The following is a 72,089-nucleotide window of genomic DNA, read 5'->3' as shown; positions in this document are numbered from 1 at the left end:
TCTGCTCCCCTTCCTTTCTCTCCCCTCCCCTTCAACCTTCTCTTAAGGTCCCCATGCTCTCAATTTATTCAGGAGGTCTTGTCTTTTTCAAAAGATAAATTAAGATTCTTGATCAACGTGGACTTGAATTTTGTACAAGGTGATGGATTTGTTTGCAATCTTATACATGTTGACATTCAGTTATGCCAGCATCATTTGTTAAAGATGTTTTCCTTTCTCCACTGTATCTTTTTTACTTCTTTGTAAAAAAAAATCATACATGCATGGATTAATGTCAGGGGCTTCAATTTAATTCCATTGATACATGTGTCTGTTTTTTTGCCAGTAGCAAGCTGTCTTTATTACTATAGCTCTATAGTAGAGCTTGAGGTGGGGAAAGGAGATGCCTCCATAAGTTCCTTTATTGTGCAGGATTATTTTAGCTAAACTGGGTTTTTTATTTTTCCATATGAAGTTGAGTTATGTTTTTTCAAGGTTTGTGAAGATTGTTGAGATTTTGATGTGGATTGCATTGAATCTGTAGATCGCTTTTGATAAGATTGTTATTTTTATTATGTTAATCCTATATATCCAAGTTCATGGGAGTCTTTCAATTTTCTGATGTCTTCATCAATTTCTTTTTTTCAGAAACTTAAAATTCTTGTCATACAGGTCTTTCACTTGTTTGGTTAGAGTTATCCCAAGATATTTTATATTTGTGGTTATTGTAAAGGGTTATTGTTCTCTGATTTCTTGCTCAGCTCATTTTTCATTTGTGTATAGGAGAGCTACTGATTTTTTGAGTAAAACTTGTATTCCACCACATTACTGAAGATGTTTATCAGCAGTAGGAGTTCCTAGGTAGAGTTTTGGGGGTCATTTATGTATACTATCATGTCATCTGCAAAAAGTGATAGTTCGCCATCTTCTTTTCTAATTTGTATCCCCCTAATCTCCTGTCATTGTCTTATTCCTCTTGCTAGAACTTTGAGTACAATACAGAATAAATATGGAGAGAGTCGACAACATTGTCTTTTTCTCAAAGTTTCCCTCCATTTAATTTGATGCTGGCTTTTGGCTTGATGCAAATTGCTTTTGTTATGTTTAGATATGGTTCTTGTATACTAGATCTCTTCAAGACCTTTATCATGAAGGAGTGTGGGATTTTGTCAAAGGCTTTTTCAGTATCTAATGAGATAATCATGTGTTCTTTTTTCTTTTGGCTTGTTTATATGGTAGATTACCTTGATAAATTTCCATATGTTGAACCAATCCTGCATCTCTGATGCTCTTGGATTTGGTTTTCCAGTAATATATTGAATATTTTTCAGCTATGTTCATAAAGGAGATTGGTCTATAGTTCTCTATCTTTGCTGCATTTTTGTGTGGTTTGAGTATCAGGGTAACTGTAGCCTCAAAAAAAGAGTTTGGTAATGTTTCTTCTGTTTCTATTGTGTGGAACAATTTGAGGAGTATTGGAAACAGCTCTTTTTTGAAGTCATGGTATAATTCTGTGTTGAAGCCATCTGATCCTGAGCTTATTTTTGGTTGGGAGACTTTTAATGACTACCTCTATTTCCTTAGGAGTTATAGGTCTATTTAACTTGTTTATCTAGTCTTGATTTGGTTTTGGGATGTGGTACCTATCCAAAAAAAATTGTCCATTTCCTTTAAATTTTTCAATTTTGTGGAATATATGTTTTTGAAGAGTGACCTGATGATTCTCTGGATTTCCTCAGTGTTTGTCATTATGTCTCCCCTTTTGTTTCTGATTTTGTTCATAGAGATATTGTCTTTCTGACTTTTGGTGAGTTTGAATAAGGGTTTGACTATCTTGTTGATTTTCTAAAAGAACTTATTCTTTGGTCATTGGCCCTTTGTATTGTTCTCTTTGTTTCTATTTTATTGATTTCAGCACTCAATTTGATTATTTTCTGGCATATACTCCTGCTGAGTGAGTTTGCTTCTTTTCTTCTAGAGCTTTTAGGTGCTCTGTTAATTGAAGATAGAAGTTTCTGTCACACACAGTCTTTTAGCCATTTGGTCCCAAAGAAACACACAGAGGCTTATACTAATTATAAAATATTTGATGTGTTAGCTCAGACTTATTATTAACTAGCTCTTAGAACTCAAATTAAGCCATATTTCTTATCTAGGGTTAGCTCCATGCCTTATAATCTTTTTCTCAATAAAGCATTCTCATCTTGCTTCCTCTGCCTTTGTCTGGTGACTGCATCTCTACCTTTTCTCTTCCCAGAATTCTTCTAATATAGTTTCCCCACCTATACTTCCTCCTTGGCTACTGGCAAATCAGTGTTTTATTAATCCAATACAAGGGAAAAAATTTTACAGTGTACAAGAGCATTATCCCACAGCATTTCTCCTTTTCTTCTTTTCAAAACAGAAACCCTGAATCTAATTTTGTTTAGCTTTTCTCTGATCATTATCCATAACAACTTGTAACCAACATGCTAAACAAAAACAAACATCCATAATCCAATTTTGGGGACTGTGGGTATAGTTTTCTAGACTTCTTTCTGCTGATTGGGGCACTGATTCTCTTATGGGGACCCAAAGAAAATTTAGAATTATGGTCAAGTACTGACTGGAGTGTTTGTGAAGCTTGATCATCTCAGTCAGCAACCTTGATGCTGTGCGGTGCTGGAAGCAGAACTCAGAAGAAGCTGCACCAGAGGTGTTCTGAAACATTGTATCATCTGGGCCATCAATTCCTATTGAAGATTTTTCAGGGAGTCTTCCTTATCAAACTTTATATTTCTTAACAAAGAATAAATCCACAGGTGCTCATTTCCTGTGGAAACAAAAGCAAAACCTCTTCTCTAAAGTAACTATGCTAGGGCATTTCCCAGAGGTAAATGGTTACCTTGCTTGTCCCTTGTTAATCTGCATTTAATGGTCCAATGCCAGCCTTTGCCACACCCTCTGCATACTCTGAAAGACTGAGACCTTCTGTTTGAATCTCTCTAGAAAAAACATTGTTTCTAGGAATACCTTTTCTATAATCCCTTTTCAAATAACCTTGATTATCACAATTAAAACATCTAATGTTCTGATTTTTTAAATTTTTAGAAATTACATCTATCAGAGTAACATCATAAATACAAGAACCAATATCAGTTATATTTCTAATCTGTTCATCTACTGGTACTAATCTTGCCTTTAAATGCCTAATCATACTTCTGTATTTTGAATTGGTAATTTTAAAAGCCAAAGATTCATTTAATATTTGTCTGACTTCTGGATCAGATACTATTCTATTTACAGCTGAATTCAATTCTTGCAAAAAATCAGTGAAGTCTTCTTTGGGTCCTTGTATAATTTTAGTAAATGACTCAGACCTCTTTCTTGATTCTTCAACCTTTTCGAAGCATAATTTAAAGCTGCTAAACAACATAGTGGCAAAGTGTGAAAATCAAATTCAATCTGCCTTTGTAATTCAGCATATTGTCCTTTTTCTATAAACTTATTTGGGGAAACATTAATACCTCTAGCACTATTTCATTGTTCCATAGCCCTAGCTTCCTGTTTCCACTATGTTCACCATTGTAACTGAGGACCAGCTTCCAATATTGCTGTTGCCAAACCATTCCAGTCTTGGAGGATAATTCTGTTCTGAGATGTCCATAAATTTAATACCTGCTTCACAAAGAGTAAATGCATACCACAGGAAATGGTTGCTTCTTTAAATCTTCTCAAATCTTGTATTTCTATAGGATTCCATTTTATGTCTTAGTAACATTATAGTTGTCTATCATCACCTGGTAGTTCTTGTATAGTTACTGGACAAACTAAGGTTAGTTTTTAACAGCCTTGCGTCTTTCTCTTCAGTTTGAACATGCAGTGGCAAGGTAGGTTCTTGTCTAAATTCCTATGTTTGTGTCTGGCATTCTTATTTTCATTTATAAGTCTTTCTAAAGCTTGTTTCTTTTTTATTATTTTATTACTTTAAAAAAATACCAACCCAAATTTCCACTCCCTTCCCTCCTCCCACTCCCTCCACACATCCTCCCATCCATCCCCCCTCAAATGTTAAGAGAGGATAAGACACCCTGCACCATGGAAAATCTAAGGCCCTCCCTACAACATCTAAGTTGAGCAAGGTATACATCTACATGAAGTAGAGACAAATCCCAGTGCCACTGTCAGCGGCCCCTCAGTTTGCCCCAACTGACAACCACATTCAGAGGAACTAGTTTGATCTCATGCTCATTCAATCCCAGTAGAGTTGGAGTTGGTGAGCTCCCATTAGCTCAGGCAAACTGTCTAAGTAGGTGAAGCCCTCATGATCTTGACCTCCTTGTTCATATTCAAACTACTTCCACTCTTCAACTGGACCTTGAGAGCTCAGTCTAGCACTCCGATGTGGTTCTCTGCCTCTGTTTCCATCTGTTGTTGGAAGAAGGTTCTATGGTGATATTTAAGATAATCATCAACCAGACTACAGGGAAAGTTCAGTTTAGGCATCCTCTTCTCTATTGCTTAGGGTATTAGGTGGGGCCATCCTTGTGGATTCCTTGGAATTTTTCTAGAGCCAGGTTTCTTGGTAACCCCATAATGGCTACCTCAATCAAGATAACTCTTTCCTTGCGCTTATATCTGTCTTTCCTCCATCTTGACTATCCCATTCCCTCAAGTTCTCCTCAACCCTCCCCTTCTCCACTTCTACCTACCCTTGCCCCCATGTTCCCAATTTTGTCAGGCAATCTTGTCAGCTTCCAATGTCCAAGTGGGTCTATATATGTTTTTCTTTGGGTTCGCTTTATTACTTAGCTTCTTTAGGATCATAAACTATAAGCTCAATGTCCTTTGTTTATGGATAGTACCCATTTATAAGAGAGTACATACTATAATCATTTTTGGAGTCTGGGTTACCTCACCAGGATAGTGTTTTCTAATTCCATCCATTTGCATGCAAAACTCAAGATGGCATTGTTCTTTTACCACTGAGTAGTAATCTAATATGTAAATGTGGCACACTTTCTTTACCCATTCTTCTGTTGAGGGGCATCTAGGTTGTTTCCAGGTTCTGGCTATTACAAATAATGCTGTTATGAACATAGTTGAACAGATACTTTTGTAGTATGATTGAGCATCTTTTGTGCATATTCCCAAGAGTGGTATTGCTGGATCCTAAGGTAGGTTGACTTCCAATTTTCTGAAAAACAACACTGATTTTCAAAGTGGTTGCACAATTTTGCATTCCCACCAGCAATGGATGAGTGTTTCCCTTACTCCACATTCTCTACAGCATAATCTATCATTGGTCTTTTGATCTTAGCCATTCTGATAGGTGTAAGATGGTATCTCAGATTTGTTTCAATTTGCCTTTTCCTAATAGCTAAGGAAGTTGAACATGTCCTTAAGTATCTTTTGGCCATTTGAAATTCTTCTGTTAAGAATTCTCTGAATAGTTCAGTACATCATTTTGAATTGGGTTACATAGATTTTAATGTCTAATATCTTGAGTTCTTTATATATTTTGGAGATCAGTCTTTTGTCTGATGTAGGGTTTGTGAAGATCTCCCATTCGGTAGGATGCCTTTTTCTCTTATTGACTGTGTCCTTTGCTTTACAGAAGATTCTAAGTTTGAGGAGTTCTTATTTATTTATTGTTGCACTTATTTTCTGTGTACTGGGGTCATATCTAGGAAGTGGTCTCCTGTGCCCATGCATTGAAGACTACATAGCACTTGCTCTTCTATCAGGTTCAGTGTGGTCAGATTTATATTGAGGTCTTTAATACATTTGGACTTGAGTTTTGTGCATGGCAATAGATATGTTTTCTGAAAAAATTACTTATTTATTTATTTATAAAAATTTCCACTTCCTCCCCTCCTCCCAATACTCTCCCACTCCCCCCACTCCCTCTCCTTCTCTCTCTCCAGTCCTAAGAGCAGTCAGGGTTTCCTGCCCTGTGGGAATTTCAAGTTCCTCCCCTCTCCCTCCAGGTCTAGGAAGGTGAGCATCCAAACAGACTAGGATCCCAAAAAGCCAGTACATGCAGATGAAACAAGACCCAGTGCCATTGTCAATGGCTGCTCAGTCAGCCCCCATGTCAGCCACATTCAGAGAATCCGATTTGATCACATGCTCGTTCAGTCCCAGTCCAGCTGGCCTTGGTGAGCTCTCAATAGATCAGTCCCCTTGTATCAGTGGGTAAACGCACCCATCGCGGTTCTGACATCCTTTTTCATGTTCTCCCTCCTTCTGCTCCTCATTTGGACCTTGGGAGCTCCGTCCAGTGCTCCAACGTGGGTCTCTGTCTCAATCTCCATCCATCATCGAATGGAGGTTCCCTCTGATTCCGCCTTCCTTGCTCACGTTCTCCCTCCTTCTGCCTCTCATTTGGACCTAGGGAGTTCAGTCCAGTGTTCCAATGTGTGTCTCTGTCTCTATCTCCATCCATCGCCAGATGAAGGTTCTATGGTGATATGCAAAATATTCATCAGTATGGTTATGGGCCAAGGCCAGTTCAGGCACCCTCTCCTCTGCTGCCCAGGGAACAATCTGGGAACCTCTCCTTGGACCTGGGAACCCCTCTAGAATCAAGGCTCTTGCAAACCCTAAAATGGCCTCCTTAGTTGAGATATATACTTCCCTGCTCCTATATCTATCCTTCCTCTCTCCCCCCTCCCATTTCCCCAAGCTATCCCCAATCCTCCCCCTCTCCCTTCTCTCTAACCATCTCCCCTTACTTCCACCCCCACCCCCCATGCACTCAAGTTTGTCTGTCATTCTTGTGTACTTCCAATATCCCAGAGGATAACTATATGATTTTCTTCAGGTTCACCTTCTTATTTAGCTTCTCTAGGATCACGAATTATAGGCACTGGACTGAGCCCCCAAGGTCCAAATGAGGAGCAGAAGGAGGGAGAACATGAAAAAGGATGTCAGGACCGCGAAGGGTGCATTCACCCACTGATACATGGGGACTGATCTAATGAGAGCTCACCAAGGCCAGCTAGACTGGGACTGAACGAGCATGTAATCAAACCGGATTCTCTGAACGTGGCTGACATGGGGGCTGACTGAGAAGCCATTGACAATGACACTGGGTCTTGTTTCTTCTTCATGGACTGGCTTTTTGGGATCCTGGCCTGTTTGGATGCTCACCTTCCTAGACCTGGAGGGAGCGGGGAGGAAGTTGGATTTCCCACAGGGCAGGAAACCCTGACTGCTCTTGGGAATGGTGAGGGAGGAGGAGAGGGAGCGGGGGGAGCAGGAGGGTATTGGGAGGAGGGGAGGAAGTGGAAATTCTTTAAATAAATAAATAAGGAAAAAAAAGTTCATATGAAAAAAAAATATCTTGGGTTAACTCGAACCAAGGAAGTGAAAGACCTATTTGACAAGAACTTTAAGTCTTTGAAGAAAGAAATTGAGGAGGATACCAGAAAAATGAAAAGATCTCCCCAGATCTTGGATTGGGAGAATCAACATAGTAAAAATGGCAATTCTACCAAAAGCAATCTATAGATTCAATGCAATCCCCATTAAAATCCCATCAAACTTCTTCACAGACCTTGAGAGAACAATAATCAAGTTTATATGGCAAAACAAAAAACCCAGGATAGCCAAAACTATCTTATACAATAAAGGAACTTCTGGAAGCATTACTATCCCTGACTTCAAATTCTATTACAGAGCTACAGTATTGAAAACAGCTTGGTATTGGCATAAGAACAGAGAAGTCGACCTATGGAATCGAATAGAAGACCCGGATATTAATCCACAAACCTATGAACACCTGATTTTCGACAAGGGATGTTGGTACCCGGGCCTTTTCCCCTTTCTTTGAGGCGCTATGCAGGGCTGTTTTCTCCTACCAGCCTAGCTTTCTGCCTTTCTCTGCTCACTGCACTGGCTTGGGGAATTAGCTTAGAGAGAGCTTTGTCCTATTTTTATATGGTAATTCCACCTGCAAGCAGAGGTTCCCACCGCGGCTTTGGCACCTAAAGCATCTGACACCGCAGCTGCTGGCACCCCTCCCCTCAATTCTCAAGCCGCTGGCGCCAGGCAGCCAACAGCATGATATCACTCCCAGGTGGGAGGGGGCTCTTGTCCTTCTGCCCCCAAGTATATATACCCGACTTGTGCTTAATAAAGTTGACATTTACCCTTTGGGAAAATGATCCTGGTCTGTGTGTGTGTGTGTGTCTGTTTAATTCCTAGGATATTGATTCAGGCTCTCGGTTCAGTTCGGGAAGCACGCACCCGTATCGGAGAGTAGGGATTCGCAGATTGGGCGGAACAAAGGGAGCTAAAGGTATACAATGGAAGAAGGAAAGCATCTTTAACAAATGGTACTGGCATTACTGGATGTCAACCTGTAGAAGAATGAAAGTAAATCCATATCTATCACCATGCACAAAACTCAAGTGCAAATGGATTAAAGACATCAACATTAACCTGACCACTTTGAACCTGATAGAAGAGAAAGTAGGAAGTAGTCTACAAGACATAGGCACAGGAGACCACTTCCTAGGTAGAACCCCAGTAGCACAGACAATAAGAAAATCAGTGAATAAATGGGACCTCCTGAAACTGAGAAGCTTCTGTAAAGCAAAGGACACTGTCAGTAAGACAAAAATGCTACCTTCTGACTGGGAGAAGATCTTCACCAACCCTTCATCAGACAAAGGTCTGATCTCCAAAATATACAAAGAACTCAAGAAACTAGACACTAAAACACTAATTAACCCAATTTAAAAATGGGGCACTGATCTGAACAGAGAATTCACAACAGATGAACTTCGAATGGCCAAAAGACACTTAAGGTCAAGCTCAACCTCCTTAGCGATCAGGGAAATGCAAATCAAAACAACTTTGAGATACCATCTTACACCTGTCAGAATAGCTAAACTCAAAAACACCAATGATAGCCTATGCTGGAGAGAATGTGGTGTGAGGGGAACACTCATCCATTGTTGGTGGGAATGCAAGCTTGTGCAGTCACTGTGGAAATCAGTGTGGCGGTTTCTCAGGAAACTGGGAGTCAACCTCCCTCAGGAACCAGCAATTCCACTCTTGGGAATATACCCTAGAGATTCCCTAACATACTACAAAAGCATTTGTTCAACTATGTTCATAGCTGCACTATTTGTAATAGCCAGAACCTGGAAACAACCTAGGTGCCCCTCAATAGAAGAATGGTTAAAAAAGGTGTGGAGCATATACACATTAGAGTTTTACTCAGCGGTAAAAAACAATGACATCTTGAATTTTGCATGCAAATGGATAGAAATAGAAAACGCTTTACTGAGTGAGGTAACCCAGACCCAAAAAGAGGAATATGGTATGTACTCACTCATAAGTGGATTCTAGCCTTAATTAAAGGTCTTAGAGCCTATAATTCGTGATCCTAGAGAAGCTAAATAAGAAGGTGAACCCAAAGAAAATCATATAGTTATCCTCCTGGATATTAGAAGTAGACAAGATTGCCAGGCAAACTTGGGTAAAGGGGGGGGGTAGAGGGGTGAAAGTAAGGGAAGAGGGCTAGAGAGAAGGGAGAGGGGGAGGATTGGGGATCGCTTGGGGGAATGGGATAGGGGGAGGGAGAAAGGATGGTTATGGGAGCAGGGAGGTATATATCTCAACTAAGGGAGCCTTTTTAGGGTTTGCATGAGACTTGATTCTCGAGGGGTTCCCAGGCCCCAGGAGAGGTTCCCAGATTGTTCCCTGGGCAGCAGAGGAGAGGGTGCCTGAACTGGCCTTCTTCCATAACCATACTGATGAATATTTTGCATATCACCATAGAACCTTCATCTGGCGGTGGATGGAGACAGAGACAGAGACACACATTGGAACACTGGACTGAACTCCCTAGGTCCAAATGAGAAGCAGATGGAGGGAGAACGTGAGCAAGGAAGGCAGGATCAGAGGGAACCCTCATCCGACGATGGATACGGAGACCCACATTGGAGCACTGGACTGAGCCCCTAAGGTCCAAATGAGGAGCAGAAGGAGGGAGAACATGAAAAAGGATGTCAGGACCGCGAAGGGTGCATTCACCCACTGATACATGGGGACTGATCTAATGAGAGCTCACCAAGGCCAGCTGGACTGGGACTGAACGAGTATGTGATCAAGCCAGATTCTCTGAACGTGGCTGACATGGGGGCTGACTGAGAAGCCATTGACAATGGCACTGGGTCTTGTTTCATCTGCATGTACTGGCTTTTTGGGATCCTAGTCTGTTTGGATGCTCACCTTCCTAGACCTGGAGGGAGAGGGGAGGAACTTGAAATTCCCACAGGGCAGGAAACCCTGACTGCTCTTAGGACTGAAGAGGGAGGAGGAGAGGGAGTGGGGGGAATAGGAGTGTATTGGAAGGAGGGAAGAAAGTGGAAATTTTTATAAATAAATAAATAAGTAAATTTAAAAATAAATAAATAAATTTGCATGTAAAGAAAAAATAAGAGCATTGCAGAAAAGTTAAAATTTGCTATGAAACAGAGATTAAGGGATCACAGGGAGATCAGTCCCAAAGGACACATCTATAATACACTTCCAGGACGTAAGTCTCAAAGGGACAAGAACAGAAGGTAAAAAGACAGTGAGAGCCAGGAGACCAGGAAATCTGCTGTGAGATGGTAACTCCTAGGATTGACAGAAAAGCTACATGAATGATACCTTAGTCATTTGACATGACATGACCTTTACATGACATGACATTTACACAAGACATGACCAACAACAACACATATGCTAACACAGATGAGAGAAATCTCACAAGGTTCTATCTCTAGACAAAAAAACTAAAGGCAGCTAATAAGTATTGAGAGAGGGACTAGGACTCTCCTAGGAATGAGCCCCCTCTAATTAGTTATCCAATACAAAGTGATCAATACTGAAATCATATGCACACAAACCACACCAAACTAACTCAGAGCAGGCTGAACTGTGTGTGTGTGTGTGTGTGTGTGTGTGTGTGTGTGTGTGTGTGTAGTAATAACAATCAAAGAAAAAGAAGACAAGAATTTGAAAAGTGATTCAGGGGGTGCATGGAATGCCTTGGAGATAAAGGATATGGGAGGGATCGGAGGGAGGGGAGTGATGTAATTAGTTTAAAATGTTTAATACAAATCAATAAATACATAATAAAGAGGAAATCAGGCTGAGAAAGCTATAAGGAGAAAGTAAATAAGCAGCACCCCTCCAAGACTCTTGGTGTGGGTTCTTTCCTCCAGCTTTCTACTCTGACTTATTGGGCTGATGGACTGTGAACTATAATCCTAAAACAGATGGGCCTAAATTTTCATGGTAATTTCCCAGGGTCATTCTTCAAAGCATCACCTTAAAAGGGAAATTTTATATTTCATTTATACCTAACCATGTGGCCAGAATATTGGCCAACACCCTTGCATTGGTAAAAATTCAAATAGGAAATAGAATGTACTTTATCTCACTGATGTGACTGTTTTTATCTTCTTCAATAAGAGAAGAACCCTTCTATCCATTCGTGGTGGTATTGTCATCCAAAAGCAAAGCAGTTCTTTACAAGTGAGCTGAGAAACATCCACAAAATATTATACAAACAGTAACAATGGAATTAAACAGATGTTTGGGTACTTCTAAGTAGTTACTTGCACATCTGTAGTAATATCTTGTGTAAATCATTTCCATTTTATTATAGAGATTTTTCTAAGTTCTACCCTCCCCATTAGAGTATATCTCTGACACTGCCATGAAAAATTATAGACATTTCCAATTTTAAGATTATTTTATACCCTTTAGTCATAGGGGATAATATATTCATAAAGTTATAGCAAATCTCTTTGATTATATACTTCATATGCAATAAAAATTCATTTCTCACAATTTTGAAGATTGGAAAATTTAAAATTAAAAAATGATAGAGTTGATGTCTTTTGAGGGCCAATTTTCCGGCTCATAAATCGTACCTTCTTATTATGTTCTTATGTAGAGGAGAGGCAAGAAAGCTCCCTAGGACCTTTTGTTTGTATAAGAAGCTTTATTTCTGAGGGTGCCATCAGGAATAAATCTAATTGCATTCCAATTCCTCCCTTTTAATAAAATCACATTGGTTATATTATTTTAACATGCAAGTCAAGGGTACAAAAATGCTCACATCATAGATCATTTCACTATGTAATGGCAAGGTTAGAAATTTTTCAGGTCTAAAATCTCAGCAGTGATTTCTGAGTGGTGCCTACAATCTTTCATGGTAATTTTCAGCCTGTACAGAGAGATACTATCTACTAGTAACATACATTCTAGCATGTGTCTAATTAATGAAGCATTAATAGCCACAAGTATTGAAAGCCTGTACATGGACTTAAGTTCTATAAATTAACTATCTTATAACTTTTGTCAAACAATTCATGAGTTGGTGTTTTAAAGGTTGTATTGACCTACAAAAATGTAAACATTATACTGAAATGAAGAAATGTGTCACAAAGAAGAAGGGAGAAGGATAAAGCTAAGATAACAAAGGAGGCATCACATAAGTTTCAGACAAAGTACTCACGTATAATTTTTATCAAAATAGAGGAACAAACTGAATAGAAATTCTACATGATTAATAAACAGAATTTCTTTAGCCTACTGCTTTACTTCTATCAGCTCAGAAACCTAAAACCAGTGGCCTTATCACTTAACAAAATGTATCCTCCCAAGTGTTTGTAAGGCCTTCTTAATGTCTTTGTTCCTCAAGCTGTAGATGAAAGGGTTCAGCATGGGTGTGACCACTGTATACATTACTGAGGCCACCATGCCCTTCCAAGAAAAGGAAGTTTCATCAGAACTAAGGTACACACCAAGACCTGTCCCATAGAATAATGAAACCACTGACAGATGAGAACCACAAGTAGAAAATGCCTTATATTTTCCATCTGTTGATGGAATTCGCAGAATAGAGGAAACAATTTGAGAGTAGGAATAAAGGATCCCTGATAAAGGAACAAAGCCAAGAATACAAGTCACAATATAAAGAAGGATATAGTTGAGCAGTGTGTCTGAACAGGCTACAGTGAGGGCCTGAGCAAGTTCACAGTAAAAGTGTTTAATTATCTGATTGGTGCAGAAGGATAATCGCAGCATCAACAGACTCTGGATCAGAGAGTATAAGAAGCTGATGAACCAGGACACAAGAACCAGCAGGCCACACAGTTGGGGGTTCATGATTACTGGGTAGTGAAGAGGGTGGCAGATGGCCACAAATCTGTCATAAGCCATCAGAGTGAGAAGAAATGTGTCCATGCCTCCAAAGACCATGAAAAAATACATTTGGGTGATGCATCCTGCATAGGTGATGGACTTGCTCTGTGTTTGAATGTTCACCAACATCTTAGGGATGGTTGTAGAGATGAAACAAATGTCAGAAAAGGACAGGTTGGAGAGGAAGAAGTACATGGGAGTGTGCAGGTGGGAGTCAGAGCTGACGGCCAGAATGATGAGTAGGTTCCCAAGCACAGCAACCACAAACATGAGTAGAAACAGTCCAAATAGCAAGGGTTGATACTCTGCATCTTGAGAAAATCCCACAAGTAAAAATTCTAAAATAATTGTTTGGTTTCCTATTTTCATGTTGTTGACATATGGGAGAAAAGAATGGGAAACATATACCATACAGTCTCTAAATTCTGCCTTTTTATTTATTGAGATGAAAGACAGAATAAAGGTTTTACTATTATAGAACTTAGGAGTCCAACATTTTCTCATTTATTATAACGATTGTCTCACAGTGTTAACCAATCTTTCAGAAACTTGACATTTTTTCATCTGTACTTAGAACCACTAACTCTACAAAGTTAAACCACATGAAGACCAGAGAACCTCTAGATTTTTCAAGCCAAAATAGTCGTTTCTAAATGCTGAAAATCCTTTTTTCTAGAGTGGATCCATTCTGACCTCCAATCTCATTTTCAACACTTTTCAGTGATTACATTAAATTCTGATCATTCAGAAAGGCTTCCCTTTGTGAGCATGATCATACTCTCTCCTGTATCCATTTCTTTTGAAATTTCTCTCTTCTTTTTAAAAATTTTATCTTCTTAATGCCTGCCTGTTTTCATATATGTGATTCAGTTCTTGGCTGTTCAGATGACTCCCAATTCTGTCAGGTCTCAATCCAGCTTATTCTTTGACAGAGGAAGATTTCATACTGTTTTGGCAGCTGAATTAATGAACCAGTGAACATATGAAAAAAAAACTTTCCACTTCTGTAGCATTTCACTGTAATCTGTGTATCTGTTCCTCCAAAATTGTCAACAAACACTAGCACTAAAGAAGACTACTATAGAGAGACAAGGTAAGAGCAGAGAAAAGGTACAGGAAAAAACCGTTTCTACTTTTTACCCAGGTAATTCAATTAATTCCGAGCAGTACATTCATTCCCCAGCACTAACACCTACATGCCTCAACAAGATATCCTATTTTCCTTTGCATCAATACTTTTATGTAATCTCAACAGGTATCTTCCCCTGAAGTAGCATCAACAATAGATGTTTCCTGAGTCACTAACACATAGCCCTGCAGTCCTTCCCTAAATCTCCTGCAATTAAAACAAAGGTATTTGGAAGAATAAATATGAAAATTGAATGTTAGAAGATATTTACAAAGAATCAATAGTGAGGATTATTATTAGCAGGATTTGGTGGTGCTTAGAAGCTACATGGGCTGGGGTTATAACTCAGTGGTAGAATGCTTGCGCAGTATTTGCAGGACCCTAGATTTCATCCAAGTACCACAGGAAAAAAAAACTGTTGTTCATTTCAATGTTTGCCTATCTTGTGAAATCCTACCTGCAGTAAAAGCAACAACCAAATTACTACTTAAAAGAATTGTAGCATTATAAATAATATCTTCTTAAGTTGCTCACATATGAAATCATCTACCTGTTCATTTCCTAGTATCTAGTATTGCTGGGAAATTTTGTTTAGTTGTATCAGTAAGTACCAAAAACTTAAATTTAGACTATATAGGATATTGAGCAATCTGGGATGATGGAGTCAGGCAAGAAGTCCAGGCGGAGGGATAGTTGACAAAAGAATTATCTAGCTGGAGGTATGAGAATAGAAATTTTTAACAGAGAAAAGGAAAGGCCCAAAAGCAAAAATCAAACAAGAAAGAAAGTGTTCTTAACAAAATCCTGTTAAGTGCATGGTGATAAATGGAATGGTGAAGAATAATGTCACAAAAATAGTCCAGGACTGCAACTCTCAGAATACAAAGAGATGCACACATAGAAGTAGAATTCATGGATGCTATATAAAGCTGTGGAATGACTGCCACTGAAGAAATGACATGTTGTGAATTATGATTTTCCTTGTAATTTAGAGCCAAAGATGGATTCAAGACAGCAACACTGCAATATAGAGTTAAGACAAACACAGCAACATGGAATCATTAGAAATGAAGATACAAACTCAAATTTTCCTTAACAGAAAAATAAATAAGAAATAAAGACTTGGACAAGCAGAAAGTGTCAATGTCTTGTTAACTGAATATGTTTGAGAATGAGACACACTCAAGTGAATAAAGGAAATTAATGAGGAGCAATGATTCTCTAATATTTCCAAATCTAACTAGTAAGAGATAAGAAGAGTGAATATTGGACTTGCCTCCATTTCTCTTCTTTCACCCACATAATTTCAATGCTTATGTACTAAAACACTTTGTGTTCTCTCTCTTCAAACATCTATACATCCATTTTTCTGAAAAGAGCAATAAAATGCAAGTGGGCATAGGGTTCTGCACCTGCATAAAGGAGTCTCAACAAATAAAGAAAAGGTTGGTGTTAGAACAAAATGCCCCATCCTCAGCTCCCCAGTCCACTTCTAAGCATCACCTGATGCTTAACACTCATCTGCTTTGGCATATAAGCAAAGATGCTAATGCAAATTTTATCTTCTACAAATATTTGAGAGATAGTACTTGAAAGTATTTTGTGAATTCTGCTTATTTGAGAAATGTTTGATAAAAAATAATAAGCCCTATTCCCTTACCTGGCAAGGGGTATAACCACGATTTTAAAAAATGTGGTTTTCTCAGGAAAAGGATAACCATTGGATAATCATTGTACTCCAGATTGCTGATCCCTGAGATTTCTCCAAATGTGGACTACTCAGCTGCACACTTTGTGATAGTGGGGTACTGCATGCATTCAGCTGTCCCTAAAAAAATTATATAAAGTATTTTGGTCTCTGAATCCATTCTTAGCTTCACACTGTATACTTTTGAAAGAGATATGTTGTGTACAGATATATTCAGGCTTTAGAAACTAATTCCTTTGGTAAAAGTAAGTAGGCTCTTCTTTCTTGAAGAGAAAGTCTAGTAAACATCATGTACAAAAGTAAACTAGAGGGTAGAGGGAGGCTAGTCTATCAGAAGAAGACTGAGATAGTCCCAAGCATACGAGAGTAAAATATAGGTCAAAAAGCTAATCTAGGCTATTGAGGTGATAAGATAAAAGAAATAAAGGAGAGCAGCTTTCCTGTAAATTATGTACAGTTCTGTTGGTGACCAGGCTCTACCGCAGACAATTCATAGTGGTAACTAAGTCACCAAAGTGCTTTGTGCAGGGAAGAATTCTGGTATCTAACTGTCATGGGATACCTACCAAGAAAATCCCTACATATTCTTCTCACCTATCTACAAACAATTATGGATGTTCAAAGTAAATGGTCACTGTGAAAATGCAACTTAATGAGTCTTCTTTCTCAAAAATTACTCATAAGAGTACCCTATGGTGAAATAACAGGGTTTTCCCTTGCCTATGCTTAAGAATTAATACTCTCCCTACCAAACACTTCATTGTCCATTTCCTTAAGATCTCCTGTACTATATAAGCAAAGCATACTCACCATGGATCAACTCCTTTGAATCTTACTTATTCAAAAAACATTGCTTATGAAAGGTAGAAGATTTTCCTAAAAGAGAAAAGAACCGGATGTGTAGGGAAGAACCTGAATAATTTTCTCTAGAAAGACATGAGTGTGATCAATCTTAGTAACTATAAGAGTTACAGGTGTGCCCTGGGAGTTGTATCCCTCTGAAGCTTATTATACAAATTGATCAATAGTATGTTCATTCCCTGATTGGTTTCACTCCTCGAGGGCAGAGACTAACACTGGAAAGAGGCTCCAACATCCCAATTTATTATCCCTGGGAGGATATTAGTGGGTATACCTATGATTACTCCCTCCTGTGTTCATTCTCTGTGAAGAGTCACCATAATTTCCTAAGATCACCTACTGATGATAATTGTCAGCATTTTCTGACCTATTGTTTCCTATTTTCACTAGCATTGGATTCTTGGGAATTAACTTAATATTGAGTCCGTTAGGCATATGTGAAGGAGCAGTGTAGATGGATCATATAGTAGAATTTTTGAGCATTCTTCATGCTAGAGCATTTCTAGAGTGACTGTACCAAATTTGCATTCTCACTAACAGTGAATAAAGATTCCCCTTTTCCCACACCGCTCCAGCATTTGCTGTCAGTTTCTTTGTTGATCTTAGCCATTCTGAGTGGAATGAGATGGAATCTAAAAGACTTTTTGATTTGCATTTCCCTAATTACTAAGGATGACCAAAATGTTTTGAGATATTTCTTAGTCATTCTGATTTCTTATGTTGAGAACACTCTGTTTAGACCACTAGACCATTTTTAGTTGGGTTTTTTGTTTCCTTGACTTTGTTTTATTAATTCTTTGTATAATCTGGATATTAATCTTCTGTCAGGTGTATAGCTGGCAAAGATTTGCTCCCATTCTAAGCAATTTACTATATTGAGTGTTTTCCTTCACTTCACAGAGGCTTTTTAGCTCTACTAAACCCTCCTTGCCAACTGCTGCCCTTAATTCCTGAGCAAATAGAATACTATTCAGAAAGTCCATTCCTGTACCTATATTGTATAAGGTATTGCCTATATTTTCTTCTAGCAGATTTAGCATTTCTGGTTGCAAATTGAAGTCTTTGATTTACTTGCAGCTGACTTTTGTGCAGGGTGATAGATATGAGTCTAATTTCATTCTTCTGAAAATGAACATCCAGTTTTTCCAGCACCATTTGTTGAAGACGCTATCCTTTTTCCAATGTACATTTTTAGACTGTCAGATATCAGATCGCTGGAATTTTGTATGCTCATGTTTGAGTATTTTACTTTATTTCAATGGTCTACATGTCTGTTTTTATACCCATATCATATTGTTTTTATTACTATGGCTCTACAATATATCTTGGAGTCTGGAATGGCAATCCCTCCAGTATTATTCTTATTGCTCGGGATCTTTTATGATCTTTCCTATCAGGGTCTTTCTGGTTCCATCTGAATTTCAAAAATGCTTTTCTATTTATGTAGAAAATGTAAGGATTTTGATTTGGATTACATTGACCTGTAAATGTATTTTGTAGGATGGTCATCTTCACAATGTTAATTCTGTTGATCCATAAACGAGAAATATCTTTCAATTTTCTAGCATCTTTCCCAATCTCTTCTAAGACTTGAAGTTTTCTCTTTTTTTCTCTTTCCAAACAGTTTATTGTCTTCATTTTTAATTCAGCACATAAATAAAAAGTTAAAAGCATACCTTGCCAACGTCAAAGAATGCAAAATCATATAAGTCTAAGAGTTGCCCCCCATTCTTTCCAACTTTTCAAATGATGCACTATTGTCTTTCTTGTCTTTTCAAAGGTGAGAACTTTTGTGTGAACAGCGCAATTAAAACTTTTCAATTGTTCATTTGTTTTTGTTTTTCCTCAGTTTGCAAATATGGTAAACATTCTTTCATGTTGTTAACTATCAATTTTCAGACATAGTTTTAGATTGTCTTCATATTTTTCTATCAAGGCTAATTTTTTAATGAAGGTTCTTCTGCACATATCCATGAACTATTTTTACGAGATTATTTCTGTAGGCCATCCTAAGAAGTACAAATTCTGACCCAAAGGATTTCAGTGTTCTAACTAACCATTATCTTTTAGACAGGTAAATCTGAATTATTATCAACATTTAACTGAAAAAATGCTGTAATAATAGCATTTGGCTACAACTTTTGAATTTTTAGCATTTTTTTCTCGTTAGTGATTTGAGAACTTTATACAATATATTTTCATCATATTCCCCTCATACTCCTACTTCTTCTAGATCCATCTCCCAATTATATCCTTTCTTCAGCTTCTATTAAATAGTTTCAAAATTAAAACATAATTGCACCACTTACTCCTTCCCTGTCCTCCCTCCAACCTCTCCCACTTTCCCTACTGACTTCCAGCCCTTACTACATCTCCTCCTTCCAACTTCATATACACTCCTCCCTCCCTCCCTTTCAAATTGGTGACTTTTTGATTTTTTTTATTTTTATTGAGCTCTACATTTTTCTCTGCTCCCCTCCCTGGCTTTCCCCTTCTCCCTTCAATCCTCCCCCAAGGTTCTCATGCTCCCAATTTACTCAGGAGATCTTGTCTTTTTCTACTTTCTACTTCCCATGTAGATTAGATCTATATAAGTCTCTCTTAGTGTCCTCATTGTTGTCTAAGTTCTCTGAGATTGTGGTTTGTAGGCTGGTTTTCTTTGCTTTACATTTAAAAACCACCTATGAGTGAGTACATGTGATAATTGTCTCTCTGTGTCTGGGTTACCTCACTCAAAATAATGTTTTCTAGCTCCATCCATTTGCCAGCAAAGTTAAAGATGTAATTATTTTTTTCTGCTGTGTAGTACTTCATTATGTAAATGTACCACATTTTTCTTATCAAATCTTCGATCGAGGGGCATTTAAGTTGTTTCCAGGTTCTGGCTATGACAAACAATGCTGCTATGAACATAGCGGAGTACATGACCTTGTGGCATGATTGAGCATCCTTTGGATGTATACCCAAAAGTGGTATTACTGGGCCTTGAGGAAGGTTGTTTCCTAATTTTCTGAAAAATTGCCACAATGACATCCAGATGGGTTGTACCAGCTTGCATTTCCACCAGTAATGCAGAAGTGTTCCCTTTTCCCAACAACCTCTCCAGCATAAGTTGTCATTAGTGGTTTTGATCTTAACCATTCTTCCAAGAGTAAGATGGAAACTCAGAGTTGTTTTGATTTGCATTTCTCTGATGACTAAGGATGTTGAACATTTCCTTAAGTATCTTTCAGCCATTTTAGATTCCTCTGTTGAGAGTTCTCTGTTTAGGTCTGTACTCCATTTTTTTATTGGAGTATGTGTTCTTTTGGTGACCAATTTCTTGAGTTCTTTGTATATTTTGGAGATCAGACCTCTGTCTGACGTGGGGTTAGTGAAGATCTTTTCCCATTCTGTAGGCTGTCACTTTGTCTTATTGACCATGTCCTTTGCTTTACAGAAACTTTTCAGTTTCAGGTAGTCCCATTTATTAATTGTTTCTCTCAGTGGCTGTGCTGCTGGGGCTATTTTTAGGAAGTAGTCTCCTGTGCCAATGCGTTTTCCACTTTATCTTCTATAAGGTTCAGTATGGCTGGCTTTATGATGAGGTCTTTGATTCATTTGGACTTGAGTTTTGTGCATGGTGATAGATATGGGTCTATTGTCATTCTTCTGCATGTTGATATCCAACTATGCCAGCACTACTTATTAAATTAGCCTTCTTTTTCCATTTGATTTTTTCTTTTGCTTCTTTGTCAAAAATCAGGTGTTCGAAGATGTGTAGATTGATATCAGGGTCTTCTATTTGGATCCATTGGTCCTCCTGTCTATTCTTATGCCAGTACCAGGCTGTTTCCAATACTGTAACTCTATAGTAAAGTTTGAAGTCAGGGATTGTGATGCCTCCAGAAGTTCTTTTATTGTACAGGATTGTTTTGACTATCCTGGGTATTTTGCTTTTCCCAATGAAGTGGAGTATTGTTCTTTTGAGGTCTCTGAAGAATTTTGATGGGATTTTGATGGGCATTGCATTGAATCTGTAGATTGCTTTTGGTAAGATTGCCATTCTTACTATGTTAATTCTGCGTACCCAAGAGCATGGTAGATCTTTCCATTTTCTGATGTCTTCTTCAATTTCTTTCTTCAAAGATTTAAAGTTCTTGTCATACAAGTCTTCCACTTGTTTGGTTAGAATTACTCAGAGATATTTTATGCTATTTGTGGCTATTGTGAAGGGTGTTGATTCTCTGATTTCTTTGCCAGCTCTGTTATCATTTGTGTACAGGAGGGGTACTGAACATTACTGAAAGTGTTTATGAGTTGTAGAAATTTCTTGGTTGAATATATGGGATTGCTTATGTAAACTATCATATCATCAGCAAAGAGTGAGAATTTGGCTTCTTTTCCAATTTGTATCCCCTTGATATACTTTTTGTGTCTTATTGCTCTAGCCAGGACCTCAAGAACTATATTGAACAGGTATGGAGAGAGTGGACAACCTTGTCTTGTTCCTGATTTCAGTGGAATCACTGGAAGTTTCTCTCCACTTAGTTTTATGTTGACTGTTGGTTTACTGTATATTGTCTTTATTATGTTTAGCTATGTTCCTTGTATTCATGCTCTCTCTAAAACCTTTATCATGAAGGGATGTTGTATTTTGTCAAAAGATTTTTCGGCATCTAATGAGATGATCATGTGGTTTTTATTTTTTAATTTGTTTATATGGTGGATAACATTGGCAGATTTTTGTATGTTGAACCATCCCTGCATCTCTGGGATGATCACCATGTCTTGATCATGGTGGATGATAGTTCTGCTGTGTTCTTGGATTCAATTTGCCAGTATTTTATTTAGTAGTTTTGCATCAATGTTCATGAGTGAGACTGGTCTGTAATCCTCTTTCTTAGTGATGTCTTTCTGTGGCTTGGGTATCAGGGAAATTATAGCCTTATAAAAAGAGTTTGGCAATGCTCCTTCTGTTTCTATTGTGTGAAATGATTTGAGGGGTATTAGTATTTTTCTTTGAAAGTCTTGTAAAATTCTGAGCTGACCTTCCATCTGATCCTGGGCTTTTTTTTGGTTGGGAGACTTTTGACAACTGTTTCTATTTCTTCAGCAGTTATAGGTCTGTTTAATTTGTTTTTCTGGTCTTGATTTAATTTTGGTAAGTGACATTTATCCAGAAAATTGCCCATTTCCTTTAAGTTTTCCAATTTTGTGGAGTACAGGTTTTCAAAATAAGACCTGATGATTCTCTGTATTTCCTCTGTGTCTGTCATTATGTTCCCCTTTTCATTTCTGATTTTGGTAATTTTGGATATTCTCTCTCTGCCTTTTGGTTAGTTTGGATAAATATTTGTCTATTTTGTTGATTTTCTCGAATAATCAACTCTTTTTCTCATGGATTCTTTGTATTTTTTCCTTTGTTTCTATTTTGTTGGTTTCAGCTCTCAGTTTATTTCCTGCCATCTAGTTCTCTAAGGTGAGTTTGTTTCTTTTTGTTCTAAAGTTTTCAAATGTTCTGTTAATTTACTAGTGTGGGATTTTTCCAGCTTCTTTATGTAGGCATTTAGTGCTATAAACTTTCCTCTTAACACGGCTTTCATTGTGTTACATAAATTTGGATATGTTGTGTGGTCATTTTCATTGAATTTTAGGAAGTCTTTCATTTCTCCCTTTATTTCTTCCTTGACCCATTGATGATTCAGGTGAGCATTGTTTAATTTCCATGTGTTTGTGGGTTTTCTGGAATTAGTATTGCTGTTGACTTCTAGTTTTAAAGCATGGTGATATGATAAGGTACATTGAGTTATTTCAAATTTTGTATTTTTTGAGGTTTGTTTTGTTACAGAGAATGTGGTCAATTTTTGAGAAGGTTCCATGAGGTACTGAGAAAAAGGTATATTCTTTTCTGTTTGGATGGAATATTCTATAGATGCTTGTTAAGTCCATTTCAGTCATAACATCTGTTAGTTTTTTTATTTCTCTGTTCATTTTTTGTCTGATTGACTTGTCCAGTGGTGAGAGGGGAGTGTTGAAGTCTCCCACTATTAGTGTGTTGGGATTAATGTATGATTTAAGCTTTAGAAGTGTTACTTTCACATATGAGAGTGCCCTTATATTTGGGGCATAGATGTTCAGTATTGAAATCTCCTTTTGATGGATTTTTCCTATGACTAATATGAAATGACCTTCTTTGTCTCTTTTGACTGATTTTAGCTTGAAGTCTACTTTATTAATATTAGGATAGCTACACCCACTTGTTTTGTAGGTCCATTTGATTGGTACATTTGTTCTCAACCCTTTACTCTGAGACGATGTCTGTCTTTGATGTTGATATATGTATCTTGTATGCAGAAGAAGGATGGATTCTGTTTTTGTATCCAATCTGTTAGCCTGTGCCTTTAATAGGTGAGTTGAGTCCATTTACATTAAGGGATATTAATGACCAGTGATTGCTATCTCCTGTTAATTTAGTTTTCATTGTTGGTGATGTTAATTTGTGCATTTTTTCCTTCTTTGGGATTTGCTGTTATGAGATCATCAATTGTCTCTTTTTGTTGGTGTAGCCAACTTCCTTGGGTTGGAGTTTTCCTTCTAGTAATTTGTTTAGGACTGGGTTTTAGTGAAATCTAGGTATTGGTGAAATCTGAATTTGTCATGGAGTATCTTATTTTGTCCTTCTATGGTGATTGAATGTTTTGCTGGATATAGTAGTCTGGGCTGGCATCTGTGGTCTCTTAATGTCTGCATAACACTTGACCATGACCTTCTGGCTTTCATTGTCTACAATGAGAAGCCAGGTATAATTCTGATAGATCTACCTTAATATGTGACTTGGTCTTTTTTCTTTTCAGCTCTTAATATTCTTTCTTTGTTCTGTATGTCTAGCTTTCTGATTATTATGTGGCGAGAGGACTTTTTATTTGGATCTAGTATATTTAATATTCTATAAACTTCTTGTATCTTCATAGGCATATTTTTTCTTTAGGTTTGGAAAATATTCTTCTATGATTTTGTTAAATATATTTTCTGTGCTTTTGAGTTGAACTTCTTCTCCTTCTTCTATATCTATTATTCTTAGGTTGAACATTTTCATGATGTCCCATATTTCCTGGATATTTTGGGTTAAGCTTTTGTTAGATTTAATGTTTTCTTTGATTGATGAGCCTATTTCCTCTATTGTATCTTCAGTGCTTGAAATTCTCTCTCCCATTTCTTATATTATGCTGTTCATGCTTGTGTTTGTAGTTCCTGATCATTTTCTCATGATTTCTGGTTCCATAATTCCCTCAGCTTGTGTTTTTGTTATTGTCTCTATTTCAGTTATCAAGTTTTTAATAGTTTCTTTCATATATTAGATTGGGTTTTTTTTGTTTTCTTTAAGGGATTTGGTGATGTCTTTCAATTTTTTGTTTGTCTTTTCTTCCATTTCTTTGAGGGAATTTCTCATTTCTTCTTTACAAGTTTCAAACATTCTCTTGAAGTTATTTTGGGTCATTTTCTTCTGCTTCATCTGTATTTGGTTATTCAAGTCTTGCTGTTGTAGGGTATTTAAGTTTCACTGGTGTTGTGTTGCTCTTTAGGGTGTTGCATGTGTTCTCACTTTTTTTCTCATATTTTCCTCGAAAAGGTGTGGTTGGGACTATTTGAGATTCTGTTGATTAATCTTCTAAGTTCCAGTGAATCCAAGGCTCAGATGGTTGTTCCTCATAATACAGTCAGTGCCACAGTTCTAGTGACATCATTGGTCACTCTGTGTTCCTGGAGATTGCTCAGTGCTCCTGGGCTTTGTTCTGCTTCTCTTGGAGTTTGCTGTCTCAGGCTTACTTTGGCCTAGGTTACTAGCTTTGACATGTTTCTGTAAATCCTGGTCTGGATCCTCTCCAGCAGAGGTACCTGGCTTGTAGTTGGTCCTGCAAAGGTCTCTGGCTCTGGTCTACTTCCTCAGAGTTCCCAGGCTCAAGTATTGCTAAACCCAAAGGGGACCTGGCTCAGACTTACTCTCTCAGAGGTTCCAGAATCATGCCCAGACCCACAGAGGTTTCTAGTTTCTGATTATTCCCTTTAATGTCCCAGGCCAACACCCAGACCCACAGAGGTCCTGGCTCAGGCTTACACCCTTTGGAGTCCCAGACTCACGCCTGGACCTGCAGAGATCTCTTGTTCCTGCTACTCCCTCAGAGGTCCCAGATTCACACCCAAACTGGCAGAGGTCCTGGCTCAGGCATTGTTCCTCAGAAGTTCTAGACACACACCCAGACCCACAGGGGTCCTGGCTTAGGTCTACTCCCTTGAAGGTCCCAGAGTCATGTCTGGACCCTCAGCTGTCTCTTGTCTCTGGCTCACTCACTCAGCAGTTATTCCCTTGTACCTGTTTCTGTGGAGTTCACTGTCTCAGGTCTGTTCTGGACCAGATCGCTGACTCAGTCATCTTGACTACACTTAAGTGTAACTAGTTAAGCTAGAAGTTCATAATTGATAATTTTAGAAAATGTAACAGCACTATACACTTTCTGAGCATGTCCAATAGAGATTGCATTGAATCTATATATTTCCTTTGGTAGAATTGCAATTTTTACTATGTTGATCCTACCAATGCAAGAGCATCCTTTCATTTTCTGGAATCCTCTTCAATTTCTTTCTTCAAAGACTTAAAGTTCTTGTCAAATAGACCTTTCACTTCCTTGGTTAGTGTTACCCCAAGATACTTTATGCTATTTGTGGCTATCATGAAAGGTGACGTTTCTTTGATTTCCCTCTTCACTTCTTTATCCTTTGTATATAGGAGGGATACTGATTTTTTGTGTTGGTCTTGTATCCTGCCACATCATTGAAGGTATTTATCAGCTGTAGGAGTTCTTTGGTAGAGTTTTTGGGGTCACTAATGTACACTATCATATCATCTGCAAATAACAAAAGTTTGACTTCTTCCTTTCCGATTCCAATCCCCTTGATCTCCTTATGTTGTCTTATTGCTATTGCTAGAACTTTAAGCACTATGTTGAAGAGATATGGAGAGAGTGGACAGCTTTGTCTTGTTCCTGATTTTAGTGGAATGGCTTTGAGTTTCTCTCCATTTAATTTGTCTGCTTGATGTATATTGCTTTTATTATATTTAGATATGATCTTTGTATCCCTAATCTCTTCAAAACCTTTATCATAAAGGGGATTTGAATTTTGTCAAATGCTTATTTGAAGGTGTAAGAAACAAACAATACCACACCAGTTTGGAATTATGATTAATAGAATGGTTATTTATTTAAAGGGGGAAAACTTACAGATCACTGTCCCAGACAACAGCCCTCTGCACGATCAGGAAAGGAGTCTAGGAGTCAGAAGCAGAGCCAGAAGCAAGAGAGAAAGAGCAGAGGACAACTGCTGCTTTTATTAAAGAGAGAGAGAGACCACATCCCGATGGGCTGGTGTCTCAGTGGCTATTGCAGAAGGAGCGGAAGGAGCTCCCGCAGCACCTCCCACTTTTGTTTAAGTAAGAGAGTTCTAAACCTACTACGAAATTATATACAATAAGTACAAATATCCTATTCTAACTAGCTTAAGTCTTGTATAATAAATAACTTGGCCAAGTCATGAGAGGAAAGTAACTACATTTATACAGTCTTCAACCCCATTGAAGATCTGAGAAGGGAAATAATGTTACCTGAGTAATTAGGAAGTGAAATCAGACAACTTCCAAAACATGCAACAAATCACAGAGACAACTGGGTACCTGGGCAACCACCCAAAGTCACGTTACCAGCGTTGAAGCAACCAACTTTGGCTAAGGCCTAACATAACTGACATACCATTTTCAAAGGCAAGAAACTTTTCAAAACTATCTTACCCTGTCTTGGCAGGATATGACAGTCCTGTTTTATCCATTTACAGATACTCTGTATCTCTGTCAGTGGTTGAGGTATAGGTATTTCTTTGCCCAAAGGCCAGTTCTGCCAAGAAGAAAGGCTCCAGGTGGAGTGTCTCTGGTGCTTAACATTCTCTCGGGAATAGATCGGTGTTGCCCGGAGCGATTATGTCTCACTACCACAGAACTCTCAGTTAGATTAAAGGTCATGTTCTACAGCTCTTTGAAGAGGTTGAAGATTATCTATCTATATAGAATATAATCTCTATGTATCCAAAGAACCCTATTAGTCTAATTATAAATGACAAACATAGATGACTATTGATCTATATAATTCTCAATATCTATCGAACTTAAAGATTAAGACAATAAACAACTGTGCAATAAATGAGGACAATGACCTCCAAATGTAAACAATGTAGAAGTATATATTGCAATATGGTAAATATATATATATCAATACATAAACAATATATAAGTATCTTAATCAGAGGTAGAAATGTACACTGAAATATGGTAAATATACATATATCAATACAATATATATCAATACATAAAAAATGTTTTAAACAGAGGTAGAAGCATGCATGCATACAATAGTCAATATAATTTAACTTTGTATCAATATATAAGAATTGATACCAATATATTTGTCTAAAAACAATAACTCACAAGTACCAATCTATTATCCCATCATCCAATTATCCCTCTTTTTAAATATTTATTTATTTATTATGTATACAATATTCTGTCTGTATGCCTGTAGGCAAGAAGAGGGCACCAGACCCCATTACAGATGGTTGTGAGCCACCATGTGGTTTCTGGGAATTGAACTCAAGACCTTTGGAAGAGCAGGCAATGCTTCTAACCTCTGAGCCATCTCTCCAGCCCCTTTTTTTTAATAACACCCCTGAGCCTATAAAATACCTCTCCCATCCCTCAACCATATACCAATTATAACAAACCCCTAAATGATGTCCCTAAACCTGAGGGTAAACTCTGTTGGGAGAGGGGACATTGTCCTCTAAAATTGCTTCCAGCTGTCTTGGGGGCGACGTTCTTCTTAGGGGGTCCTGTGAAAGTAAATGATGGTAAAATTTCAAGATCAATATTTGGTCTGGGAAAATAGCAAATAGTCTCTGAGTTTTTTGAGAGGTCTGGTCAGAATGTTGTAAAAAAAAATGTGCACCATTTAGAACTGTCTTGTGCAGCTGGTACCAAAAAAACAGGTCTCGCAGTAGCGCTATCAACATCATGACGTCATATTAACCAGGTGGAGTTGATATTGTGGGGCCCCATCTTTATCCTGGAAACTTCAAAGATTACTGCAGGAAAATTTAATGTTTATTATGGGAAACTTAAGCATTATCTATAAAGACATATACAGACACTTATATTCAATGAAAGGTAGAATAAAGACAGAAACAGATATGAGGAAAGGCAAAGAAAGTTTATAAATTATTATCATTAATTATTATTCTGTCTCATAATGGCTTTGACATGAGACAGAAACTCTGGGATATCTCTTACCAACAGGCTTGGAATTGGAGAGGGACTGAGTCAGAGTTCAACTCCAAAACCAGCTCTATATATTTATAAATAAATATACATTAATACATATTTAAAAATATGTGTATAATAATTTTACTGACTAGACCTATTCAGTGTTTTTGCTGATCCATATTGAGTTGTAAATAGTTTCCATCTGTCACTATTCAAACATCCAGGATCCCTTGAATTCTTTGAAGATGGGTGTTTACCTGCAGAGATAAGAAGAAAACCCTGCCCACATCTTAAATGCATCCTATATGCAGTTTAAATATGCAAGAGAACTCTTTCTGCATATTGCAAATCAGTAACTATATTAAGAAGTTCTTTAAGATCCCTTAGCACCATAAGAATGGCATATAATTCTGCCTTCTGGACAAAATCATAAGGGCTTTGTTCCACCTTACTCAGTTCTTCTAATTTGTAACCTGCCTTCCCTGATTAATTGGCATCAGTATAAAATGGATGGGCTCCAGTTATTAGAGCATCATGGAAGATTCAAGGAAGAATCCAAGAAGTTTTCTTTATAAAGTTAAGCCTATTGCTTTTGGGATAGTTACTATTAATTTCTCCAAAAAAAATTGCAAAATCTCTTTGCCATGGTTCATTGTTTTCCCATAACTTTTTTATCTCATCAGTAGGGAAAGGCACTATAATTTCTGCTGGGTCTATGCCTGCTAGTTGATGAAGTCTCAATTTACCTTTTATAATTATAATTAATTTAGAGACATTCTCCACATAAGTTTTTAATTTTTTACTAGGTTTATGTGGTAAAAAGATCTATTCTAAGATAATATCATCTCTCTGCATTAAGTTTTCGGTAGGAGAAATTCTGGAAGGCAAAATGACAAGAATACAACTAAGCTTTGGATTCACCCTATTCACATGTGCCTCATGTAATTTTTCCTCAACCATTGTCAATTACTTTTCTGCTTCAGCGATTAATTCTCTGGGACTGTTCAAGTCTTTATCACCATCCAAGGTTTTTGTTTAAGTGAATTATTAGATCAGGTGTTATCCCACCAGTTGGTCGTAGGCTGGAGATGTCTCCTAACAATCTTTGAAAGTCATTAAGAGTTCGTAAGCGATCTCTCCTAATTTGTGCCTTTTGTGTCTTAATTTTTTGTAAACCTATTTTTAACCTAGATAATTGACAGAATCTCCTCTCTGTATCTTTTCAGGAGCAATCTGTAGTCCCCATTGAGGTAAAACTACCTTCACTTCTTTAAACAGTCCTTTTAAGGTATCTATGTTTGAATAAGATAGTAAAATATCATCCATGTAACGGTAAATTATAGACTTAGGAAATCGCTTGTGTATTACTTCCAATGGTTGACTTACAAAATATTGACACAAGGTGGGGCTATTTAGCATACCCTGTGGGAGGATAGTCCACTAGTACCTCCTAGTAGGTTGGGAATTATTATAAGTAGGCACTGTGAAGGCAAACTTTTCTCTATAATTTTCTTGTAAAGGTATAGTAGAGAAACAATCCTTTAAATCAATGAGAGGCCTTCCCTTTGGTAACAGAGAGGGCAGAGGAATTCCAGACTGCAGAGGGACCATAGGTTGAATAACCTTGTTGATAGCCCTAAGATCTGTCACCATTTTCCATTTACCAGATTTTTTCTTAACAACAAATACAGGAGAATTCCAAGGACAGGTAGATTTTTTTATATGTTGAGCATCTAATTGCTCTTGTATCAGCTGGTCTAAAGCCTGAAACTTTTCCTCAGCTAAATGCCATTACGTGATCCATAGTGGCTTCTCAGTCAACCATTTTAGAGGCAGGGCTGTTAATACATCTGAAGAGTCGTCAATTGCTTTGTGTTCTTGTACAGCCCGAATGGCCAGTTTTCATCATCTATGTGGTTTTGGAAACAGGGTGACTGTAGCTTCATAAAAAGAGTTTGGCAATGACGCTTCTGATTCTATTTTTGAAAAACATTAAGGAATATAGGTATCAGCTCTTCTTGGAAGTTCTGACAAAAAACTTTGCATTAAAACCATCAGGTTCTGGGCTTTTTTGGATGGGAGGATTTATGACAGTTTCTATTTCCACATGACTTATAAGTCTATTTAAATTGTTCACCTAGTCTTGATTTAATTTTGGTAAATGATACTTATTTAAAAACATTTCTTTTACATTTTCCAATGTTGTGGCATATAAGCTTTTGTAGTAAGACCTAATGATTCTCTGAATTTCCTCTGTGTCTGTTTTTATGTCCCCCTTTTCATTTCTGATCTTGTTAATTTGCATATTCTCTCTCTGCCTTTAGATTAGTTTGGATAAAGGTTTGTCAATCTTGTTGACTTTCTCAAAGAACCAGCTCTTTGTTTTATTGATTCTATGGATTGTTTTCTGTGTTTCTATTTTGTTTATTTCAGCCCTCAGTTTGATTATTTCCAGTCTTCTACTCCTCCAGGGTGAATCTGCTTCTTTTTTTTCTAGAGCTTTCAGCTGTGTTGTTAAGTCTCTAATGTGAGCTTTCTCCGTTTTTTTTAATATGGGCACTTAGTGCTATGAACTTTCCTCTTAGCACTGCTTTCATAGTGTCCCATAGGTTTGGGTATGTTGTGTCTTTATTTTCATTGAATTCAAGGAAGACTTTAATTTCTTTCTTTATTTCTTCTCTGACCCAGGGCTGGTTCAGTAGTTGACTGTTCAGCTTCCATGAGTGTAGGCTTTCTGGGGGTAGAATTATTGTTAAATTCTAACTTTATTCCATGGTGATCTGACAAGACACAGGTGGTTATTAATATTTTTTTGTATCTGTGGAAGTTTGCTTTGTTACCAACTATGTGGTCAATTTTCGAGAAGGTTCCATGAGATGCTGAGAAGAAGGTATATTCTTTCCTATTTGGGTGGGATGTTCTAAATATGTCTGTTCAGTCCATGTGATTCATTACCATCATTAATTCTCTTATTTCTCTGTTAGGTTTCTGTCTGATTGACCTGTCCATTGGTGAGAGAGGTGTGTTGAAGTCTCCTACTATTAGTGTGTGTGGTTTGATGTCTGTTTTGAGTTCTATTAATGTTTCTTTTACATAAGTGGGTGCTTTTATATTAGGGCCATAGATATTCAGGATTGAGACTTCCTCCTGATGAATTGTTCCTGTTATGAGTATAAAATGTCCATCTCCATCTCTTCTGATTGATTTTAGTTTGAAGTCAATTTTGTTACAAATTAGTATGGCCACACCCACTTGTTTCTTAGGTCTATTTGCTTGAAAAACCTTTTCCCAACCATTTACTCTGAATAGATGTCTGTCTTTGTGGGTGAGGTGTGTTTCTTGTAAACAGCAGAATGATGGATCCTGTTTTCATAGCCAATCTCTTAGCCTGTGCCTTTTTATAGGTGAATTGAGTCCATTGATATTAAGTGATATTAATGACCAGTGGTTGATAACTCCGGTATTTTTGCTTTGTTTTGTTTTGTTTTTGTGGTAGAGTTTGTGTGTTTCCCTTCTTTGAGTTGTGCTGGTGAAGGGTCGCTAGATGTCTGAGTTATTGTGGACATTGTTGGATTCCTTGGGTTGTGATTTTCCTTTTATTACTTTCTGTAAGGCTGGATTTGTGGCTACGTATTGTGTAAACTTGTTTTTATCCTGGAATATTTTGTTTTCTCCATTGATAGTGAACAAAAGCTTGGCTGGGTATAGTAGTCTGGGCTTGCATCCATGGTCTCTTAGTTTCTGCAGTACATCTATCCAGGACCTTCTGGCTTTCATGGTTTCCATAGAGAAGTGAGGTGTAAGTCTGATAGGTTTACCTTTATAAGTTACTTGACCTTTTTCCTTTGCAGCTCTTAATATTCTTTCTTTATTCTGTGTGTTTTGTGTTTCAATTATTATGTGGCGAGGGGATTTTTTTTTGATCCAGTCTATTTGGTGTTCTGTAAGCTTCTTTTACCTTCATAGGAATATCCTTCTTTAGGTTGGGAAAGTTTTCTTCTATAATTTTGTTGAATATATTTCTGTGTCTTTGAGCTGGAATTCTCCTTCTACACCTATTATTCTTAGGTCTGATCTTTTATAGTGTCCCAGATTTCCTGAATGTTTTGTGTTAAGAATTTGTTGAATTTGCTGTTTTCTTTGATCAATGAGTCTCTTTCCTCTATTGTATCCTCGGTGCCTGAGATTCTTTCTTCTATCTCTTGTATTCTGTTGGTTATACTTGTCTCTGTAGTTTATGTTCGTTTTCCCAGATTTTCCATATACAGCCATCTCTCAGTTTGTATTTTCTTCATTAGCACCATTTCAGTTTTCAAGTCTTGAACTGTTTTCATTACCTGTTTGATTGCTTTTTCTTGGTTTTCTTGTGTATCTTTGAGGGATTTATCAATTTCTTCTAATTTTTTGTCTTCTCTTCCATTTCTTTAAGGAAGTTTTTCACTTCCTGTTTAAGGGTGTCCATCATTTTCATAAGGTTAGGTTTAAAGTCAATTTTTTCTACTTATACTGGGTTAGGGTGTTCAAGTCTTCCTGTTGCATGTTCGCTGGATTCTGGTGTTATGTTGCTTTTCAGGTTGTTGGAGGAATTGTTGCATTGGTGCCTGCCCATCTTTTCCTTCAAACGCAGCCAGGAGAGTCTTGGCATCTTGGTCCAATCTTCGCTATGGCTGGCTGTGCACTTAGGGGTTTTTCTTGGTCTGCCCTCTCTAGGTCCCCTCAGCACTGGAGCTGGTTCTCAGATCCCCTCCACCCTGAAGCAGGCTGTGCTGGTGGATCTAAGAACCCGCAGATGAAAAGGAGTGCTTGGGGGCAAGATGGGATGGGGTAAATAAAGGCAGTATCTGGGGAGATGCCCCACTGAATGGCCAGAAACATTTAGGGAATTGGAGGGGGCCTGTGTTCCATTCCCGGGACTGTCCGGCCAGGCAGCAACACACTCACCACTCCAGATGGATCTCCTCAGTACAGGAGAAGGGCCTCTTGCTGGGCCAAGGACCTCACAGGCAAAAGGGTGGGCTTGGGGGATCAGGGTGGTGTGGAACAAAGAAGCCCCTGCATCAGGAGCACTCACCACTGGGACCCCAGACCCTCAGCCCCGAAGCAGGCTAAGTTGGGGGATCCAAGGACTCCTCAATGGAAAGGAGTACTTGGGGGCAACATGGTATGGGGTAAATAAAGAAAGCCAGTAGCCAGGGAGACACCATGCTGGACGGCCAGAAACATTTAGGGAATTAGAGGGGGCTTGTACCCTGTTCCTGGGACCATCCGTTCAGGTGGGGACACACTTACCACTCCAGATGATCTTCTCAGTTGAGGTGTGTTTCTTGTATGCAGCAAGGATGTATGTAAGAAGAGTGGATTCTGTTTTCTTTTTTTTATTTTTCCATTCAAAAATTTATACTTCCTCCCCTCCTCCCATCCCCCACCCACTCCCCCACTCACTTTCCTCCCTCGCCCTCCCTGCTTGAGAGATGGCAGGAACCCTGCCCTGTGGTAAGTCCAAGGCCCTCCTCCCTACATCCAGGCCTAGGGAGCTGTGCATCCATATAGACTAGGGTCCCAAAAAGCCAGAACATGCTGTAAAAACAAGTTCCAGTGCCTTTATCAATGGCTTCTCAGTCAGCTCCCATTTTCAGCCACAATCAGAGAGTCCAGTTTGATCACATGCTCGTTCAGTCCCGGTCCAGCTGGATTTGGTGAGCTCCCATTAGAACAGGCACACTGTCTCAGTAGGTGGAACAACACCTCGAGGTCCTGACTTTCTTGCTCATCTTCTCCCTCCTTCTGTCCTTCAACTGGACCTTGGGAACTCAGTTCACAAGCCTAGAGAAGCCAAATAACAAGGTGAATACAAAGAAAAACATATATAGATCCTCATAGAAATTGGAAGCAAACAAGATTGTCAGGCAAAACTTGGGAGCATGGGGGTGGGAGCGGGGGAAGGGAAGAGGGGGAGAGGGAAGGGAGAAGGGAAAGACTGGGTAGAGTTTGTGGGAATGGGAGGGTGGAGATGGAGGAAGGGCAAATATAAGCGCAGGGAAGATGTCTATATTAAGGGATCCATTTTAGAGTTGGCGAGAGACTTGGCTCTAGAAGGGATCCCAGGTGTCCATGGGGATGTCCCCAGCTAGGTCCTTGGGCATCAGAGGAGAGGGTGCCTGAACTGTCCTTGCCCCACTATCACACTGATGATTATCTCAAATATCACCATAGAATCTTCATTCAGTGACAGATGGAGATAGAGACAGAGACCCTCATCAGAGCAACGGACTGGATTCTGTTTTCATATCCATTCTATTAGGCTGTCTGTTTATTCGTGAATTGAGTCCATTGATATTTATGAGAGATGTTATTGATCAATGATTGTTAATTCCTATTATTTTTTTGGTTTTGGTGGTTGTGATGTGTTTCTCTACTTTGGGTTGGGTTTTGCTGTTGTGAGAATATCTATTATCTGTTTTTCATGGATGTAACTTGGGTTGGGGTTTTCCATCTAGTTCTTTCTGTAGTGCTGGATTTATGAATAGGTATTAAATCTGGTTTTGTCATGAAATATCTTGTTTTCAATGTCTGCGTTGATTGAAAGTTTTGTTGGGTATAGTAGTCTGGGTTGGTATCCATGGTCACTTGGTGTCTGTAAAACACCTGTCTAGGATCTTCTGGCTTTTAGAGTCTCCATTGAGAAGTCAGGTACAATTCTGGTAAGTCTGACTTTATATGTTACTTGACCTTTTTCCTTTGCAGCTCTTAAAATTATTTATTTTGTATATTTTATTATGTGACAATGGGATTTTTCTTTGGTCCAACCTATTTGGTGTTCTGTAAGCTTCTTGTAACTTTTATAGGCATGTCCTTATGTAGGTTGAAAAAGTTTTCTTCTACAATTTTGTTGAATATAGTTTTGTGCCTTTGAGCTGGGATTCTTTCCCTTCTATCCCTATTATTCTTAAGTTTTGTCTTTTCATGGTGTCCCACATTTCCTGGATGTTTTGTGTTAGAAATTTATTGGATTTAATATTTTCTTTGACTGATGAATCTACTTTCTCTATCCTATCTTCAGTACCTAAGATTCTCTCTTCCATTTCTTCCTGTGTTCTGTGATGCTTCTATCTGTAGTTCCTGTACACTTTTCCACTTCCAGAATTCCCTTAATTTGTGTTTTATTGTTTCTACTTCAGTTTTCAAGTCTTGAATTGTTTTCCTTCACCTGTTTGTGTTTTTTTCTAGGCTTTCTTTGCTTTAAGAAATTTATTGATTGCTTTCATTTTTGCTTTTTTTTTCTCAACTTCTTTAAGGGATTTTTTCATTTACTCTTTAAGAGCTTCTATCATCTTCATAAAATAATTTTTAAGTTTGTTTTCTTGTGTTTCAGCTGTATCAGAATGTTCAGGTTTTGCTGTTATAGGATCATTGGGTTCTGGTAATATCATATTGCTTGCTCTTTTGGTTGTTTAATGTATCCTCTTTTTTATTAGATTTTTACCAATCCAAATTCCCACTCCCTCTCCTCCTCCCATTCCCTCCACACACCCTCCCACCCAACCCCCATCTAATCCTAAGAGCGGGTAAGGCACATTGCTTTGTGGAAAGTTCAAGGCCCTCCCTACTACATCTAGGCTGAGTAAGGTATACACCCAAAGAAAATAGGATCCCCAAAAGCCAGTACATGCTGTAGAGATAAATCCTGGTGCCACTGCCAGTGGTCTCTCAGTCTGCCTCAGCCATACAACTGTGTTGAATGTATTCTTACACCAGTGTTTACACATCTTTTTCCAATTGATGTGGGTTTTGCCTGTGCCGGTTCTTCCAACTGTTGTGGTTTGCACCTATGTCTTTTCCAACTGGTGTGGTTTACACCTGTGCCTGTGTAGTCTGCTGGGTTGCGGGGAAGGGCTGGCAACAGAGAGCATGCTCAGGTTCTTGGAGTTGGGCAGCAGAGTAAATCTTGGTGAGACAACCTCTGGTGGGTAGCAGTGATGGGGGTGCAGCCTGAAGGCAGGTATCTCACCTGCTTTCAGGTTTGTGTGGACTTATGTCTTTTATTTTTGCATTTATTTATTTTGTGTATTTGTATGTTCATGTGTCACAAATGTAGAGGACAGAGGATAACCTGAAGGAGTCAGTTCTTTCTTTCTATTATGTGTTCTATGGGAATCAGACTCAAATTGTCAGGCTTGATGCTAAGTGCCTTTAACTAGTAAGTCATCTTTTAGTCCATGTCTGTCTTTTGGCAGATGAATTTAATCGTTCCATTTAAAGCACATATATACAAGGATCATGCACTGTGGTTTTGATTCACACCTATAATGCAACATTTATATATTATATGTAATAATCAAGTGTTACACATAACAGAATAAGTAAATCACCATAGAAAAAGTTACAAAATAAACAGCACTTAAAAAGTCAATACTCTTTCATGATAGTCTCAACAAATTTAATATATAGATGACATACACAAATTTATCAGTGACTATATATGTTTGAAAAGTCAGTGGCAATCAACACACTCAGTGAAAACTCCAGAGCTTTTCCTTTAAAATATATATATATATATATATATATATATATATATATATATATATATATACCAACTAAATAATCCAACAAACTAATTATGGGCATACACTCAAGGAATGCTTACAGAGATATTTGCAATCTATGTTCAATGTAGCAGTTCAATTTGTTTCCAACAATTGAGTATGGAAATGACCTAAATGTTCCTTTGTGTAAAGAAACTTTCATAAGGGCTGGGAAGACGAGAAACTGACTCTGTCTTAAGGTGGAAGTCAAGCATGGAATCCAAGGTTTTCTTGACCTCTACATGCACACTGTAGAGCCTACACTCATAAACAGAGATACATGCAAACACACATCACATATATACATGCATACAAAAATTTTGAGTGTGCATAAAACATAGACAGCCTACCCTCTGTTGAAAAAATTCTTCATGCAAGACAACAGAGATAAAACTAAAGATATTTTGTTATAAAAATAAACCAGACACAAAAACTAAAAATACATTATCATATTCAAATATGGAGTGTAGCTGGGCGAAGTGGTGTATGCATTTAAACCTAACACTTGGGAGGCAGATGATCTCTGTGAGTTCAAGGCCGGGCTGGTTTACTTAGCGAGTTCCAGGACAGTCAGAACTACATAGTGAGACCCTGTCTTTAAAAGAGGGGGATATAGTCAAACAGAAGAAAAGTGTAGTTGTGGTTATCAAGAGCTAAGAGTTAACGCTTATAAGTTATTGTTAAAGGTTATACACTTTCAGTTACAAGATAGGTAACTTAAGAGTGCAGTTGATGAATATAATTAACAATGTTCTCCATCTGAATTTTCTAAGGTAGTAAAAAGTGCTTCATAATACCAAAATTACTATATCACATTTTTATTATTTGATAAGTGCTTCATATACATATATTTCACAGAATTTTGTACATCTTGAATCAATTTTAAGACTGGAAAGTCATTAAGTGAAAATATTAAAATATCTCAAGTATTGAAAATGCAAAAAATAGTCAAAACAAATTTATAAAACTATTAAGAAAGCCAAGTTTCTGCTAGTCTACAAGGTCTTAAGACATAGAAACAATTTCCATATTCTATACACACATTTACCCAAATGTGAATCACTTCATGCTTACTGAATGTTGATAACTTACGTGAATAATTACTTTCTAACATTTCTTACTTTCTCAAAGTCCTCCACTGTAGTACTGTAGGTAATCAAAGCACTGAGGAGAAATATAATTTTCCACATTATATCAAGAGTTTCTCTTCCATACTTATAAAAAAATCCATGAAACAGTGAAGGCTTTCCATGTTTATGACATTGTATAGCTTCAGTGGGTTCATGTGAACTGGACTTTGAGCATTCTGATAACTTCCCACTCTTTTCAGTTCATGAGGCATCTATGCAACTTGAATTGTTTCATATCTCTGAAGTCAAATATTATATAATCAATTTACAAATGGCTTATACTGATAAACTTTCTTTCCACTGTGAATTTGAATGCACTCCTGAAGTAACAGAACTTCCTAAAGCAGTCTCTCCATTCCTTCCAATCAAAGAATTTATCTCAAGGGTTTTTATGTGCTCTGTAAGATGAGAACTACTGAAAGCTATTCCGTAACTTTTACATTTATAGGCCTTCTCTCCACTGTGGATTCTTACATGTTTACTTAGATGTGAGTAAACAGCAAAAGCTTTCCCACACTCCTTACATCCATAGGGTTTCTCTCCAGTATGCGTTCGCATGTGAATGTGAAGGTAGGAGGAACATGTAAATGCTTTCCCACACACATTACACTCAAAGGGCTTCTCTCCAGTATGAATTCTCAGGTGTGCAATAAGATAGGAGGAAGAAGCAAAGGCCTTCCCACACTGGTCACATTCATATGGTTTCTCTCCTGTGTGACTTCTTATATGTTCGAGGAGGCCTGACGATGTAGTAAAGGCTTTCCCACATTCTTTACAATTATAGGGCTTCTCCCCAGTGTGAGTTCGTATATGTTTTGTGAGACCAGAACGCACAGTGAATGCTTTCCCACATTCCTCACACTTATGGGGTTTCTCTCCTGTGTGGATTCTTACATGTTTACTTAGATGTGAAGAAACAGCGAAGGCTTTCCCACATTCCTTACACATATAAGGTTTCTCTCCAGTATGAGTTCGCATGTGATTATGAAGGTAGGAAGAACATGCAAATGCTTTTCCACACACATTGCACTCAAAGGGATTTTCTCCAGTATGTGTTCGTAAATGTTTAGTAAGGCTTGTGCGCTCAGTGAAGGCTCTGCCACAGTCTTTACATACATAGGGCTTCTCTCCAGTGTGAGTCCGCATGTGAATGCGAAGGTAAGAAGAACATGTAAACGCTTTCCCACAAACTTTACATTCAAAGGGCTTTTCTCCAGTGTGTGTTCTCAAATGTGTAATAAGAGTTGAGGAAGAAGCAAAAGCTTTGCCACAATGGTCACACTCAAAGGGTCTCTCCCCCATGTGACTTTTCATATGTTTAATAAGGCCTGAGGTTGAAGTGAAGGCTTTCCCACATTCCTTACACTCATAAGGCTTCTCTCCAGTGTGTATTGGTAAATGTTTACTAAGGCCAGAGCGCCCTGTGAAGGCTTTGCCACAGTCCTTACATTTATAGGGCTTTATTCCAGTGTGAACCCGAAAGTGATCATTAAGGCATGAGGCATTTCTAAAGCATTTCCCACAAACCTTACATTCAAAGGGTTTCTCTTCAGTGTGAGTTTTTAAGTGCTGAGTTAGTGGGTAACACCTAGAAAAGGCTTTTCCACATTCCTTACATTCATAAGGTTTTTCACCGGTGTGGGTACGCATATGAATATTAAGGTTGGCAAAATATTTAAAACTTTTCCCACATTCCTTACATTCATAGGGTTTTTTTCCAGTGCATGTTTGACCATTCCCAGCATGGCTCATAGGTGTGTTAAAAGCATCACCACACTGTACCCATTTAAAGAGTCTGTCTTCACATGTCTTAAGGGCTTGTTGAAATTCACTAGATTTGAGGACTGTGGCTGGTTCGCATGTTGTCTGGTAAGCAGCACTTGCAGCCAGACTGGTGTCTTTTCCACACTGGCTTAACTCAGGACCTTTGTCTGCAGAAGAGGTTTCCTCAGGATGCAGAGGAAAGGCTTCTCCATGCTGAACACAATCATAAATGCTTCCTCTGTTTTCAATACCTATGTGTGTCGGACTACATGAAGGCTCTTTGATGATTTCTCCAGGTGGCTTAAAGTCACAGAGCTCCTTTCCATTGTAGCTATTTGACTGTTGATTAAAAGGAAGTAAGATATTAAAACTTTTTCAAATTTATTAGTATATCTTACTCATCTAAGATAACATGATGATGATGATGTTTCCCATTATAATTACATATATGTGACTTAATGTAAATTTAAAAAAATCCTATTGCAAAGATCTTATGCCATCTACTCTAATTCTGAAAGTTTTCCTGTGTTTTCATGAAATTGTTTTAAAAGCCCAATATCTATAAGTAGGAATAAGTGTTTATGGGAACTCAAGTTCCAAACTAGGATTAGAACATCTTTCTAGACTCTATGAATATAGGCTATTTCTCTCTAATACATCTTTCTTTTGAAGAATTTTGATGAAATTTACATGAAATACCCAGTATATTTCAATGAAGAAAATATGAAATATCTCTTGTGACTCTTACCAGTTGTGTCTCATTTGACATTTTTAACTGAAACATTGTCCCTCTAGTGTTAAGCCGCAGAGCCCATTCTGAAGTTAAACAACAACAAACACATGTGAGTGCATCCGCAGTGAAACAGAAACACTAACAATTATACAACTCATTTCTATTTGTTTTTATATTAAGCAAGTTAAAAACAAAGTTATGTTAAATGTTAGCAATTTGGCTAGCTCTAAAGTTTTACAGGCTGGGATTCAGGCCCATGTCAGAATAGAGGGGGTCCTAAAGGCCAGAGAGATGGCTCAGAGACTACAAACACTTGCTGCTCTTATTCAAAAATAAATAAAACACCCAGATTCAGTCCCCAGCAACCATATCAGACAGTTTACAACTACTTGTGACTCCATTCCAGGAGACCTAATACCCTCTTCTGGCCACCACAGGCATGTGTGCATATGGCACACATGAACTCACACAGGCCCATAGTCATATACATAAAAATTAAAACAACTGGGCAGTGGTGGCACACGCTTTTAATCCCAGTACTTGGGAAGCAGAGGCAGGTGGTTCTCTTGTGAGTTCAAGGTCAGCATGGGCTACAGAGTGAGCTCCAGGACAGGCTCCAAACCTTATCTCAAAAACAAAAACAAGAAAAATTAAAACAACAATAATAAATATTTTTAAAAGAGGCCCTGGATCCAGTAGTCAATAATAATAATGACAATAATATAAACGTAAAATACAAAGAGAATAGGCAGTCGAAATTTAAAAATGAGTAATTTACTTACTCTGAAATTTAAATGCACTGGTAAACAGGGACAGCATTTTTGGGGAGAAAAGAAGGAAAGATCTGGACTATTGAGATTGTAAAAAAGTCTACGTAGATGGAAGTAATGAAGTTTAGAGATATGAAGATCTCCTAAAACTCTCAAGTCCAATAGCCTCAGCCTCCTGATTCAAGCTTTCCCTTCTTTGGGAGAGCACTTGCTTAGCTTACCATGCCATCCACAGAATTGGGGTGGGGTGGGGTGTTGCTACTGTATTCCAAGTAGACTGAACTCCCATTTACCTTGATGAACTCCTCTCTCGACTACTCTATACTCTTCTGTCTCCAAACAAGAGCTTGAGCTGGGTTTGATGAGCTGACATCCTATATGAGAAGAAAGACACATTCATGAAAGCAGATCAAGCAACAAAGGATATACCTTTCTATGACTTAGAAACAACGGTTTCAATAACAGCAATGAAATACTGCTAAAGACCCCACTGTGTACATAACCCTTTATGACTTCTTTCCCTTAAAGCCTAAAGTGATGGTTACAAGGACAAGACAAAAACACTAACACTGAACCAGTGGGACAGTCAAAAAGTAAAAATGCTTGACACTAAGAATGACGACCTGATTTGCTTGTCTAGGACATGGTAGAAGGAAAGAACTGACTCCCACAAATTGTGTACTGACTTTTAGATGTGCATTGTGACAAAGAATAAATGTAGACATTTTTAAGCACTAATACTAATCAAATTGAAAAGAAAGTGAAAGAAAATTTTTTGAGACTGGTTTCTTCACTGTGTGGCTCTAATTGGCCTAAAACTTTGTAGACCAGATTGGTTGTGAACTTAGAAATGTGCCTGTCTCAATTTCCTGGAGTACTAGATAAAAGGCATGTGCCACCAAATCCACAAGATCCTTGTTATTATAGAGAAAAAGATTACACTAGTAGTTAAATATTTCAGTGTATCAAAATCACATGGAGGGACCATTAAAACAGAGATGATCAGAATACCAAACTAAGTATTCTTGATTCAGTTGTCGAAGATAGTCTGAAAAGCTCCTTTTAGTAGAGCAGAAGAACAATATTGGTGATTTTAGGACTGTCTTTAAAACCACCACAACTGATTAAAATATAGTAGGGCAGGGTTAGAGGCCTGTTTCTCTTTCTTCTCTTATCTCTCTCTCTCTCTCTCTCTCTCTCTCTCTCTCTCTCTCTCTCTCTCTGTCTCTCTCCCTCCCTCCCTCCCTCCCTCCCCCCGCCCCGTTTTTTGTTTTGTTTTGTTTTGTTTTCAGATAGAGTCGATGTAGTCCTGGATGTTCTGGAGTTCAATATCTAGACCAGGCTGAACTCAAATACACAGAGAACCTCTTGTCTCTGTTTCCCTAGTACTGGGATTAAAGATGTTTGTTATTGTCTATTCCTCTGTTATTTTCAATTATCCTTAGAGCTGCATAACCAATTCTAAAAAGTAGAAAATTCATAGGATTCATAGGTGTGATAGCTCAGCAGGTAATGATGCTTGGTGCCAAGTCTGACATCCATAGAACTCACATGATAGGAGATAACTCCCAAAAGCTGTCCTCTGAACTACACACAGACACACACACACACACACACACACACACACACCATAAAATAACAAATGTAATTAGAAAAATACACATATTTTTGTTCTATAAGAGTCTACAGGGAATGAGGAGAACCTCACCTACTGTGGCCAGGTTCTGGTAGTTCTCCAGCATCACCTCTCTGTAAAGGTTCCTTTGTTTTGTGTCCAGTAAAGTCCATTCCTCCTGGGTGAAGTCTATAGCCACATCCTCAAAGGTCACAGACTCCTACAATCACACAAACTTGGATTTGAGCCAACTAACATCTCTATCCAAGGTCACAGGAAATTGAAGATAGAAATTCAATTACGAAGAGTTGGGAGTTCTCCAGCAGTCTATCCAAGAGTTTAATGAAGAGCCCAAGGCACTCTTTATATCTATCTCACTATTATTAATTTTCACTTTTACATCTTAATTTTAAAGATAGGGTTGGCCAGAATGGCTGACCCTAAACTCTCTATTTTCCCACCTTTACCTCCCCAGTGCTAGAGATAAAGACATACACCATTGTGCCTAGACTCCATCCTATGTCTTTACTGACACATCCCATTATCTCACCCACAACTAGACCAGATATTCTTTCTCATTTATTTCCTTCTATTTAGATGTGTTAAATACACTGCATACACTTGACAAATGGCAACAGCTGAAAAACATCTTTCAGAAAGGGGAAGATTCATCTCCTTTATCAACTGTCAGAACACAATAAAATCAAAAATACATAATCAGTGTCATGAGTAAAGATTAATCACAAATTACTGAAATACTAGGATGATATTCACAGTAATCCTAAACCAACATAAAAGTTTAGTTTTCTCGTTGACATGCTATAATATATGACAAGAAGCAACTTCAGGAAGAAAAGATCTATTCTGGCTTACAATTTGAGAAGATATAGTCATGAAGAAATACAACTAATCACTCAGTCCTTGAATAAGGTTTTTATTTCCTTCCAGAAACTCTGGAGAAAAAAATCTCTGCCTGCATGGAAATGTGTCAGCCTCATGGGTCTAATGGCAGGATATACTTTAGTCACACCTGGTAACTACTTGTCAGGCAGTCAGACACCATCCTGTCCATCTCTGTCTTTTCACGATGAAAGTAGCTTAGGCCCCTAGAAAATAAACCTAATAGGAAAAAAGAAATCAGAGTTATCGATAATTCTCACATTTACAAACATGGATGTCATCCTATCCTAGTTCAAAATTCCCATATATTCCAACACAGGAAATCAAAATCAATCTCCCAAGCTTTGTCTCTCTGTCTCTGTAACTTTCTCTCTGTCTCTCTGTCTGTCTGTCTGTCTCTCTCTCTCTCTCTCTCTCTCTCTCTCTCTCTCTCTCTCACACACACACACACACACACACACACATACATGCAGGCAGACACACACAACTCATCTCATCTTATTGCATCTCATTTCATAGACACACAGGGCTGCCACACAGAACCAGAATAGTCATTCTCAGAAAAAAAGGAATGATAAGCCACACTGCCCATAAGGACAAGTATATTGGTCGTATTTTACAGGTAAAGAACAATAAGTCCTAGAAACAGGACCTATTACCTGCACATGGGTGAAAGGACTCATGAATAAAATAAAGTGGCACTCATTATCAGCAAACTGGCTTATAAAACAGGCTTCAGTAACCCTTGCCAACTTCAGTCATCTGTATTATTTTTCTTGTTGCTATGATAAAAAAAATAACCAACAAGAAACATCTCTGGGGGCTGAAAAGATGGTTCAGTTATTAAGAGCACTTGTTGCTCTTGCAGAGGACCTATGTTCAGTTCCCAGTACCTACACAGTAATTCACAACCATCCATAACTCCAGCTTCAGAAGATCTAATGCCCTTTTATGACATCCACAGGCACCAAGCACAATGTGGTCCACAGACACACATGGAGGCAAAACACAGGTTAAAAAATAAAAGAAAAAAAAACCTTTAAAAAAATAAAAAGAAGCAACTTAAGGAAGAATTTATTTTTGCTTATAGTTGAAGAGGATATAACTCTTAGAATATACTGGAACACTTATCTTCCAGAAACTGAAAGACACATCTGGGCAGTTCATACACTTGAGTGGCCAAGATGATCTCTCTCTGCAGAAGGCAGTGGGAGGCTGGCTGGTTACATTGCATCAGCAGTCAGGAAACAGAGAATGAACAGGAAATAGGGATAGGCTAAAAAACCTCAAGACCCACCCAATACAGAGCCACTTTTTCCAGCAAAGCTCCACCTCCTGAAAGTTCTACGACCTTGTCAAACAACACTACAGGCAGCACCCATATGTCATTGGGGTAATTTAGTATTGAAACCACAGATGAATCTCTGACCTGGCAGTAATCAGAGCACCAACACCTAATCCATCTGTACAAAGAGCACATAACACATGAGCTAGACTTACCGTAGGACAAACTGATGGCTTCCATCATGAAAGGATGATGGAGAAATACACTAGAACACTCTCTTCTAGAATTTGAAGGACATGTCCAGGCAATTTATACATATAAAGGGCCAGTGGTGATCTTTCCTCTTTTTACATGGTGACTTGCATTCCTGAAGACATGGATCATTCATCAGAAAATCTTATCTATCAATAATCAGGCATCATAATTAGCTTTCTCTTTCTGATAGTGATATGAGCGAAAGCCACTAAGAATGATAACACATCAGCTGGAAAGATGGCTGAGCAGTTAAGAGCACTTTCTGATCTTCCAAAGGATCTGAGTTCAGTTTTCAGCACCCATGTTGGACTGATCACAACCACCTGTAACTCCAGCTCCAGTTGATCAATCACCCTCTTCTTCCTCTGTGGGTACCTTCGTACACATGGAATATACTCACACAGACACACATACAAACACACTCATAGACATAAATAAAAACTTAAAAATTAACTATCCTAAGGCATCAAGGGCTCCTATCATCAGTAGCATTTATGTTTAAAAACCTAGATTCAAGGGGGCTGGGGAGATGGTTCAGTGGATAGAGTCCTTATAACTCTTGTAGAGGACCTGGGTTCAGTTCCCAGCATCCACATGGTGGCTCACAACCATCCATAACTCTGGTTATCTTCTTCGGACCTCCATAGGCATCAGACACACAGATAGTACACACACATGCAGGCAAAACACTCATACACAAAAACAAACTAATTTTTTTGATGAATAAAAACATCTAGATTCAGAACCAGCAAAATAACTCAGCAGGTAAAAGTGCTTACTGCTAGGCATGCTATCTGAGTGCAATCTCTGGGACCCGTATGGTAGAAGGAGAAAATAAACTCTTGAAAGTTGTCCTCTGACCTCCACTCATGTTGTCTGTACCCAATCCAGTAACACAAACTCAATAAATAAATTTATAAATGTGTTATAAAACAAACAAACAAGACTCAGAAAGAAAAAAGAACATGAAATTGCTCCCATCTTCTACTTAGAGATGAACTAAAGCTTTAAGCACTTTAACCCTCAATTCTCATCTGGAAAATAGCACTTCTCAATGGGAGGAAAGACATTCCTTAGAAAAGGACTTGTTTTCAAAACTAGGACAAATAGAGGGGATGCTATTTCAGGAAAAGGGGAAAGGTTAGAAAACTCCAACAGAAAATAAAGCACTACAGAAATAGACTAAAAACACTTAGAAAAACTATACAGGGCTACTTCCAAACTCAGAGATGGGAAAGTTAGGTAAGGTCTGTGTAGAGTGGGAAGGTATGTAGGCCATTTAGATGTCTGTCTTATCAGTTAAATACCAAGGAGAAAAGAAAGAATTGTTAGTCTCTAGAGATACAAGTCATTTGACTTATTTTTTTGCTATTTATAACAGATATATGATGTGGGATTCCCCTCTCTATGCTGTGAATATCATTGGTTAATAAAGAATCTGTCTTAGGTCTGGCAGGGAAGAATAGAGGTAGGTGGGAAAAACTAAACTGAATGCTGGGAGAAAGAAGACAAAGTCAAAGAGAAGCCATGTAGCCACCGCCAGGAACAGATGAGCCAGAACCTTGCCAGTAAGCCACAGCCATGTGGTAATATACAGATTAATAGAAATAGGTTAAATTAAGATGTAAGAGCTAGCCAATAAGAAGATAGAGCTAATAGGCCAAGCAGTGATTTAATTAATACAGTTTCTGTGTGGTTATTTCAAGTATGGGCAGCCAGGAACAAACAAGTGGCCTCCCACAAAAGATATAACTGATTTTATTTAATAGTATTTTCCTTGATATATAAGAATTGTGTGTTTTGGTGTATGATGTAGTATTTTAGTACCATGGGTAAAGTATGTAATGACCAGATGAGGGTAATTCAAAAACCAGACAAGAACGTTAAAAATGTGATGAAAAATCCAGCAAGGAAGTTAGGTGTGATAGTGAATGCCTTTATCCCCTGCACTTGGAAGGCAGATGGAGGCAGATCTCTGAGTTTGAGGCTAGTCTGCCCTACAGAGTGAGTTTCAGGACAGTCAAGGCTACAAAGAAACCTTTTTCAAAAAAATTCAAGAAAGAACATATTCCCAAAAAAGCCAAGAAGGACTAAAAAATGGATTTCTCTGTCATTAGGAATGTGCCTAAGGGTAGAGAGATAGTAAAGTGTTTTCTTAAGTTGTACAGGGACCTAAGTGTTATCTTCAGGACCTATGTAGAAATGCCAGGTGTAGTGGCATGCAGTTGTAATCATGAACTAGAAAGGCAGAGAGACAGGAGGATCCCTGGGGATTATTGGTCACAGTCTAGTCTAATCGGTAAGCTCCAGGCAAATGAGAGGCCCTGTTTCAGGAAATGGATGGCATCCCTGAAAATGACACAAGATCATTCTCTGGCCTCTACATACATGCACACACACATGGATCCAAACACAAATATGTACAGACACACAGGTACACTTAAAAAATGCCAAATCAATGTTCATACAGGATGTCATTAATGTCATGTCATACCTGTGGTCTTAGAAAAAGGTCGACGCAGTAAGAATGTCTTCTGCAAAGACTGATGGTGACATTGTTGTGGTACTTCAGGTATCATTTAGAAACACCAACTATGTCCCTTGAGAAACAGACATAACGAGGTTACAGAACCGCTGAAACAGGCAATGAACAATATGTTAGCCAATATGTAAACAAAGAATATCTTTAGGTGTTGACTAAATACAAGACAACCAGATGTGTTACTATACTACAGAGCCCTCATGGGCAGGCTGAAGTCAAACACTATGAGGTACCATTTATCTACTTTCAGATTTAACAATAGGCAGTCATGGCCTGTCACACAGAAAAGCCATGGAAAAAAAATCATTCAAACTTTATTTCCTGTGATTTTTGTGTGTATGTGTTTTGTTTCATTGTTGTTGTTTTTGGTTTTTTGAGACAGGGTTTCTCTGTGTGATATTCTCCTGGGGAACTACACTTCCCAGGAGGCCCCTGTGCACAGGCGCAGAGTACAGCGTTGTCTGCCTGACTTCATTTCCCAGAAACACATGCACCCACAATCCAACGCAGATGCAAAACGTGGCATCTGATGTGCGTACGCTGGGGTGGCCTTTAAAAGGCAAAGCACGGTACTTTCGCTCTTTTTTCCTTCCTGTTCCCCACCGTCATGGTCCCACACGCCCTTCCCTGTAATAAAGTTATACGTGGGTTCATTTGTACCTCGTGAGTTTCTTTTGTTTCCGCAGAAAAGAACATCACTGGTGCTGCAACTCGACCCGGAGCTGAAAACTGGAGCTCAGGCTTCAGGCGCCACCTGGGCCTCCAACCTCCTCCCGGGACACGAACAGAACCGAGGACCTCCTCTACAATGACCCACGTGTTCCATCTGCCTGGGCGAGCTCCTACAAACAACATCAGCTTCTAATCGTGAGTGTCCCCTTCCAGCCAGCTTAACCAACTCTTTTGACCGGTACTCCCGGTGTTTCTAGGGTCGGGGGGGGGGGGCTTTCCCCAACCGCGGGCCTTCAGGGCCTGGAGTCCCTTCACTGGCATTCATTCCTGGCTTGTCCCTTTGCTAAGCCCATGCCTGGGATGGCTTGGCCTAGCCAGCTCCCAGCACACCCATGCTTAGAGGCCTGAGGTCTCCAGTTCTTACTTTCTCTTTTTTCATTGCTTTCTTTCTTTCCTTTTCGTTCTCACAGTTGGCTGCTATGGTGCAGCCCGCGGCCGCTGCTTTCTGAGCAATCTGTCCAGAACCAGCTAGGCCCATAGCACTCCACATGTGGACCGCAGACACCCGGCCACATTGTCCTGGATGTTCGAGCCATCTGCATCTCGCCTTAACTGGGAATCGCTCTCACTGTAGGCTTGAGGTGCCACGGTTTCTTTTGCGGGTATTTTCACGGCCTTAGTTATGGGGGGGGGCAAAACGTCTAAAACTATCACTCCAAACTCCCCACTAGGATGTCTTTTGGATGCCCTGCAGCCTCACGCTTTGATGCCTTCCCTACAGATTTCCACACTCATCCGTCTCTGCTCCAAAAAATGGCCCGAGTATACCTTAGAGGGAAACTGCAAATGGCCACCTAACAGCACTTTCGACCCCGACATTTTACAGGAGTTATCAAATTATTGCAATCGTACAGGCAGATGGAAAGAACTCTCCTATGTCTCTGCTTTCTTCTATATGGCCCTTAAGACTGACCCCTCTGTCCTCATTCACTGTTCACCTGATCACTCTCGCTCTACCCGGTCGAACACAACCTCACATAAACCTTCCAGTCCTAGGTCTCCGGAAGTCCCACGTAAGTCTTCTTCCAGGTCCAGTCATAAGGAAACCTCACCTAACCTTTCTCCTTCTAGGTCTCTGAAAACCTCACACAAATCCTATTCAAAATCTAAAAAAGCCTCACCTAAGCACCATTCTCCCTCTCCTGCCAGCAGGTCTCCGTCCAGCTCCTTCGGTTCCGCTTCCTCCCACTCCCCCTCTTCTCGTCACAGGTCACATAGGTCACCAGAAGCCTCTTCGGATTCATCCTCCCCATCTCCCTCCCGCTCCTGCCCTACTCTGCCTCCTCGGTCTTCCAAAGCCCTGCTGAGTTCCCCTTCCTCTCGTGCCAGCCGCCTTGCTCTGGCACCTTCCTTCATTCCTCTGCTCACACGTTCGCGAGCCACCACGGAGCCTAATCCTGACCAAGCCAAGACTGCTGCCATCCTGCCATTGAAGGAGGTGGCTGGCGTTGACGGATTGGTTAGGGCTCACGTTCCATTCTCCCTTTCGGAACTCTCCCATATAGTCAAATTCCTTGGGTCCTATATGTCTAACCCTACCACTTTCATAAAAGAATTTCAATATATTACTCAATCCTATAATCTCACTTTCAAAGACATCTTTATGATCCTGTCCAATAACTTACTTCCCAAGGAACGTAGGCAGGTCTGGGAGCAGGCCAGACAGAATGTGGACAAAGTTCACCAGACTCTTGCCTCACACCCTCCTGGGGCAGAGGCAGTCCCAGACCAAGAACCACACTGGGATTATAACACTCCAGATGGGATCTTGGCCAGAGACTGATTTTTAACTTGTCACCTAACAGGCCTCTGGAAGGCTGCCCTCAGGCCAGTAAATTATTCTAAACTCTCAGAAATTATTCAGGACAAAAAGAAAAATCCTTCTGCATTTTTGGAACGCCTTACAAAAGCTCTATTACAGTTTACAAACCTGGACCCAGAATCCCCTGTGGGCAGACAGCTATTAATGACTCACTTTTTTAATCAATGTTATCCAGACATCAAGGCCAAGCTCAGATGTTTGGAGAAAGGCCCCTTAACCCCACAGGCGGAAGTCCTAGAGACGGCTTTTAAGGTGTACCATGCAAGGAATGACAAAGCTCGCAACCACTGCCACGTGGTAGCCATGGCCGCCCTGCCAGCCAAGGCGACAGACTACTCCAGCCGCCCTGTTCGTGCTGCCCCCCACCTCCCGGGGTGCGTGAGCCACCAGGTCCATGTTTCAAGTGCGGTAAGATGGGCCACTGGGCCCGAGGATACCCTAATCCCCATGGTAATCCCAGGGGACCTTGTCCAAGATGTCACAGGGAAGGTCACTGGTCTGTAGATTGTCCTTGTGTGCACGGTGGCATCGGACCCAGAGATTTCACCTGGACAGACCCTGACACTAATTTTTCCACACAGCTCACCTGGACCGTTCTCCCCCAGGGCTTCCAAGACAGCCCATACCTCTTCAGCCAAGTCTTGGCCTCTGATCTGCTCTCACTGTCTCTCCCTAAATCCAAGCTCATACAATATGTGGATGACATTTTACTTTGCAGCCCATCATTGGAGATCAGCAAGACAGATACTGTTGCCCTTTTAAATTTCTTATCTAAAAGGGGCTACAGAGTCTCACCTTCTAAGGTTCAATTATCTACCACTCAGTTCCTTCCACCAAAGAAGAAGTTTTATCGTTCCTGGGAGTGGCCAGCTTCCTGCGTTCCTGGATCCCCTCCTTTTCTCTCCTCACCCGCCCCCTATATGAAGCAGTTCTCAGCTCTCTGCATGAGCCCCTTCTCCATCCGGTTACCAAACCCTTCCAGAGACTCCAACGGGCCCTTCTCCAGGCTCCAGCTCTTCATCTTCGGGATCTAACTCGCCCTTTTTCTCTTTATGTAGCAGAGAAGGAGGGATACGCCCTTGGGGTCTTAGGACATCAATTGGGACCTTCTTTTGCGCCTGTAGCATACCTGTCAAAGAAGATGGACCTCACCACTCGGGGCTGGGCACCCTGCATACATGCTTTGGCGGCTGCTGAGCTTCTGATTCCTGCCAAGCTCGAGGGAATTCCTCACTGGATTCACCTGTCACACCTTAAACCGTTTACTCCTCCAGCTCAAGACAATCCCTCATACACGGTAACTCAGACAGGACCTTGCTCTCTTAAGTTCCAGAGGACACAAGAAAAATAGAGTTCCTATCCTTCACTCAACTCCCTTATGCCAACATATTTTCCTTTCTTCTCTTTTTCCTATATGGAATCTCTCCAAATACCTCCAATGTCATGTTGAAATTTCCAAATAACCACTCAGCTGCTCTTACAGGAATCATCAAACACGGAGCCAAAGATTATAAGCCCAGGTGGTAAGCAAAACCTTAACGGGTCCCTTGACATGACAGGTTCGACATTGACTGCAGCAGTATCCCCTGGATGTTGAGGCAATGCCCAAGATAAAAAATTTATTAAGACATTTTCTTTAAGCTCCAGGGAGCCAGCTTGACCCACCTAAACAGAACAGACTCAAAACGGATTAAGTATCATTTAATTTTATTTTATTTCCCCCCCACCTCAAATCTCCCCTTTAATTTTTTTTTTCCTCTTCTAACATGACTTGTTTTCCAGCTCCTCAAGACCTAGAGAGATGCGATTTCAATCAGCCATCACAGGACACCCGCGGACAGGACGCGATCACCAGGATGCATTGGACACCCCAAACCCCTCAACGCCCACAAAGTCAGCAGGAAGCAGTTATGAGAGACCGGGCTATGCCTTCATTCCCTACCCATTAAGACCCTCAACCCTCCAAGTTTTTAACAAATCAAAAAGCGTGGAATGTTATTCTCCTGGGGAACTACATTTCCCAGGAGGCCCCTGTGCGCCTGACTCGGAAGACTTCATTTCCCAGAAACATATGCACCTACAATCCAAATTTGCGCAGACACAAAATGTGGCGTCTAATGCGCGTATGCTGGGGTGGCTTTTAAAAGGCAAAGCGCAGTACTTTCTCTCTCTTTTCCCCACCATCACAGTCCCACATACCCCTCCCTGTAATAAAGTTGCACGTGGGTTCGTTTGTACCTCATAGGTTTCTTTCATTTCCGCAGGAAAGAACATCACTGTGTAACAGCCCTGACTGCCCTAACACTCATTTTGTAGACTAAGCTAGCCTGCCTCTGCCGCCTAAGTGCTGGAATTAAAGGCACGCGCCACTACGCCTTTTTAACTTTAAACATTTCTATTTATTTTGTGAAAGCAGGGGCATGCACACCACAGTGCTCAAGTGGAAGTCAGAGGACAAGTCAGTTCTTTCCTTCACTATATGTGTCCATCGGATTGAATCGCCAGGTCATTGATCCTAGCAACAGGTGTCCTGATCTGCTGAGTCATATTTCCAACCCTACTTTTAAGTGTTATAACCAGATATAACTTTTAGGTTGATTAGGTTCTAATTAAATTTTCTTAGTACTTTTTTTTTTTTTGGACAGGAGATGGTCTCATTATGAAGCCACAGATGACCTCAAATTTGCTATTCTTCTGCCTTAGTTCTCAGATGCTGAGGTAACAAGGTATTGTATACCATCAAGCCCAGCTCAGACTAACTATTGTAATTAGGGTCCACATATCAAGGTGTCTTAGTTAGGGTTACTATTCCTGTGATGAATCACAAGGCATTTGTTTGTTGAATTTTTAAGACTTACTATTTTTATATGTATGGGTATTTTTCCTGCATGCATGTCTGTGGGTTACATGCATACAGTACCTACAAAAGCATCAGATTCCCTGGAACTAGAGTTATAGATAGTCAAGTGATGTTGAATAAACTTGAAGTAATAATATAGATACTATAAATGATTTACTAATAGGTTTTGCTTAGGTAACAGTAAGTCACACAAAATAGAATTTAGCTAAGGGACCCTGCCTCCAAAATACCCCAAAGATAAGTACTATGTTAATGAGGCCTGTTAGAGATAAGAAAATGTAAGCCGCTAAAACATAAACATTTGTTCACCAGGAGTAATCATCCATTAGGTTTTCTTCCCATAACAAAAGAGACAACCCTGAGGGACAACACATCCTTAGGACCAGTCTTTCCCAGAGAAGGAGTTACTCAAGGGCAGTGCAGGGTGAGACAGCCATCCTTAAATCCTGCCTGTCATAAACCCTGTGCTTTTCTTAAGAACAGCATAATTCTGCCAGGTGAGCAAGATGGAGGAGCCTGACCTGAGTAGCAACTATGTGAAAAGAACAACACTGGTGCACTTAAAATAATTCTGACTATGTGTACCATCTTCACTGTGCAAATCTTCCATCTACCTAGATGACGTGACTTGCAGTCTCCTATCTCCGTTACATTGCTCAAAGTGTAACCTGGGGCTGGAATCTGAAAGAGATTGAAGGATGACAGCACATGTGGAATGCACAGAATATGGATATACGTTAGAAAGATCGTCTAATTATGGCCAGCTTCTCTTTGGACACTAGCCAGTGCAAACTCTCACTACCATTCAAGAGTTTTCTCATTTTTCCTTTGTGTGAAGTGAATTCTCAAGGTGAGCTGGGGGTGGAGTGGAGGTGTTCCTGATACAAAGAGTCACTGCGTGGCACTAGGAATCAAACCCAGGTCCTCTGGAAAAGCAGTAGTAAGTACTTACCCACTGAGTCATCTCTCTAGTACCTACACATCAAGTCAATTTGTAAATGACAAAAACTGACTTTACAATCCTAAAGGCTGTGGCAGGAGAGGACAGTAAGTTCAAGGTTAGCATAGGCCAGAAAAGAAAAGAATCAATTTTATTCATACCTTATTTCTTATTATGCTGAGCATGTATTTGGGGTATTTTAGGATAATAGGTACTGTGACTACTAAAGAGACACATGTTTTAATTTGATAGGATGAGCCAGGCATGACGGCATGTGCCTTTAATCCCAGCTCTCGGGAGGCAGAAGCAAGTGGATTTCTGTGAGCAAGAGGGATTTCAGTACTATGTTGCCAAAGCTGAAAGAAATGATCCCTTGCCTCAGCCTCCTAAATTCCTTTAATTACACACAAATTTAATATGCAAATTTTCTATTTAGAATGAGATTCTATTATGGAACTTTTATTTATATATATATATATATTTAATCATATATATATAACTTATTTATAACAAAATATTCTTATGTACACTATATTCAATTACCCTGTATTTTCAACTCTAATACCTCAGGACCCAATATTAAAGTTACTAAGAACAGTTTAGAGTATAGATCAGAGGTAAGACACTAGCCCAGCATATTCAAAGACCTGGGTTTTAACCCCAGCACTGAAAAGGAAGGAAGGGAGCAAGGAAGAGTAGGAGGGAGGGACGACAGGAGGAAAGAAGAAAGGATGACTGGATTTAGAACTCTCATTATTATCGCTCAATCTGTTACATGCACTGTAAAGCCAGCAGGAGTCTGGTCTCTTCTCTCACTGTTGTTTTGTTTTGTTCTGTTCTCTTTTAGGCTTTTAGCCACCATCTAAGTGTCCAGTATCTTTCTCTAGCAGATAAGACAAAATAAGGAAGGAGATGGGCCTGGCACCCCAGGGGAATCTCTCCCTAGGATGGCCCATACTCTCAGGATAATAAGACTTGCACCCTATTCCTTTTCTTATTTTCACAGGAATATCTTTTTTAAAAGAACTGCTACAAGGGTACAGTTAAATAGGAAGAATAAAATCTAATGTTCTGCAACACTGCAGAGAAACTGTTTGACAACCATTAATCAAAGATTCCAAAACAGGGCTGGAGAGATGGCTCAGTGGTTAAGAGCATTGCCTGCCCTTCCAAAGGTCCTGAGTTCAATTCCCAGCAACCACATGGTGGCTCACAACCATCTGTACTAAGGTCTGGTGCCCTCTTCTGGCCTGCAGGCATACATGAAGACAGAATATTGTATACATAATAAATAAATAAATATTTAAAAAAAAAAAAAAACAAAGATTCCAAAACAACTAATAGGGGCTGGAGAAATGACTTGGCAGTTCAAAGTACTTGCTGTTCTTGCAGAGAGAAAACTGAGGTATAGTTGTATAGTATTTGTGTTTTAATAAATAAAGCTTGCCTGAAGATCAGAATGCAAAGCAGTCACACTAGTCAGCCATACAGGCCAGGCAGTGGTGGCACAAACCTATAATCCCAGCAGCCTTATTAGTTAGCCATACAGGCCGGGCAGTGGTGGTACACACCTTTAATTTCAGCACTAGAGAAGAAGACAGGAGGAGACATATCTCATGCTCAGCCTCAGTATGAGGATCTGTGAAGTCAGGACCACCATTTTGGACTGAGGTAGAGGTAAAAGCCAGTGGCTAGCTGCCTCGCTTTTCTGATCTTCAGGCTGAACACCAATATGTCTCTGCTTTTTTATTATTCATGCTACATCTGGCACCAACGTTTAGGGTACAAATTCATGAAAAGGCCATTTCCCTCTACACACGGCCAGAATCACCACCCTACCAGCTAGGTTTTGCTTTCTTCTCTCCTGGCAGACTCTCCCTGAACCCCTTTCTCAGTCTGCTGCCAAACTAGATAGTTGGCTTAAAATCCAGTCAGGCTTTCATTGTTCTACACAGCAACAATAAGCGTCACATCTTCATAATCATTGTCGGCAGATTTGGTAAGACAATTGGAAATTCTTAGAGGGAAGAATTAGTCAAAAGATTTTCTCACATTAAAAAATGAAAAACACCATTACAATGGAAGGATTTGGGTCACAGTATGATAATACACTGGACAGCAATAAAATGGAATGATTAAATGAGATTAGATGGAATTCATTTAATGTCAATTATAAACATCTCGTTTTATCACTAGAAAGCTGGTTAATCTGGGTGCTAAAATACAAGTTTTAGAAAAATTTAATAAAACAGATCATAGAGATATTCAAATCCAGACAGAGGATTTAATGGAGAATCAATTTCAGCATTGCATTATAAGGTTAGACGGGAACAGCCTAAGGTTTCAAACAACCAACTTTAATATATCCAGTAGCCTTACAGGAACTGCCAAATGAAAGAGGCTCTGTAAGCACTGAATGGACTCCTGTGCCAATGTTAGATTTAAGGAGATTCAAGGAAGCAATAGTCTCATATGGCATGCATTTACCTTTTGTGAAGCAAATGACGATTCGTGGTCAGTTTGTAATAGAATTATCCCAAAAGACTAGATAGACTTGGTTAATACTGTTTTAGAACTTGGTCCACAATTACAATGGAGGACATGATTTAGAGAAGAGGCTAACACTATTGAAAACAGAGTGAAGCTAAAGGTATGGAAATCTAGCAAGATCAGCTTCTTGGAGGAGGAGATTATGCTACTACAGAATGGTAATCCTATATGATGGTCACATCCTGGCTTTAAGCCATGAAGTGGCTTTGAATGCTTGGGACAGAATTGGAGAAGTAGGAAATAAGATTGAATCATTTGCTAAAGTCAGCAAGACCCAAAAGAAATCTTCACAGATTTCTTGCAAAACTTGGCATCAGCAGTAAAAGGAATGATATTAAATTCAGAAGCTAATCAAATAATAATTGAATCTCTGGCTTTTGAAAATGTTAATTCTCAATGCAAAAAAAAAAATTAGGCCATTAAAAGCAAGATTAGCACCATTGGAGGATTGGATTCAATATACAGTAAATACTGAATCTCATGATGTCCATGATGATACTTGGATAGGAAAGATGATTTCCAGAGGTTTGAAGAAAAATCGAAATGTCAAGTGTTTCAATTATGGCAGATAAGGTCACCTTAAAGGGAACTGTAAACAGGATGCTTCTGGAAACAATACTAAGCATAATACAAACACAAGGACCCTCCCTTCTGGATTATACAGAAGGTATAACAAAGGCAGGAAATGGACTAAAGAATGAAGGTCAACAAGGGATATTTAAGGTAACCCTAGGAGCCTCTCGCAGGCCCCTCTGCTAAATCTGGTTCAGTTGCTTCCTGCTATCATAGATGAAACTCCTTCCCACAGCAATTAAAGAACCTAATGCCTGTCATAAGAAACCACACTGCTCTGGAAAACAGAAGAGCTAAAAAGAGAACAAAAAATTCAGGAGAAACCATAAAGCAAGTATTTTGGCAAAATACTATAAATGAACAAAGACCAAAATTAAAAATGTGAATAAAAGATGTTGTCATTGAAGGTCTGGTAGGCACAGGTGTAGAAATAACAATAATTTCACAAGAATTTGACATCAAAATAGGCCTCTTCAGGAGGCAAATGTTAAGCTTTTAGGGACTAGAAATTTATCTTAGGTAAAACAGAGCACAAGGTGGGTCAAATGTATAGGGCCAGAAGGACAGACAGGAAAATTAAAGTGATATGTGGCTAACATAGCAATGAATATGTGGGGATGTGATTTGTTATATCAATGGAATACCCACATTAACATTTCCTCAATCTTACAAACAAACCATAAACTAATGAATATGTCTGGGAAAAATATTACAAGATATGCTAAAGAACAGTCACTGCCAATTCAGGTTGTACAAGAACAGGGCACAACAGCTACTGATATTTCAAAATGGTTGACAGACTAACCTGTATGGATTGTACAAGGCCTTTAACAGCAGAGAAACTTCAGGCTTTAGAACACCTGATACAGGAGCAGCTAAATGCTCAGCATATCGAAGAATCAACCACCCCTTGGAATTCTCCTATACTTGTTGTTAAAAAGAAATCTGGAAAATGGAGAATGGTAGCAGATCAAAGAGTTCTTAAGAAGGTGATTCAGACCATGGGTTCTCTACAGTCTGGAATTCCTTTGCTTTCTCTATTACCTAAAAGTAATAGTTGTTGATTTTATCTTTTAGTTACTGATTTTAAAGACTGTTTCTTCACTATACCTTCATAAGAGAAAAAATTGCCTTCACAAGTGCCTACTTATAATAATTCTCAGTTGGCTAAGGGATATCAATGGAAGATTCTCCCACAAGGAACATTAAATATCCCCACCCTGTGCAAATATTTTGTACAATAGTCTTTGAAAATGATACATGAGCAATTTCCTGACTATATAGTTTAACATTACATGGATGACATATTATGTGATTCAAATGTACATATCTTAGAAAGAATGCTTGAAGAAGTAAAGAAATTTCTGCCTTGCTAAAGATTAAAACTTGCTCCTGAAAAAAATATAAAAAGGAGAGTCTATTAATTAATAAGGCTATAAAATAATTTTCAAAAAAATTAGACTCCAAAAGGTGCAAATTGGGAAAGACCAATTGCAGACTCTTAATGACTTTCAAAGATTGCTAGGGGACATTTCCTATCTATGGCCCACTACTAGGATAAAACCTAATGAACTGATTAATTTAATCAAAACCTTAGATGGTAACAAGGATGTAAATGGTTCCAGAAAATTAGCCGACCCCATGATGACACAAGTCTTGGAGAGATTAGAGATACAAGGTTCATTCCTAAATATAATAAAAGCAATATACAGCAAGTCAGCAGCTAACATTAATATAAATGGAGAGAAACTCAAAGCCATTCCACTAAAATCAGAAACAAGACAAGGCTGTCCACTCTCTCCATACCTCTTCACTATAGTGCTTGAAGTTCTAGCAATAGCAATAAGACAGCATAAGGAGATCAAGGGGATTCAAATTGGAAAGGAAGTGAAATTTTCATTATTTGCAGATGACATGATAGTGTACATAAGCAATCCCAAAAACTCTACCAAAGAACTCCTACAGCTGATTAACACCTTTAGTAATGTGGCAGGATACAAGATCAACTTCAAAAAATCAGTTGCTCTCCTTTACACAAAGAACAAAGAAGCAGAGAGGGAAACCAGAGAAACATCACCCTTCACGATAGCCACAAACAGCATAAAGTATCTTGGGGTAACTATAACCAAGGAAGTAAAAGATCTATTTGACAAGAACTTTCAGGCTTTGGAGAAAGAAATTGAAGAGGATACCAGAAAATGGAAGAATCTCCCATGCTCTTGGATTGGGAGGATCAACGTAAAAATGGTAATTCTACCAAAAGCAATCTATAGATTCAATGCAATCCCCATCAAAATCCCAACAAAATTCTTCACAGACCTTGAGAGACCAATAATCAACTTTATATGGAAAAACAAAAAAAAACCCAGGATAGTCAAAACAACATTATACAAAAAAAGTACTTCCGGAGGCATTACCATCCCTGATTTCAAACTCTATTATAGAGCTACAGTAATGAAAACTGGTTGGTATTGGCACAAAAACAGAGATGTTGACCAATGGAATCGAATCAAAGACCCGGATATTAATCCACAAACCTATGATCACCTGATTTTCGACAAAGGAGCTAAAATTATACAATGGAAGAAAGAAGGCATCTTTAACAAATGGTGCTGGCATAACTAGAGATCAACAAGTACAAGAATGAAAATAGATCCATATCTATCACCATGCACAAAACTCAAATCCAAATGGATTAAAGACCTCAATATTAATCTGACCGCACTGAACCTGACAGAAGATAAAGTGGGAAGTAGTCTACAACACATGGGCACAGAAGATCACTTCCTATGTAGAACCCCTGTAGCACAGACAATAAGATCAACAATGAATAAATGGGACCTCCTGAAACTGAGAAGCTTCTGTAAAGCAAAGGACACCGTCAGTAAGACAAAAAGGCAACCTACTGAATGGGAGAAGATCTTCAGCAACCCCGCATCAGACAAAGGTCTGATCTCTAAAATATATAAAGAACTCAAGAAACTAGACATTAAAACTCTAACCCAATAAAATAAATGGGGTACTGAACTGAACAGAGAATTCTCAACAGAAGAAATTCAAATGGCCAAAAGACACTTAAGGTCATGCTCAACCTCCTTAGCAATCAGGGAAATGCAAATCAAAACAACTTTGAGATACCATCTTACACCTGTCAGAATAGCTAAACTCAAAAACACCAATGAGAGCCTATGCTGGAGAGGATGTGGAGTGAGGGGAACACTCATCCATTGTTGGTGGGAATGCAAGCTTGTGCAGCCACTGTGGAAATCAGTGTGGCAGTTTCTCAGGAAACTGGGAGTCAACCTACCTCAGGACCCAGCAATTTCACTCTTGGGAATAAACCCAAAAGATGCCCAATCATACTACAAAAGCGTTTGTTCAACTATGTTCATAGCAGCACTATTTGTAATAGCCAGAACCTGGAAACAACCTAGGTGCCCCTCAATAGAAGAATGGTTAAAGAAGGTGTGGAACATATATACGTTAGAGTTTTACTCAGCAGTAAAAAACAATGACATCTTGAATTTTGCATGCAAATGGATGGAAATAGAAAACACTTTACTGAGTGAGATAACCCAGACCCAAAAAGACGAATATGGTATGTACTCACTCATTAGTGGATTCTAGCCATAAATAAAGGACATTGAGCCTATAATTCGTGATCCTAGAGAAGCTAAATAAGAAGGTGAACCCAAAGAAAATCATATAGTTATCCTCTTGGATATTGGAAGTAGGTAAGATTGCCAGGCAAAAGTTGGGTGCATGGGGGTGAGGGTGGGGCGGGGATAAGGGGAGATGGGGAGAGAGAAGGGAGAAGGGGAGGTTTGGGAGAGCTTTGGGGAATGGGATGGTTGGGATGGAGGAAAGGTGGATATGGGAGCAGGGGTGTGGATATCTTCATTAAGGGAGCCATTTTAGGGTTGGCAAGAGACTTGACTCTAGAGGGGTTCCCAGATCCAAGGAGATGTCCCCAGCTTGTTCCTTGGGCAGCAGAGCAGAAGGTGCCTGAACTGGCCTTGTCCCATAGCCACACTGGTGAATATCTTGCATATCACCATAGAACCTTCATCCAGCGATGGATGGAGATAGAGACAGAGACCCACATTGGAGCACTGGACTGAGCTCCCAAGGTCCAAATGAGGAGCAGTAGCAGGGAGAACATGAGCAAGGAAGTCAGGACCACGAGGGGTGCGTCCACCCACTGAGATGGTGGGACTTATCTAATGTGAGCTCACCAAGGCCAGCTGGACTGGGACTGAATGAGCATGTGATCAAACTGGACTCTTTGAATGTGGCTGTCAATGAGGGCTGACTGAGAAGCCAAGGACAATGGCACTGGGTTTTGATTCTACTGCATGGACTGGCTTTGTGGGAGCCTGGTTTGTTTGGATGCTCACCTTCCTAGACCTGGATGGAGGGGGAGGACCTTGGACTTCCCATGGGGCAGGGAACCCTGACTGCCCTTAGGACTGGAGAGGGAGGGGGAGAGGGGTAGGGGGACTGGGGGAGGATCAGAGGGAGTCGGGGGAGTGGGAGGGAAATGGGAGGTGGGGAAGAGGTGGAAATTTTTAATAAAGAAAGAAGAAAGGAAGGAAGGAAGGAAGGAAGGAAGAAAGGAAGGAAGGAAGGAAGGAAGGAAGGAAGGAGAAAGAAAGAAAGAAAATTAGCTCAAGCTGACAGAGTATTAGCTGTGAGAGAAAAGAAATCACAGAAGGCACATGGATCATGTGGATCTAAATCTTAACTGCTTTCTAGTCATATTACCCTCCAAACATTCCCAACTACAGGGATTGCAATGCAGAGGGAAGATTATTACCTTAGAATAGATCATTTTACCACATAAACTGAGTAAAAAATTAAAATGTGAAAAAGGTCTTTGGGTTAATTCTAAAAGGAAAATTGAGAATTCATCAATTAACAGAAATAGATCCAGCAGATTGTATGACCATTCACTAATGATGGAACTGACAGATTATGGGCAGAAAGTGAACCCTAGCAAAGAGCTTGTAGTAACTTTTTGGGAAAAATTAACAACAAATATCCCAAAAGCAGGAGAATTCAACTTATAAGAACTAGCTGGGTCCTTCCTCGCATTATACAAGAAGCACCAATAACTGGAACCCCTAAATTCTATACTGATGCAAATAAATCAGGAAAGGCAGGTTACAAATCAGAAAATTTAAGTAAAGTGGATTTAAGCCCTTATGATTCTGTCCAAAAGTCAGAATTATATGCTTCCTTATGATACTAAGGGATTTTAAAGAACCTCTCAATATAGTTACCAGTTCACAATATGCAGAAAGAGTTGTTTTGCACATTGAAACCACTGAATTTATACCAGATGATATAAAATTGACTTATTTATTCAGTTACAAGATAGAATTAGGAATAGGAATCATCTCATATACATAACACAAATCCGATCCCATACAGGTCTGCCGGGTCTTCTAGCACAAGGTAATGCAGAAATGGATCAATTATTGACTGGAAATGTGCTGAAGGTCTCAGAACTTCATAAAAAAAAACTCATATCAATAGCAACGGTTCAAAAAAAAAAGACTTTCCGTCACATGGCAACAAGTCAAGGAAATTATAAGGAAATATCCTATCTGTTCTTTATACAACCAAACACCACTACCTGCAGGAAGTAACCCAAAAGGTACTCAAAGGAATAAAATCTGGCAGGTGGATATTTCCATTTTATAGAATTTGGAAAACTAATATATGTACACCACACCACTTATAGTTATTCAGGTTTTCAAAGGGAAACTATTTTGAGTTCAGAAAGGGCCGATTGGGAAATCACACATTTGCTAGAAGTTATGGCCATCATAGGCATGCCTGTACAAATAAAGACAAACAACCCTCCATCCAGCATATGTCTTTAAGAAAATGAAACATTTTTTTTGCTTACTATAATATAAAGCATATTACAGGTATACTACACAATCCTACAGAGGCAGGTAGTTATAGAAAGATCAAATGGAACTCTAAAAGATTATGTTAATAAACAGAAAGGGATGATAAAGATTCCTAAAAATAGATGGCATAATGCTTTATTAACTCTGAATTTTCTAAATGCTAATAAGAAACTAACAACAGCTGCAGAGAGACACTGGATAGTAGGGGGAAAACTACAGAATTAGATCAGCTGATACACTTTAAAGATGTATTGACCTCAGAATGGACACCAGGATATGTGTTACATATAGCAAAAGATCTTGCTTTTGTTTCCACAGGAGAAAAAAAAAGCTATAGGTATCATAAAAATTGATTGAGATTCGACTTGAACAAAAGACACCTCTTGATTAGAAGAGGTAATAGTTCATCAAACAGCATGGCCGCTTAATCTAAACTAACCTATAAAACTAACAAATGCTTTTCATTTGATCAGATACAACTTGCCAAAATTAGAATTGCAGAAAGATTTGTTTCTGTCTTTTCAGGAGAATCTAGGTATCCAGTTAATGAATCTGAAGACCACTGGACAAATGAGATATCTAAAGAAAAAGGACAAATCATCCCCCCAAAAAAATGTTTCAAGACAAAGTAAATTGGCTTACTGGTATATCACATTTCCTACAAGGTAAAATTTCATAAATTCTCCCAAATGTTTGTCTCTACTGTTCTCTACAGACCTATAAATGGAAATGATCTTTTTGTAGTCCCAGTCCACTCAAAGATTAAATCTGGCTTTGGAGTTGGAGTTTGGTTCTCTCCTTTTCTAAAGCTATGTATGCTTATTAAAGCAAAATCCAAAATCTCTGTCTCATGTCAGAAGAGCCACCTGATATGGGACAGAAAAAAAAAATTTAGGGACTACTTTATAGCCACTAATCTCATAATCCTTTGGTTTTATACTGACTCTTTAACAGTTTTTCTTACGTTATAAGGCTTATAAGATAAAATATATTGATACAGAGATATATCTTAAACTTTATGTCATGATATTAATGGTCATATAGAGTACTAACTAATTCTAGAAAAAGGTTTCATTTATCTTCCTGTACATGATTTCAGGTTTGATTCTCTATCAGTTTTCTGCAGTGAACCCTGAGCATGTTGAACAGTGACCTTAGAAGTCTCCAAAAGGAGGATGAGGCACCACAACTACATTTCCTTCAGGACTATCACACCACCAAGACGAAAAACACCACCTAAAGATCAGCTTTTGGACTACAAATTGCTCATAACAATTTCAAGGTGACTACCTGAGATGATCTAGTTTAACAACCTACTCTAGGCAGGACTTGAGACAAGCCCTGCACTTTCCCATTATGCAGAAACTGAACAACAAATGATACCGCTTCCTCTTCCAGAACTTGACAATTAACCCAAATTTTTCTTTTCAGGATCCCCTAAAGATGCCATCTCCCCCAACAGCAGGAAGTAAATTTCAGAACACGATGCCCAAATTCCCAATAGGTAGTGTGGGTGGTTTTTGGTCTTTCACTGAGTTATGGATATTTGTCATGGTTTAGGGGGACTGGTTACAAGCTGTTATTTGTAATGGTCAAGAAAAAAAAGCTAAACAATAGAAATTAGATTTAAGGTTCTTGTTTTGAAAGAAAAAAAAGGGGATATAGATATGATAGGATAAAAGGGTAGATTATTGGATCTACTCTGGAAAAAAAGGGAGGATACTGACATAAGATAAAAAGGTAGATTATTGAATCTACTTCTAGAAAGCAACTACTAGCCTTAAATGTTTTACATTGGATTGGACTTTTGTATATTGATATAAATTTGAAACTAATTTTGTTAGAACATACTATACATACATTTCTACTCTTGTTCAAGTATTGTACCTATACAATTCATTTAATAATATAATGCAAATTTCTAGACCTTGAAAATTATTATTATTATTAACTGTTTAGGATAATAAGAAAATGCAGGTTAGTAGTTATATTATAAATGAACTTGTAGTCACATTAGGTATGTTTTCAAGGTCAAACAAAGATGTATTTTAGATAGAGAGGTCATCATAAAACACTTCAGAGGTCTACAAAATAGGGTATTTAAGATGTTTTAATAACATAGGCTTTTTTATGACAATGAGACATGTCTGCTCCTGGTAATACCAATCTACTTCAGAGAAGATGAAGGGCATTGAAGAAGCTTTCTTTCAAATAGAGTTTACTTTCTTTGTGCCACTGGGCAAGAAAGTGTGCTTGCGTCAACTGCTGACAGTATGCTGTCTTAATGGGACAAGCAGGACACAACAGAGAGTGACTGTCAAAACTTATAAAGACAAGGTAGGCCAGTCCTTCAAAACCCTGCTTCACCCACTTGTTTCTTAGGTCTATTTGATTGGAACATCTTTTCCCAACCCCTTACTCTTAGATAATGTCTGTCTTTGAGGTTGAGGTGTTTCTGGTATACAGCAGAAGGATGAATCCTGCTTTCATATCCATTCTGTTAGCCTGTATTTTATAGGTGAATTGACTCCATTGACATTAAGAGACATTAATGATCAATGATTGTTAATTCCTGTTATTTTTCAGTGGTAGTGTTTGTGTGTTTCTCTTGTTTGGGGTTTGCTGGTGTGAGACTCTGTTGTCTGTGGAATTTTCCTTCTAGTACTTTCTGTAAGGCTGGATTTGTGGATAGGTACTGTTTAAATCTTGTTTTGTCATGAAATATCTTGTTTTCTCCGTCTATGCTGATTGAAAGCTTTGCTGGATATAGTAGTCTGGACTGGCATCCATGGTGTCTTTGTGTTTGCATGACATCTGTCCAGGACCTTCTAGCTTTCAGAGTTTCCATTGAGAAGTTGGATATAATTTTGAAAGGTCTGTCATTATATATATTACTTGGCCTTTTTACTTTGTGGTTCTTAATATTCTTTATTCTGCATGTTTAGTGTTTTGATTATTATATGGCAAATGGACTTTTTTTTGGTTCAGTCTATTTGGTGTTCTGTAAGCTTCTTGTACATTTATAGGAATATCCTTCTTTAGGTTGGGAAAGTTTTCTTCTATGATTTTGTTGAATATATTTTCTGTACCTTTGATCCTCTTCTATCACTATTTTTCAAGATGGGACAGTCCTTCAAAAATCCTGATTCACAGAAAAGTCTGCCTAATATTCGAGGCCTTTAGACTGAGGATGGATACCCCAACATTACAGAAGAACTCTGGATGACTGTCCAGGGAGCCAGTTGTTTCTGTCATTTCTCACATTTTTTGGAAATTGGTTGCTTGTACTTCCTGCTTACTCAGTTAATATCATTTCCTTCCCAGGTCTCTGAGGTAGTTGAAAACTAGATGGTTATAGTGAAAGTTTTCCATGTTTACCAAATGCATAAAAGAAACTCACTAAAGAGGTGTAAAGTGTGTAAGGTTGAGAGATATGAAAAGATAGTTTTAGATGGTTACACAAGTTATGATAGAAAGCAAGTTAGGTACAAGACTTTGAACTCAGCAAAATAGGATAGATATGGAGTATTTTCTCTAAATTTGTCAAATGCAAATGGACTAGACATTGTTGATATATTTATTGCCTGTATATTTTATATACAATTATATGCAATAAGTACAATTTATCTATATATATATATAGTATATACAATTATTGCATATAATTTTTCTCATATTAGCTATAGCTTTCTTTTTATTTTAGAGAAAAAATGGAATATACAGTGGCATAGTATTTGTTTTTTAATAAATAAAGCTTGCCTGAAGATCAGAATGCAAAGCAGCCACACTAGTCAGCCATATAGCACAGGCAGTGGTGGCACACAGCTTTAATCCCAGCTCCACACTAGTTAGCCATACAGGCTGGGCAGTAGTGGAACATGCCTTTAATCCCAGCACTAGAGAGGAATATGAAACAGGAGGAGACAGATCTCATGCTCAGTCTCAGTTTGAAGATTCATGGAGACAGGATTGTCCATTTCGGACTGAGGTAGAGGTTAAGAGCCAGTGGCTAATTGTTTTGCTTTTCTGATCTTCAGGCTGAACCCCAATATCTGTCTATGGGTTTTTATTATTCATGCTATACTGAGGTTTAGGTCTCAGAATTCACAAGTGGGCTCACAACTACTCTTCTGACTTGGGCACTTGCATATAAATGGTACAACTACAGGCATGCAGGCAAAACACTCACATAAAAAAATAAAAATAAATATAATACTTCCAAAAAAAGACAGTTAATATGGAAAGGATTTTCAATGTTCCTAACACAAAAATGTTTGAGGTTGTATGCAAGCTAATTACCCTCATCTGGTCATTACATATTGGACAAAATGGTTCTAAAATAATACATCATACACCAAAGTGCATAATTCCTATATAAAGAAAAAACTAGCAAATAAAATCAGTTACTAAGTAATAAATAAATAATAAAATAAAATTACTTGTATCTCTAAGTCTTTAGGTACCAACAATTCTTTCCTTTCTCCCTGGTATTTACCTAAACACCTAAATGGCCTACTTAAGCCCCCAATCTAGAAAGACACAATCAACACCAAGAAGAACACTGTTCTCAATTTCAAGTTCTTTATTTGATAATAATTTAAAGTGAGTTTTAGCATGGAACTTTTATGTGTCAGTTCTTATACATTGCCACTTGACTCAGGTTACTTTGTGGTTTTAAACTAAGGGAACAGGGATGTGTTTAAATTTTAACTCTTGCTAAAATACACCACTTAACAAAAATGTATGAGTTCAGTCAATCTTGTTTTCAGATTATAGCGTGCCTGGGGAGTCCACTAAAATTAAATATACCCCAAAAGTCTCAAGCAAATGAATAAACACAGACGAAAACAACAGACATGTTTTACTTGAACTCTGTTCTTGCTTAGATTTCCCACAGTCATAGCCTTCATTATAGAAAAACATTCCATATTGGACATAAAATAAAAACAAAGACATTCCCACTTCCTGGCTTGGTAAAATGGCAGCACAGATTCCCTAGTTCAATTACCAAGCCTGCAATTTTCAAACTATTTCCTTTGAAACAGTAGAAATCTGAAGTTTAAAAAAAGGCCACACCTATATCAAAGATTCTATAAGGCTAATTAGAATTCAATGAGTGCTGCAGATCTAGAGCAAAAGTCATCTGGGACTACATTTAGTCTCCTTAAAAACCATCTAATGCTACCTCTGTATCTGACGTAACATTTCAAATGTCAGGTACAACCTTTGGTCTGTATTCCTAGCAGAACACTAGCTTCCACCAGTCCAAAGGGTAACAACCATCTTTTACTTGGTATTTCCACCAAGGTTTTCAAATTGCCTTGATTTATGACTTTTGGCCTATAACTACAAAAAGTTCACATTGCCAGGTCACCTATGCTTTTAATCCTAGCACTCAGAAGACAGGCCAAACTCTGTTCCAGGCCAACCTGATCTACTTTGGGAGTTCCAGGCCAGCCAGGGATACACAGTGTTACTCTTGCTGTGTAGCCTGACTGGCAGAAAAATAAATGAAAAGAAAAACAAATCATGGAACCACTCCCACATTAGAACATGTTATTTAGGGCAACAAAATGTTCGCAGGACATGCTCATTATTTGGTTTACAATCAACTCTTACTACCTTTGAGGTGAGAGGGGTTTTTTGTTTGTTTTTTGTTTGTTTGTTTGTTTGTTGTTGTTGTTGTTGTTTGCATCAACAGAGCTCGCTCGGTGACACACACACACTTTTTTTTTTCTTCAGAAACAAACCAATCCCAGTACTTCAACAGTCTCCACCCTTTGACTCCTGTGGGCAGGGCCTAAGAAGTTCAGATGGGCAGAATGACTGAATACTGTTTTGCTTTCAGTACACACAGACAACTAAGAAAGCGGCTTCTTACCCCAAATGTAACTGAGCGTTGGAGACAAATAAGGGGCGTACGAAGAGGACGCCGTATTTCTGGAGATACATTTGTCTGTAAATATATAGGGTAGCAACGCTCTCAGCAGTTCTCACCTCGCGCTCACCTGAAGGCGCCGGATCCGCCAATGCGTGAGGACGCAGAACGGAACCCGCCGCGCGGCGGAGATACTGGTCGCGCTCGCGGGTCCGCAGAGGCCGAGGAAGCGCCGCCGCCGAGGGCCAAACCCGCCTCTCCCTGGCCGCCTACCGGGCACCACCTTTGCGGAGCAACGGAACTCCAACTCCCGAAGCTCCCGCCGGAAGAGATGGAAGGCAACACCGACAGCGCTTCCGCTTCCGGCTTCCGGCCAGAGAAGCGATTCCGGCTCCTGCTCAGGCGGTTTGGGAGACTTTTTTTTTTCTTGGCATTACCAAGGCCTCACCCAGATTGACGCCACTGAGACGGAAAAAGAACTACGCGACCCAAACCTGGGCGTAAGAGACCGCGGAGGGCGAGTAATGTCACTTCCGCTTCCGACCCCAGTCTCAGGCTGCAGTTGCCTCAGTTTACCCGGAGACCGAGTTTACGCCACTTCGGGCAGGGAAATCACAGTCTTTAGAGTTTCGGCTGGCCTGACAGCAGAATCAGGCTCACTAGCCTTGTTTAGGCGACAAGCAGGCCAAGAGAGGATGCCTGGACACCGGACCTGTCAGAGCGCTCAGGAGTTGTTCTTCTTAGAGGCTGAGTTTCAGTCCCACTGTACTCATTTAATTATACAGGTACTTGTTTCTCCACAAGATCCAGTTAAAGAGTGGAGGGAGAGAGAGTATGAGCAAAGAATTCAAGACCATGAAGGAGTCATCCACTGAGACAGTTTGCTTGAGCTAATGGCTCACCAACTCAACTGGACTGGGAGTGAACGAGAGCATGGGAACAACCAAGCCCCTCTGAAGGGGACTGACAACTGGGGCAGACTGAGGGGGCTCTGATAGTGACACTGGGATGTGTCTCTACTTGCATACACTAGTTTCATGGGATCCTGTTCTCTTTGGATGTAAATCTTGCTCAACCTAGATAAAGTAGGGAGGGCCTTGGACTTTCCACAGGGAGGGGTGCATGGCACTCCCTTAGAGTTGGAGGGGTAGGTGAGGGTCTGTGGAGGGAGAGGGAGGGGACTGGAGGAGGGGAGGGAATGGGAATTTGGACTGGTATTTTTTGAGTCATAAAAAAAGGAAAAAAGAAGCAAACTCACACAGGAGAAGTAGACAGCAGGAAATAATCAAATTCAGGGCTGAAATCAGTAAAATTGAAACAAAGAGAACGATACAAAGAAATAATGAAACAAAGAATTGGTTCTACAAGGAAATCAACAAGATAGACAAACCCTTATCCAAACTAACCGAAAGCAAGAGAAAGAATATCACAATTAACAAAATCAGAAAAAAAAGGGGGGGTCATAACAGACTCTGACAAAATTTAGAGAATCATTAGGTCATACTTCAAAAACCTGTATTCTGCAAAATTGGAAAATCTAAAACAAATGACAGGTCCTACATACCAAAATTAAGTGAAGACAAGATAAACTATTAATAGAAATAGAAACAGTTGTTAAAAGTCTCCCAATCAAAAAAAAAAAAAAAAAAGCCCAGGACCAGATAGTTTCAATGCATAATTCTATCATAATTTCAAAGAATAACTAATACCAATATTCCACAAATTGTTCCACACAATACAAATAGAAATATTATTGTCAAATTCTTTATATGAGGCCACAGTTACCCTGATACCTAAACCAAACAAACTTGCAACAAAGAATTACAGACCAAACTTCCTCATAAACATTAATGCAAAAAATACTCAATAAAATCTGAGAACACATTTTATTATCCAACGTGATCAAGTAGACTTTGTCCCAGAGATGCAGGGATGGTTCAACATTCAAAATCTGTCAATGTAATCCACCACATTACAAATGGAAAGAAAAAAAAAAAAAACATGATCATCTCATTAGATGCTAAAAAAAAAAGTCTTTGACAAAATTCAACACAGCCTCTCTTTCTCCCCTCCCCCTGGGGCCACAAGATCTCCCCAGAGCTGCTCCCTGGCACTCTGAGCCTGGGCTGTGGGCTCAGCCGGGCAGGGGCAGTTCCTGTGCTCTGAGAGCCTGCCTGACAGGCAGGCCCTGAATCACCTCAGCCACATTCCTAGCCAGCAAGAGACAGTGATCTTCTAGCAGACATCCATTGGAGGAGGGCTCCTGGCCCGAGGACTTCGGCTAGGAAGAATTCAGACTTTCCACACCCCCTTCGACTTTCTGGTTGCCCTGCAGTGGTGGCTATACCCTGCTGAGCTCTCCCGAATCCCATCCCAGCCCTCATCCAGGTACACCTCCCTCTCTTTCTCCCCTCCCCCTGGGGCCACAAGATCTCCCCACAGCTGCTCCCTTGCGTGCTGGGACAGGGCTGTGAGTGCAACCCGGCATGAGGGAGTGCCTGTGTTTCAATAGACTGCCTGAAGAAAGGTAGACATTCTCTCAGTGAAGTCCCTGCTCAACAAGGGAACCTGACCTGGTACCAGAAGATCCAATATAGAGCAGTTAAAGGAAAAGATGGGCAGACGCCAAGGCAAGAACTCCTCCAACAATCTAAAAAACAACATGAAATCACCAGATCCCAACGACCCTACAATAGAAGGACTTGAACTTCTTAATTCAGAAGAATTTGGAAAAAATGCCATGATGAAAGCAATAGAGTCCCTTAAACAGGATATGAATAATTCCCTTAAAGAACTGGATGAGAAGTACAACAAAAGGATTGAAGAAATGAGTAAAGAAATGGATGAGAAATATAACAAAAAGTTTGAAGAAATGAGTAAATCCGTGAATGATACACTGTGAAACCAAGAAAAAACAATCAAACAGGTAATGGAAACAGTTCAAGAATTGAAAACTGAAATGGAGGCAATGAAGAAAACAGAAAACGAGGGCCGGCTGGATATGGAAAATCTAGGTAAA

General features: G+C 39.1%; 2 protein-coding genes across 7 annotated transcripts; both read right to left on the bottom strand.

The window, feature by feature from the left end:
• Positions 1-12,609: 12,609 nt before the first annotated feature.
• LOC125408244 (olfactory receptor 7D4-like) lies at positions 12,610-13,548 on the bottom strand. Its single transcript, XM_085689880.2, has one exon. The coding sequence runs from the start codon at positions 13,543-13,545 to the stop codon at positions 12,610-12,612; it is 936 nt and encodes a 311-aa protein (XP_085546006.2). The 5' UTR covers positions 13,546-13,548.
• Positions 13,549-37,602: 24,054 nt separating this feature from the next.
• Positions 37,603-69,336, bottom strand: LOC125408262 (uncharacterized). 6 transcript variants are annotated; one of them, XM_087905835.1, is made up of 9 exons: positions 69,201-69,336; positions 48,455-48,636; positions 47,747-47,852; positions 45,213-45,364; positions 43,843-43,931; positions 42,906-43,032; positions 41,491-41,571; positions 40,443-40,510; positions 37,603-40,033 (listed from the first exon to the last, which is right to left on the bottom strand). In XM_087905835.1, exons 4-9 carry the CDS (start codon positions 45,238-45,240, stop codon positions 38,207-38,209), a joined length of 2,220 nt encoding a protein of 739 aa, XP_087761961.1. In that variant the 5' UTR covers positions 45,241-45,364; positions 47,747-47,852; positions 48,455-48,636; positions 69,201-69,336; the 3' UTR covers positions 37,603-38,206. The 6 variants fall into 6 exon arrangements, with proteins under 6 accessions (XP_087761961.1, XP_087761962.1, XP_087761960.1 ...); XM_087905836.1 differs by having other exon boundaries at positions 47,747-47,886; positions 69,190-69,331; XM_087905834.1 differs by having other exon boundaries at positions 69,190-69,331.
• Between the last annotated feature and the right edge of the window lie 2,753 nt (positions 69,337-72,089).

This window comes from Myodes glareolus, chromosome 4, assembly GCF_982192425.1.
Source record: "Myodes glareolus chromosome 4, mMyoGla1.1, whole genome shotgun sequence".
In the NCBI taxonomy this organism is placed as follows: Eukaryota; Metazoa; Chordata; class Mammalia; order Rodentia; family Cricetidae; genus Myodes; species Myodes glareolus.
This window is presented reverse-complemented; position numbering and strand designations above follow the sequence as displayed.

What these genes read in the sequence shown, in the direction of transcription:
- LOC125408244 (XM_085689880.2), bottom strand. Translation starts at nt 13,545, where the DNA reads ATGAAAATAGGAAACCAAACAATTATTTTAGAATTTTTACTTGTGGGA.
- LOC125408262 (XM_087905835.1), bottom strand. Translation starts at nt 45,240, where the DNA reads ATGATGGAAGCCATCAGTTTGTCCTACG. An exon ending in AGCCATCAGTTTGTCCTACG is followed by an intron (nt 43,932 to 45,212) that starts GTAAGTCTAGCT and finishes TTTTCCTATTAG; the next exon opens with GTTTATTTTCTAGGGGCCTA. An exon ending in TGTCAAATGAGACACAACTG is followed by an intron (nt 40,034 to 40,442) that starts GTAAGAGTCACA and finishes TTTAATCAACAG; the next exon opens with TCAAATAGCTACAATGGAAA.